Source organism: Phocoena sinus, chromosome 15 (genome assembly GCF_008692025.1).
Source record: "Phocoena sinus isolate mPhoSin1 chromosome 15, mPhoSin1.pri, whole genome shotgun sequence".
In the NCBI taxonomy this organism is placed as follows: Eukaryota; Metazoa; Chordata; class Mammalia; order Artiodactyla; family Phocoenidae; genus Phocoena; species Phocoena sinus.
The window spans coordinates 77,463,185-77,535,273 of record NC_045777.1 but is presented as its reverse complement, the minus strand read 5'-3'; the positions used below and the strand labels follow the sequence as shown (position 1 = coordinate 77,535,273).

The window sequence follows — 72,089 nt, the reverse complement described above, 5'->3', positions numbered from 1 at the left end:
GGCTCATGTATCTATGGTTCTATGACATGTACCATATGTCGTAGAACCATACATATTCTTGTGTCTATCTTCTTTTGCTCAATGTTATGTATATGGGATCCATCCATGTTGTTAAGAGTAATTGTAAATGACTCAATTTTTTAAAAAATAATTCACAATATTTATTCTTTTTTTCTTTTTAAAATAACAGCTTTATTGAGACATAATTCACATATCATAAAATTCCCCCATTTTAAAGTGTACAATTCAGTGATTTTTTTTTTCTCCCCTAGGATTGTACTACATTTTTTTTTCAGTTATACATTTTCAAATTCTTTTCCCATCTAGGTCGCTATGTAATATTGAGCAGAGTTCCCTGTGCTATACAGTAGGTCCTTGTTGGTTATCCATTTTCAGTAATTGACTCCATTTTTAAACCACTTGAACAGTGGGATTTTTAAAACTATGAGAGAAAAATTATGTAATTTTTATCGTTTATTGACACCCAGTGGATAATGTTCTTCAATGCATATAAACACTTTAATATCTGAAAGCTATTGTTCTCTTGGTTGCACAAACCTTATCGTTAGGAGACATTAGGAGAAACACTTGAGTGTTCTCAATGGTTGTATGTTGGTTAAAGTAGCAGGGATCAGCCGTAACGCCCAAACACAAACCCCATTCCTCCTGGATGTGCTCTTATGCAATGTAGTCGTTTTATACTCAGGAGTGAGAGGAGGTGGGCAGGGTTCCCTGTCTTGATCTCCATAAATCTCCACTTGGATGAAAACAATCAAACCACCTACTCAGTGCTTTCGCTTATATGACCTCATTCATTCCTCACAGTTGCCCCATGGGAAAGCCCTCGGCCATCCCATTGGACGAGGGAGCTGAGGCTCTGAGAGGTGAAATGGCTTGTCCAGATTGCACAAAAAGTACTAGGATTTAACTCTTCCCACTTCCTCATTTTGTCTCCCTGTAGATGATACCTCTGAGTGCCCCATGTAACAGAGAGCTGACAAAACCCAGGGACTCTCAATAGGAAGCTTGAGTTTTCTGTAATCGGCTGTTAAAACCCAGAGAAGGGGCAGGCGTCTGAGCCCAAGCCCAGGGAGGGCCAGCTGCTGTCATGCTGAGAGGCCTCACAGTTTCCACCTCTGAGCCACCCAGCAGTCTTGAGCTGGTCAAATCCTGCCTCTCTACAGGACTTGTCACTTCCACCTCTCTGGCAGGGGTGCAAGTGGTCAGAGGGACAGGCAAATTGGCCAGAGGAGAGACAGAAGGCTTGGTGACCTGGCCTGCGTGGTGACAAGTGCAACAAGGCAGCAGCCGGGCCAAATTTTGTGACGATTGGGAACCAGACAAGGGCAGAGTGAAAGTGTTAGTTCTCTGTTCATTCTCATGAGGTGCTATTAGGGAAGAGGACGTGGTTGGCCATACAAACCCCGAGACCTAATGCTTTTCTTTGTAATAATTCTCCAATCATGTCTTCTGATCTTGAATTTCTAGTTCCTGGGCACGGTGTCAGTCTGCCCCTCCATTAGTTTCTCCTTCTAGATTATCTGCTCCCCGCAGGGTTATGAGCCACTAGTCAGTAAATGTTTTTTGACCTAATTGGCACAAAGACCCATGGTGCCGGCTTGAGACAGGCGGAGGACATACAAGGTGCCTTGTGGGGAAAGAACTCAGGCCAACTGAATAACTGTACCCCAGAAACTCTTCTGGGCAGAGGCCATGAATCCTGGAGGTCTCCCCACGTCAGGCCTCAGAGCTTGCCGTTTGGGGCATGTGTGAGCCCTGCACTCCATTAGGAGAATTTTCTCTCTCCCTGGGGTTAATGGATCCGTTCCCTGTAAATGGAGCCTGGTGTCCAATACACATTGGGGGGGTGGGATGGAGAAAGACAGCAGCAAGGGGAGGGAGGAAAGGATGTGCCGTTGGAGTTGGTTAAACAGCCGACAGCTGCACTGACTTAATTGGGTTTTATTCTATTTGATCTTGGATAAAGAGGATTTTTCAGAGTCCATTTTCTCTTCGTAAGTGTTCCTGCTAAAAAAAAAAAACAAAAACCCATCCTAATGTCTGCTCCGTTCCCAGATCCTTGCTAGCTAAGCTCGCTACACACGGGGGCAGTAGTACACCACCAACCTGCTCAGAGGCACCCACGCGAGCTGGTTTACGATTCTGGAGCATCCACCGGGAATTTTAACGCTAGTTAAAAATTTTTCCATTTCATGTTCATCAGCAAGAAATATCACTTAAGACAAAGTTGGAAATAAATTAAGCAGGGAACCACATAAAGAGGTTTATATGTGCTTTTCTGCCATACTCTGTGAATTTTTATACTTTGAATGTTTTCAGACTGGATCCCAAACCCCCCTAGTTTGCATCCAGTTGGGCCCTAAGGCTATTCTCATCGACTTGATGCTGTTTCCAGGAATTCCAGATCAAGATGGAAAATCTCTCCGTGTCAGCTAATGGCTTTTGAATGCTTAGAATGTGGCCGGGCCTGTCCCACGGATGGTCCCATGTGTTATTTCAGGAAGTTCACATTAGCCTTCTACACCAGAAGAGGAATCCGGCTCAGAGGGATGAAGTGCATTGGTCAAGGTCACACAGCTGAAAGACGTAAAGGAACTTTAGTGCTTGTTCTCTGAAGCCTGGGAAGGATGCTTGTCTTGTTCGCTAATGTATTCCTAACACTCAGGGCAGTGCCAGGCCACCTGATTGACACTTAATAAATATTTGTCAAGTGAGTCAATGGCTGAAGAGTTTGTTGACTCTGAGCACAGTTCTCTTTGGACCGTGCTGTGCTTAAGAAAGGGGTCAGCGGTCCTGCAAGCATCTCTAGTGGATGCTCTCTTGCTGTGGCAGCCCTTGGACTTGGGAGGAAAGCCCCTCCCTCTAGGAATCTCTGCAGACCCACATTCCAGAATCAGGAGGCTGGGGAGAGAGATCAATGCATCCTAAAGAGCCATTTCTTGCTGAACAAATTCCCTGTGAGGCGAAAGAAAGAAAAGAGCACAGTATGGATTTGGAGCATCAGATTTCATCCTAAGTAAATTGTGTGGAACTGGGTGATAAGGAGCCGTTTGCTACAGAGAGGAGAGTGTTTTGATTCCAACCATCCAAACTACGGAAATATTCTGGGATGGGCAGGAAGAGGCTATACCCCAAGGGCACATTCCTGTGTGGGGCAGAGGCTCAGAATGGGGGAGTCACTGAAACTTGAATGATCTGCTTGGAGCCAGGGTCCACCAGTGGCCCCTGGTTCACACACTCTGTTCCGTCCTAGCTGCCTCTCTGCCCTGTGCTGGGATAAGACACCTCGGTGGTGGAGGATGGAGAGCTTGGGTGGCCAAGAGAGTGGTAGGGATCTGAGGGGCTGAGAAGCTTGCTGAGCTCTACTTTGAAGAGTGATCCAGGATCACTGAGAGCCCCGGAGATTATGGGAATATCTCAGAAAGGGGAGATGGTGTGAACCAGGGTCCATGACTGGTAGACCTTTGGGCTCTTAAAAAAGTTTGTAAATTCAACATGTGGTGCCCATTTACTGAGAGGCACTACAACTTTTAATAGGAATGGGCCAGTGTGCTTGTCTTGAGGGAGCTGGGCAGACTCACTCCACAGGCAGGCTTGGGAAGGATAGGACCCCATAGAGGAGACCCCATGGAAGTAGATACGTGAGTTGGCCCAGAATATAGAAGAAGGGGAATGAATCCTTGGTCCTATCAGCAGGAGGACAGAGGGCTCAGCTACCCAGCCCCAGCTAGAGAAGGGGCTGTGCAGGGCTCCTTGATTCCCTGATGGGCATGCACTGTGACTCCAGTCTCAAGGTGGTCTCACAGGTGTCTGGTGGTCTGTTATCAGTCATTAGGTGACACTGGAGCCTTATAAAGCAGCAGGTATCTGGGCCTCTTGGTGGATGGAGCCAGGCTGGTTTCCGGCCAGCTTCTTTTGTTTGCCCCCCAAAATGGATGCTTATTCAAGCTTCTTGTAAAGTGGGTGTGGGTAGGTTGGTAAGATCTATGGGAACCAGCCCTGGTCCTGGAACAGAGATGGAGGAGATGACTTCTCCCTCCATCTTTCTGGCCCTTTCTATTGCTATAGATTTCCTATTGCAAAGACTCAGTCTTTGATCTCCAGAACCTTTGCTCTTGATTCTAAGTTTTGTTAATCCCACCGTGATAGTTAACCTTTTGTGACTGGGCCACGGAGTGCTCAGATATTTGGTCAAACAAATATTCTGTGTGTGTCTGCGAGGGTGTTTTTGGATGAGATTAGCATTTGAATTGGTGGCCCAAGGAAAGCAGATGGTCCTCCCTGATGTGGGCGGGCTTCATCCAATCTCTTGAAGGCCTGGATAGAACAGAAAGGGCGACTTGACTCTCCTGCCAGTAAGAGGGACTGTCTCCTGCCTGACTGCTGGGCTGAGACATTGGTCTTTTCCTGCCTTTGGACTTGAACTGAACCATTGGCTTCTCTTGGATCTCGAGTTGGCCAGCTTTTGGACTGGAACGTGCACCGTCACCTCTCCTGGTTCTCAGGCCTCTGGACTCGGACCGAGTCAAGTCTCCTTGGGTCTCCAGCTGGCCGTCTGCAGATCTTGGCACTTCTCGGCTTCCATAATTGTGTGGGCCATTCCCTTCAATTTTTTATAATAAGCCTCTTTATGTGTATATCTTGTTGGTTCCGTTTCTCTGGAGAAGCTTGACTAATGCATCTACTTTGGAAATGCTTTGTGATTCTGTGTTTTCTCTCCCATTCTCACAACCATGTCCACTGAACCCATGTGAGCCAAATTGCTTTGACTGAAGTGGGGTGAAGAACTCAGTACTCTGCTTGCTGTCCTTCCTGCCAGCCCTTTCTCCCTTCTAAAGATTCTTTGACTTCATGAAAGACGGTTTGAAACTACTGGCCTACAGTGTCAAGACCAACTTTTATCCTGATATTCAAGTCAAGCAGGATCTGGCCCCTGGGGACTCTCTAGCACATTGTCTGCCATGCATACCCTGTGTCGGGTAGACAAATCTCTAAACAAACCATATCCTGCTCTTTCGCACATGCTAGAAGGCCCTCTTGTACCCACACTATGTTGCATCCAGCGAGCTCTTTCCCATCCTTCAAGATGAGCTCAAATGTCACCTTGTTTGTGAAATCCATTCTGACTGCGGGCAGAGCTTGTCACCCTCTCCTCTGGTTCCCATGCCAGTGATCCCACTGGAGTGTCATCATCAGTGTGCTTTGCCTCCCACCTGCCTCCCTCTACTACAAGTTCCTGGAAAGCCAGAGCTATTTCTCTGGTGCTCCGAAGAGTTCTCAAACACTTGTAAGTGCAGGTTCCAATCTGCCGAATGAATGAACAGTGACTATACTGTCTGTGTCTGACTATAACTAGATTTTCGAAATATTCGTCAGTGAGACAACCGCAGATCCTTTAATCCTAAAGGTTTATCCAGATTCTTTGACCTAATTCTTTAATACCGCATCATCAGATAATTCCTTGTGAGCGGACCACGGTAATGTCAGCAAATACCGTGCTGAATTTCACCTCCACCACAGCGTGGGGAGCTTGGAGTCCTTTCATGAATGCACAGAGAAAGAGAGAGATCTGAAGATTAGCATTCTTATAATGAGCAGGAGAGAAACAGTCGTCGAAATTGCTCAAGTGCTATCAGTAGAGCATCTCTAAGCAGAGACGTTCTGCTTAAACGGCAGTGAGAGATGGCAGGTTTCACAGGTTGGTCATGGGGCAGTTTGTTAATTTCACAGTTTATAAAAGATTAGCGGGAAAGGAAATAAGTTACAGCTATAGTTACCTGATTGCAGGAAATGCTTTGTCTACAACACAACCCAGAAGAAACTAGTAAGGAGGATAGAACACTTTCTTTGGAAATAGGGCTTGACTTTATTTACATCTGACTTCAGAAACAATGGGGATTCCTAGCCAGGGAGACTTTGCCCCAAGTCTGGAGTGTGGGTCAGAAGACCAATGATCCCCTATCTTAACGGGAATCCAGGCTGGGAGATCCTGCTCTTGAGATCTCTGTGAATGAGGAGGATACAAGTTGACTTCAGTTCTCTGAAATCTGAGAGATGCCTTGGATCACCTCTGCAGGTGGTTTCTGAGTCCTGAGATCAGGGCTCTCAGGAAGGGTCTAGAGTCCAAGGTCCAAGGTCTGACCTGAAAGAGTTCTGAGTGCCATTTTCTAACAAATATTGAAATGCTTACTCAGTGGGGTATGTTTACTTCCCTTTCTGCCTCTTCATATTCTCTGCTCTCTCACATTCTATGCCCAGGAAGCTCATAAAAGGCCAGTCATGGCCAGTAGGCCCTCTCAGGACACCCTTGAACTTGACCACTTAGCCCTGCCTTTACCTATTAATCTATCACTTGTGTAACCTTTTAGGCAAGCTGCTTATTCTTTCTGTGCCTCAGTTTTCTTAAGTATAAACTGGGGGTAAGGGTCAGCCTTTCAGGGTTTGCCCTGAGGATAACATGAGACTATGGATGTCAAGTTTTTGCAACTGTGCCTGGCATTAGGTACAGGTTGTTTCTACAATTTACTGCACAGGGCGTGGAACATAGTAAGTGCTCAACAAACATTAGATCAGTGACTGAATGGCTGAATGAATGATTTGGGTTCAGGGTTCATGTCAGTAAGGGAAGGAAAGCCTAGTTCTTACCGGTGACAGACAGAAGCCATTCTGATGCCATTGACTGTGAATCAACCCCAAAGCAGTAGATTGCTCTCAGCTGGGAAAAGGCAGGCGCTGCCTCTGTGTCCTGGTGGAGCCTGCAGACGACTGGGCAGGTCTGTCTGCCCTGGAGACCACCAGGGAAGGAGGGGAGGCTAGTGGCTGAGAGAGGCATGAAATCCCATTTCACACCTTGACTGGGACTGAATCCCAAGACAATACCAAGCCCTGTACTTTCCCTTTAGAACTGATTAATGCTTCCCTGAATGAGGCAGAGAATCCTAGCCTTTCCTCATATTAGGGGCTGAATTGTGTCCCTTCAAAATTCATATGTGGAAGCCCTAACACCCAGTACCTCAGAGAGGGACTATATTAGGGGATAGGACTTTTAAAAGTGATTAATTAAAATAAGGCTGTTAGGACGGGCCCTTAATCTAATCTGACTGGTGTCCATATAAGAAGAGGACATTTGGATGTAAAAAGGGACACAGTGGTGCAGGTACACAGAGGAAAGACCGTGTAAAGACACAGAGAGAAGACAGCCGTCTGCAAGCCAATGGACCTGGCTCCCCATCCCCTGCTGGGGGGCCCCCACTCTTCACATCTGAAGATGTGTATCATCTAAAGAGTGTATCACACACCTTTAGTGTCCCAATTCACACACTCTCATCCCCCATTCATTTTTAGCCACAGCTATAGTGGAAAGTTCCTGAGTGGGCTTCCAGCTGCTCACCCCAAGTGCCCACGATGGCCTTTCATTTCTACCCCTAGTGTTTCACACCCCCGATGCTGGTGGGAGCTCACTCATCAAGCATATATGCTCAGCATGGACGTGAGGCAACGCTCAACCAAGGGTTTAGGAGCCAATAGATACATGCTTCCATCTTGACCTTGGGTGGACCGTTCTGAGAGGTGTTCTGTATACTCCTCTGTAGGTCCCAGGTGGGACTGAGCCCCAGATGCACATGGCAGTGACCTCAATAATACACCCATGGATGGGTTTTTCCTCCTTCCTTCACCATCCCCGGCCCTTTGCTGCTGCTCCCTGAGATTCTCTCACAAATAAGCTACCCACACCCCAGCCTCTGTTTTGGGAGGAACCTAAGCTAAGACAAGCAGTGACAAAAATGCCCCACTCTGACCTCACATCTCAGCTGTGTCTCAAGTTCAACGTTGCCTTGTTCTTTGGCAGTTATTGAACACTTTGATAAAGCTGATTGTCTGCTCCCGACTCTCACCTCCTTGAGTCCCTTCCCCGTATGTTAGACTCTGGTGTGGACGAGGTGGAGTCTTGCACTCCTAGTAATCTCTGTAAGATGGTAGGACTGGGAAGATTCATGGTGATCAAAAAGGATAGCACCCCCTAAAGAATTCTGACTCAATTATATTTATTTCAGTCAAAGGATTTATGTTATGTGTGGTCCCAAAAGGTGTATTCCTTGGCACTGAAACACCACACTGGACTTGAAACACCAAGTTTTAACCCGTTAATGTACCAAAAGATTTCACTTCACTTAGGCTTATGGAAGATGGAGTCGTGACGTCATATTGTGCAACTACAGAGCCTGTCAATCTAGGTCTTTAGGATCCATATGGTGAATGTGGGTGTTCGTTCCTTTATTATTTTTTAAAATGTATTTACTTATTTATTTTTGGCTGTGCGGGGTGTTTGTTGCTGTGCGCGGGCTTTCTCTAGTTGTGGCGAGCGGGGGCTACTCTTCATTCAGGTGCACGGGCTTCTCATTGCGGTGGCTTCTTTTGTTGTAGAGCAGGGGCTCTAGGCATGCGGGCTTCGGTAGTTGCGGCGCTCGAGCTCAGGAGTCGTGGCTCGCAGGCTGTAGAGCGCAGGTGTGGTGCTCAGGCTTAGTTGCTCTGTGGCGTGTGGGATCTTCGCGGACCAGTGCTCGAACCCGAGTCCCCTGCGTTGGCAGGCGGATTCTTAACCTGCCAAGTACCGTGCCTTTATTTTTAAAAATCCTCTTTTGTAATTAATTACAGTGAGAAATGAACTTTTACCCTGTTATTGTCTATCATGTGCCTCTTGCCAATGAACATGGTTTCACTTCATGGCTTACTTTAGTTTCAGTCGTGAAACTTGAAGAAAGACTGCACCATCTTTAAATATTAATTCAAGTGCATTTCCCTGGGGCACTAAACCTCCTGACGTCTGGACTCTTTCTACTTGGGAGACAGTTTTTGGATTTTCAATTCAAATGAAGCTTAGCTCATATATATGCAATCTTCCCTTTTTATGCTGGGAAAGAATCCCTGTTCTCATATTAGTCCATTTCCTGCCAAGGAAAAGAGAGGCTGCCACATCTTTAGGAGATAAAGCTTCCAGACCAGCACAATAGCTCTTTGGTATTCCTTTCCAAATCATGCTTCCTGAGATCTCACTGAAGGTGAACTAACACGTTTTAGGAACTCATCATCACAGGAAGAGCTGTTCGAGATTTAGCCCTTAGTACTGTGCATGGTACCTGACAAAGGCTCAATAAGTCTCTCTTTGGATATTAAGGGAATTATACTCCATAATCACCAGGCCAGGCATCTTTGAGTGAATCTCTGAGAAGTGCTGATGTGTGTGTGGCTTGGGAGCTTGCTTGGTGCTGGTTGACGGGATTCCCCCACCACTGTGCCTCCTGGGGTGACCCTGAGCACCTCCAATGTTCTTCTGTGATCAGAGCCAAGGGACTCCCAGTGTGCCCAGGAAAGAGCTACACATTTCCTAGGAGACCTGACAGTTCATGCACACACGGTGTGCTCAGCAGGGAAATGCATCCCCTCAACGAGAATCCCAACATCTCTCAGAGCAGGAGATGCTACCCTTCAGCAAGGCCCCTCCACAGGGTTGCAAGAAGCCCAGCTCTCTTTTCCTCACTGGCAATCGCATTGCTGTTTCTTGCCCATTGGGACCTCCTAAAATATGTCTCCTGGACACAGTTCAGGCTTGGTTTGGTTCACCCTTTTTTTTTTTTTTTGACTGTCTTCGGAATTCTTTGTTTCATTAAGGTTCTCACAAAATACAAAGCTCAAAGGTAACCGTCTACGTCCACCACAAAACAGAATCAAGTAAGTGGTTAGCACACAAACAATGATCTTTTTCATTTTTAAAAATATAAATAACAACGTTCAAAGTTTGACAGTTTTCTCCTGTTTGTGCTTCTCTTTAAGGCTTTATGTTGCAGACCCTTAAGTACGCGTACCTGTCGTCAGGATGCACTGCCCACAAGCAGGGAAGGCCACTGTGGGTACATTCCTGAGGGTGACACGCACTTATCCACGTTGCCTCAAGCCTGTGGAAAACTAAACAGACACCCTCCGATCAGTTCGCACAGTTTCATTAATTTTCTTTCTACCACGAAGTGACAACAGAAAGGGGTAAGTTCCCAGCAGCATTCAAGCTCTCAGAATAATCAATCATGAAGGGCGAGAAGGAAAAGACAGGCTTTTTCCTGGATGGAATTTTTTTCCTTTTATCCAGAAAAACCCCCATAACCCATAGAGTTTACAGGCTGGCTTGTACTGAAACATTTTTCAGATTAAATAGTGTTGAGAGAAGGGGTGGGCTTTTCGTTGGGTCCTGGAGAAGAGGTTAAAGTGGAGAGGTTACTGTTGGAAAAATACTGACAGTCCACCCTCCCACGGCAGTCACGTCACCGGCGAGGCCTGGGGGCAGAGCCAGGGCCCCTGCCTTGGGCACGAAATCCGAGGGAAGGCTCTCCAGCAGACACTTGACCTGCTCCTGGCCCAGCTTGATCTTGTCGTCCAGCTCCCGCTGCTCGATGAGGAGTGTCGACTTCATTTTCACAAAATGCTGGTAATCCTGGAGTTGCTCCTTGGAAAGGTAATGGGCCAGGATGTCCACCCTTTTTGATTCATTGCACGCACAGCTTGAGCCAAACGTGGTTGGTAATTTTTCTGTATTCCCTCAAGCCACGTCCCCAGCCAGCATCTGTAGTAATTGCTTGATCTGGAGGCAGGAGTCTACACTCTGGCCTGTTTCTTTCCACCAGTTCATTATAAACACCTTAGTCAACAGTTAGTCCATTTACTGGGAAAAGTAAACCCTTCCGGGCACGCCATGTGCCCCCCTCGCCCTAGCTTTCAGTTTATACCTGAGATTCTATTTCCAGCTTACCTGCCTGCGGATCCCTCAGTTTCTCCCACAATCCCTTCTCCCACAAGGATTAATTTGCTCGTTCATTTGTTCATCAGATATTTATGGGTCACTGAGCTTTGTGAAGCCTGAGATGAATCAGACAAATGCCATGCCCTCGAGAAGTGCACAGTCCAGGGAATAAGAAAGACACAAATACTGAAAATTATAATCAGTGTGATGGACCTATAAAAGTGGGAAGGCCAAGAGTCATGGGGCAGACAAGTAGCTCTGAACAAGGGTGCTGGAAAGATCCTCTTGAGGGAGTGGGATTTTTAAGGGCGGAGAGTGAGCCGGAGTTAACTGTCTGGAATGGTAGGGTTGGGGAGAGTTACTAGAACATTTCAAGCTTGTGAGACGTAGCTTGGGGAGATGATGACAGTTAAGGTCTGGAAGGCTTGAACTCCAGGAAAGGAGACTGTATTCCACAAAGAACTTGGATTGTACTCCAGACAGTGGAACCACTGGAAAGCTCCATAGCAGGGGAACAATGATCTGGTCTCTGGTTTGGAGGCTGGGTTGGAGGGGCTGAGACTGGATGTGGGTAGGCAGGTCTCCTGATGGTGAAAGCATGAACGAAGCACAAGCTGTGAGCAGAGCAGGGGAAGGGAGCGTGGAGAGAAGGTGTTGATTGAGAGGGTTTATTGGACAGTTGGATCCCTGGGGGCGTGGAGATCAGGTGGCTGGGGATTGGGGGTGGTGGCGAAGACAGTGGCTGACTCTTCAGTGTCTCTGAATTCCTATCAGCGTCTGGACTTCAGAAGTCTCCCAGATAGCCACAATGACTGCCACATCCAGTTCTTCCACAGACTCCCTCGAGGACCGTTCTCCTCAGCCCTGTCCTCAGCCCCTCCCGAAAGCAAGCCCACATTCTCCTTGGGCCAGTCTCAGGACTTCTCCCGACACCCACCAGTGATGGTGTGTCCCTTCTCTTAGACTCTGGAGCTCGCTTTCTGGACAAATATTGATCTTCGGCAGGGTTGATATTGCTTTTTATATTCACAATGAACTTGGTCGCCAAAAAGTAATTAGCATAAGAAGACTGAATATTATTAGGGGCCTCATGAATTTCACCAAGTTTATTTAGGTTGCAGCAGGATGTCAAATCAATAATGATGACTAATTAAGGAAAACACATCTGATTATGTTAAAGCACATGGAGGGTGTGGCACAAAGGCTGCAGTGGGGAGGAGGGTGGGCAGTTTCTGGTAAGCAGAGGTGGTACCTCCTCTCTTAAATGGAGGACACCGAAGGTGAGGACTTCACGGTCTGATGTGCTAGGTAGGTGGCCTTGCTGAATTAGGGAAATGGTTGACTACAGCCAACTTGGAGTTTGAAGTGATAATTCCAGAATAACCAGTGGCCTGAGGCCCCCACCTCATCGTGAGACGTCCCCCTACTCTCTCTGAGCCTGGATTAGGGGATTGTGGACTAGGGTGAAAAATAAGGAATCAGACCCAGCTGGTTTTGAATTCTGGTCCTTCCAGTTTTATGTATGCAACTATGGGCAATTCACATAAGTAGAGAACATAAAATTTACCTTCTAGGATGCTGTGAATTTTATTTTTATTTTTAAAAAATTTATTTATTTGTTTTGGTTGCGTTGGGTCTTTGTTGCTGCGCATGGGCTTTCTCTAGTTGCGGCGAGCGGGGGCTACTCTTCGTCGCAGTGCGCGGGCTTCTCATTACAGTGGCTTGTCTTGTTGCGGAGCACGGGCTCTAGGCACGCGGGCTTCAGTAGTTGCGGTGCATGGGCTCAGTAGTTGTGGCTCGCGGGCTCTAGAGAGCAGGCTCAGTAGTTGTGGCACGTGGGCTCAGTAGTTGTGGCTCGCGGGCTCTAGAGCGCAGCCTCAGTAGTTGTGGCGCACGGGCTTAGTTGCTCCGCGGCATGTGGGATCTTGCCAGACCAGGGCTCGAACCCGTGTCCCCTGCATTGGCAGGCGGATTCTTAACCACTGCGCCACCAGGGAAGGCCTAGGATGCTGTGAATTTTAAATGAGGTGCCTTGGTTGCCTGAGGTAGAGAGGTACTCAGGAACTGTCCTCTCCTCCTGTCCCTCTTTATTACATCCCTCTCCCGGAGAGGGACCAAGTGTCCCTTCACTGGGTTTGCTCAGCAGGGGCATGGCCATGTCCCCCCTTCAGAGGCACTCCAAGTCTTCCCTTCATGTGTTTCTGCATGTAGAAGCTGCAGTCAGGAGCCCTGGGGATCGATAATTACCTATTAGAGGTGATTTTATTTCTTCAACCTCCGCCCCGCTCTCTGCTCAGAAATAGCTGCAAGCTTTGGGAGCTCCCGTCATCAGGATGTTTAGGCAGAGCCCACCAGCTTCGAACAGAGTAATCTGTTTTGAGCAATGGCAGAGGAAAGAGTGGGAAGCTCGGTCTGCAAAGGGGCGTCCTTTCTTCTGCTCTCCTCCAGGGAGGGAGCCGGCTGGGCAGCGGAGAGCTGCGTTAGCAATCCACCTGAGGAGGAAAGGTTAGCGTGGCTTTTGGGTCCAGCTTGTGTGTTTTGTTTGTTTTGTTTTAAGGGAAATTGTTCTTTTGGATAGTTGAGCCGATTCCTTGGAAAGCCACGTGCAAAACCGAGAAACCCTCAGGGGATCATTTTGAAGCAAATTAGAGGGCTTTCCCCTAGGTGTCAGGAGCCTGCATCGCCTTTGTAAATTGAGAGCACTCCCACTTTAAAGATGGGTAAACTGAGACGCAGGAGGTTATTACCCAGGACTAGTAAGCAGCAGAGGCAGGTGAGACCCAGAGGGAACACTGGTGGGGTTTGGGGCTGCTGACATGTGCTTCTAGCACAGCCCCTCATTGCTCTATTTCCACGTCGGTCTCCCCCTGCCGGGAGGGTGCGCTAAAAATTAGGTGTGTGTCTTGCTCATTTCCAGGGTGCTGACACCTAAGTGCACGCTCGGCACATGTGAGGGGCCCAGCCACTGTTTGTTGACTGAATGAGGAGATAATGGCCATGGGAATCCAAGATCCAGATGTGTGCTCTGAATGACAGCCCAGAGCCCTGCAGCACAGGAAAGAAATCAAAGGCCAGCATGGCCCCCACTGGGGGGAGTGGGCGCAGGGGGCACGTGTCCTGGCTGAGTGCCTGTGCCTGCCAGCCCCGCACGGAACCCTGGGTGTGCAGTCTCGTCCACCCTCAGAGCAGGAGTGTGGGGAGGGCAAGGTTATTCCTGTGATAAACGAGAGGAAACTGAGACCCGGACAGGTTTTCCAGCTCACTGAGGGTGAGCCAGGGAGCAAAAGAGCAAGCCACGTCGTTCTCTCCAAATCCCGTGCTTTGCCAACTCTGCTTCAGAAATGGAACAGAATGATAAGAAAGGAACTGGTGGACAACGGAGGCGGTTTGGGGACCTCAGAGGAAAGCGGATGGGTCTCAGACACAGAACAGGGCACTGCGGGCAACACGGGAAGTGGAGCTTTGAAGGCCACTCTGCCAGGATCGGGGGCCTCAGATTACTGGTGTGTTCTTCCTGGGTAAGTTTCACCGGGCCTGGGAACTTGGAGAGATTGGAGGCTGACACACGGTCACCAGTCTGCTCAGGCGGACGGAGAGGAAGGAGACAGGAGGCCAGGTACCATCTACACCATTTTCCCTGGAGCTCCTCTGCTTTGTGTCAACTCCAGGGGACAGCTTGGTGGCAGACATTTCTTTTCTTCTATATTCTGTTTCCTTTACCAGAGGCACCTCTAGATGCTAGCTCATGGTCAGAGTGGAGAAATATACCTCCCAACAAAGGTTCTCTCAGCTCAGATGTCAGCTCCATCTCCTGCTTCCGTGTCCCAATGGATCTTTCCTCCAGCATCACTGCAGGAACCCCTCATCCCAATTTTATTAACCCAGACACCTTAACAGTACATCAGGTTGACCGAAAGGATCACTTCTTGCAAGGGAAGAAGCATTAAGGAATTCTTTCCCATACCCTTTGAGTACGGAGACCTGGGATGGTCACTTCAAGGAAGACTCAGGTCAGTTTTCTGGGTGCCCTTCTCAATCAATTTGAAAGATAAAGGTGGCACAGAAGATCACACATCTGTTTTAATTAAGATGACAGAAGGATGGCACAATTCCCCCCAAAGGGCTCAAGCCATTCCTTGTCCTGATGCACGGATCCACAGAGCTTGTCTGCTCTTCCAGTTGTGGAGACCCTTGCCACCAACACAGCTAAGTGATGGGTGAAGTTCTGGTTCGTAGGAAGGGATAGCAAAGAGCAGCTCCAGGGGATTTAAATCTCCTATCACCAGCTTTGCTCTGACTTTTGTTCTTGCTTATCCTTCAGAATCTGCAAAGAGCCCAGCTAATGAGCAGCAAATCTGTCCTCACACACCGCAGCTCAAGTTTCCTTCTGTCTTTGACAATTTCACCTGCTGTGCTCCCTTCACTGGGCCCCAGCTAGAGACTGGAGCAAGTGGGGAAAAGTTTAATTGGGCCCCAAATGTGATTAACCAAGACTGGCCCGCATATGCTCTGCTGGTGTTTAGCATGCCACAAATTCTAACATTACCCAGTGGGTTCTGAAAGCCATTCTGCTTTTAATGTTCCTTGCCTAGTTTACTCAAGTAGGAATTTAAATCAAAAGGTAACATCTATATTGGGGATAACTTTATAGTTCATCTTAATATAACGGCTAATAAATGTCACGTTGTAAAGGAGCTTTTTAAAAACAATAGTTTTAACAATGTTGTATACTTTTTAAGGGAATCTGGTAAGCAGTCGACTGAATCTGGTACACCGTAATTTTGGGCATTATGACAACAGAGCTACAAAAATAGGGAGAGTCGGTCTCAAAGGTACCGAACCAGAGCCAACACAGATATTGGGATGTCCACAGAAATAAAAGTGAAGCATCCTGCCTCCTCCCAACTCAGGTCCGAATAGGACTTCTTGGCAACAGGATTTCTTTACTGGCCTCCTTTAAACTGGAAAGACGTAGATATTAATGCAGGCTCAGGGGACCTTCTTGGAATCAACATTTCTAGGGCTAGCATTTGAGAAAAAACCCTTCATTGACTCCCTCTTGGTCGTATGAGATCACAGGAGATTCTAGCAGGGAGGTTTAGGGCACATGAAGGGAATCGGTAGCCCTCATCTTGCCCTGGCCACGCCTCTGACATGTTCTGCGCCTTTAGGTGGATCCCTTAACCTCACAGAGCTTCGTGCTCTTCATCTGTGAGATGAGGGATTTGGGCAAAGCGGTCTCTGTTAGGATGTTTGGTTCTGTGCTTGTATGGCTCTATCCCACATTCCCAATGCTTTGAAGAAGAAGGACTGTGGGGCTTCTCCAAAGCCAGTATCTATTTTCAGAAGGGAACAAAACACTCACCAAAAAGCATGTGTCATCCGGCTAATTCTACATAACATCCTGGGCAAAGCAGACATGTTCTGGCATCTCTGCTAAATGTCATCTCAAAAGGGGTGAGTTTCTGATGAGCTCACAAATGCATCTTTTCTGTCTGTCTATTCTAGAAAAATGTACTGACTTTTTATTTATTTAGTTTTAATAGGTCAAGTCATATAAGCTGGTTAGACAACCCCAAAACAGCACCAGGATATATGGAGCATGAGGGCGTTGACAAATTTCTAGGAACTTTTTACAATTTCTGAAATACTTCTATTAATAATATTTACCCACACAAATATAACCTAGGGAAGACTAAGCATTTCTTAGTTGACAATGCTTTTCATGCCATTGAGCATATTAAATAAACCTAATCACTTTTTAACATTTTTCACTTTACAAGGGGAAGGAACAAAATCTTTGAGATTTTCCAGGGGACCTCTGGGAAATATCAAACTCAGTTTGAGGGCAAGAAGATTTCATTTAGGACTTGATTTGGGGGAAGGCAAAGTTGTCAAAAATGTCAAAAGGTTTGAACACTTGACTAAATAGAATCATAGGTCACTGGGAAACAATACCTAGCTACCTTTTTAGCCAAAATAACAATAAAAGGTTTCCAAAGTAACTGAAGGAGATAACATGGTTATTTAAAACAAAACAAAACAAAACACCTTAGCTCTTTTAAAAGTGAGAAGACTGGGTTCTCTCACATAATCAAGGACATGATAAAGTCAACATAAAGCACAGGAAATGATCCTGGTGAGACACAGAATCTTTGTTTCCTAGGCAGATTGCTTAAAAGGTAAAGAAAAAACTCTTACAATCTCTTATTAGGAACAGACCAATAATCCAAGAAAACTGTGCTGTTTTAACAGAGAAAACCAAACTCTAGTTTTGCATCAGTATTGATACTAGAGCTCCTTTAAAAAAACCACATAAATAAATCCACCCAATTTTAGCTTACTTTGACCTTATGATATAAAATTTCTTTTTCAAGATTTTCCACAGACCTACTCTTTGGTTGCAAGTTACCAAAAAGACTCTGGAAACTGTTTTAAGGCAGATATTATGAAACATAATTATTATTAAAAAGTACATTCTTAAAACTTTTATTCCACACGTGAGCTTAAAACACTTGGTCACTCAGAAGACGGTGCTGTTTTGTTAATTATTTATATTTATTAATATAGTCTAAATATATTATATAGTTATATATTATAAATATTTATTTATATTAATATTATAGCTACTCTTATTTATCAAAGATTTACCCAAATTATGTGGACTTGAAAAACATTTGGGTTAGTTTCTCTCTTTCTGAGAGTTTTAGGAATAGTTAATGTATAGGAGCACTTCTTCATCTCTAATCCAATATGAATGGTGTCCTTAGAAAAAGGGGAGATTTGGACACAGAGATAGACACACAGAGAGAAGATGATGTAAAAGACGCAAGAGCGAAGACAGCCACGTGACTGGAGTGATGTAGCCACACGCTAAGGTGTGCGAAGGAATGTTGGCGAACAGCAGCCGCCAGAAGAGGCAAGGCAGGATTCTCCCCTAGAGCCATCCGAGGGAGCATGGCCCTACCAATCCCTTAATTTTGAACTTCCAGCCTCCAAAACCTTGAGACAATACAGCTCTGTTGCTTGAAGCCACCTGGCTTGTGGTACTTCGGTACAGCAGACCCAGGAAACGAATACACACGCCAAGCCAGGGAGGAGAGAAGTGTGAATGAATGGACAGAGAAGCTGGTGGAGGAGACTGAGAAGGAGTCAGTGAGGCAATGGCAGGAAAATCAGGTGCGATCAGCTCAGAGCATCCCAGAGAAGGAAGTGTGCTCAAAAACGATGGAGAGAAATTCCTGCTGAGGGTCTCAGAAGGTAGGCAGGGAGATCTGGAATTTGGCAACTAAGATGTCGCTGTGAACTTGTGGAAGAGCAGTTCTGGGAGAAGATGTGGAACCAGGATTACCTGAGAAGGATGCCTGGGCCAACTTTCTTTCCCATGAGCTATACCAGCCATTCACCACCCAACTCCCTTGGAGCTAAAGCATACATTATACCAGTGCAGTTTGCCTGTGAGGACCAAACTGATTTATGCCTTGTTTCTGGCTCTTCTTCTTTGATTAAAGATATGAAAATAAAACATTTCTTACAAAGAAAAAAACGGTGTTTGGTAGCAGCTTGGGGAATGGAACTGTTTATTAAGAAGAAGAAAAATGCAAAATAGAGGATAAATGCAATGAAATTACTCTTAACAAAACACAGCTCTCAAATAAACATACGAAAAAATGCTCAACTTGTAATAAAAGGAATGCAAAGTAGTGAGATACTCTTGTTCTTTCAGTGATTTGGCAAAGATTTAAATATATATGTATATGGTAAAGCCCTGTGATGATAAGGCTAGATGTGACGGGGCATTTCAACACAAATGTGGGAGTAGAACCTTTTGGGATGATATTTTCATGGGATATTTAAGAGCCTTAAAAATATGTATAGTTGCTGATCCAGAAATCCATTTATAGATTTTTGTTTTAAGGAAATAATTAAAGCTATATGCAAAGCCTTTATTATAGGAATATACGTTTCAGTGTTATTTATATTACCCCCAAAATGAAAACAAATGAATATTCAATAATACAGAACTGGTTAAATAAGTTATAGTTATATGACTAGACAATATAAAGTCATTAAATAGTAATTTAGGAAACATTTATAGACAATGGAGATATTCAGAATGTATTAATTAGGAATAAAAAGATATCAAAACAATATTTACAGAAGGAACCAATAAAAAACTTTAAGTACCTGAAACAAAACTATACAAAATAATTACAGTAGTTAATATAATGGGGTAATGGGTGATTTAAAATTTTTGCTCACTTTTCTTCTTTGATTTTTCTTTCTTGTTCCTAAAATGAGCGTGCATTGTTTATATGTTTGAGATGAATAAGTATTATAAATAAGAATTGAGTCTGTTCAAGACTGAGAGAGAGAAGTATTTGATTCACTGAAATTTTATCAAGGGATAAGCAGTGAAGGGCTGTCTTTCTTACCCATTTTATTGATGAAGAAATTCTGGCCCATCGAGGCAAGATACTTGCCAACATGTGGATTCTGTTTTGTTTTTTTTTTAAAGTTTTTTTTAATGTGAACCATTTTCAAAGTCTTTATTGAATTTGTTACAATATTCCTTCTATTTTATGTTTTGGTTTTTTGGCCACGAGGCATGTGGGATCTTAGCTCCCCGACCAAGGATCGAACCCATACCCCCTGCGTTGGAAGGTGAAGTCTTAACCACTGGACCTCCAGGGAAGTCCCAACATGTGGATTCTTTTTTTTTTTTTTTTTTTTTTTTTGCGGTACGCGGGCCTCTCACTGCTGTGGCCTCTCCCGCCGTCTCTCCCGCCGCGGAGCACAGGCTCCGGACGCGCAGGCTCAGCAGCCATGGCTCACGGGCCCAGCCGCTCCGCGGCATGTGGGATCCTCCCGGACCGGGGCACGAACCCGTGTCCCCTACATCGGCAGGCGGACTCTCAACCACTGCGCCACCAGGGAAGCCCCTGTGGATTCTTTTCATTCATTTTTCCCGTCATGTGAGTGTAGGACCACTCACCTGGGGAGATCTGAAGATGACCACTTAAAGGGTTACATGAGGTAGTGGGACAGAAGTATGAATCAAGCATGAATCAAGTTCCTGATTCACAGTCTACTTTCCCCACCACAACATCTTCAACCATTCTGTCTTGATTTATTTCTTACATTTAGGATTTCCATTTTGAAAGGAGATTTTTCTACACCTCAGCTCATTTCATCATTTTGGTTCAAACTCATTTCTCAATGCTTTTGAAGAATTTTCCTTCCTGGACACATTGAACATCACAGACTACAGGTGCTAAACGCTTCTTTTTGTAACCAAAGTTGTCCTCACCATTCAGGTGTAGTGATGAGTCAAAGCCCTTCAATCCAGCCAGCTGTCCCACCCCAAAACAATGGAGTCACAAGATGAACCCCTAAAACATTGGGCAAAGGAGGAAATTTAAAAGCCCCTTACCAAAGGCAGTTAATTACTTTACTGATAATAATAAGATCAATAACAATTGGAGAAAAACTGATGGTAAAATTTCAAGGATGAGGCAATAGTTGAAAGTACCAGATCAGCTACACCAAAAATTCACCAAAAATGGATTGTTCAACCATGCTCTTTAGGAAGGAAAGCTCAAAAGTAGGAAGCAGACAAATGATAGAGTAGTTACACAGATCTTCAGTTTGGTTAATTTGTGGTTAGCTTTGCCACATAATATATAGGCACTTGGTTCATTTCCAACCAGCCCGTTTATCTTCTGCAAATGATTTGTTGATTGTAATTCTACTAATATCACCTTTCCTTTAGATCACTGTAATCAAAGGCAGGAAAAGCTTTGAATTATGTGTTCTTTCAGCAGCTATTAAAATAGCCCACCTTACTCCTTTTATGCCTAGAGGTAGGACTTTGTAAGCTTTGCTGTGGTTTCGATCAAATTAAAGACAGATTTTTGCCCCATAAAAAGGACAAAACACTTTATTTTTGTGGGTTGAGATATCTGTTGTAAATATTAGCATCTACCAAATGATGAGCTGTCTCTCCTCTTTGAACTGAATTCTGGGCTAAAACTTTTTTTGAAAATAGAAATTAATTTATGTTACCAGGGGGGAAGGGTGGGGGGAAGGGATAGTTAGAGAGTTTGGGATTGACATGTACACACCGCTTTATTTATTTATTTTTATTTTTTGTCTTTTTTTAACATCTTTATTACAGTATAATTGCTTTACAATGGTGTGTCAGTTTCTGCTTTATAACAAAGTGAATCAGTTATACATATACATATGTCCCCATATCTCTTCCCTCTTGCGTCTCCCTCCCTCCTACCCTCTCTATCCCACCCCTCTAGGTGGTCACAAAGCACCGAGCTGATCTCCCTGTGCTATGCGGCTGCTTCCCACTAGCTAGCTATTTTATGTTTGGTAGTGTCTATATGTCCATGCCACTCTCTCAGTTTGTCCCAGCTTACCCTTCCCCCTCCCCATGTCTTCAAGTCCATTGTCTAGTAGGTCTGCAGCTTTATTCCCGTCTTGCCCCTAGGTTCTTCTGATGATTTTCTTTCTTTTTTTTTTTTTTTTTTTTTTTGATTCCATATATATGTGTTAGCATACGGTATTTGTTTTTCTCTTTCTGACTTACTTCACTCTGTATGACAGTCTCTAGGTCCATCCACCTCACTACAAATAACTCAGTTTTGTTCCTTTTTATGGCTGAGTAATATTCCATTGTACATATGTGCCACATCTTCTTTATGCATTCATCTGCTGATGGACACTTAGGTTGCCACACTGCTATATTTAAAATGGATAACCAAGAAGGACCTACTGTATAGCACAGGGAACTCTGCTCAATGTTATGTGGCAGCCTGGATGGGAGGGGAGTTTGGTGGAGACTGGATACAGGTATGTGTATGGCTGAGTCATTTGCTGTGCACCTGAAACTATTATATCGTTGTTAATCGGCTATACTCCAATAGAAAATAAAAAGTTAAAAAAATAGAAATGGTAAATTCTAGGGTAGCAAGAGACAGAGACCAATTGAAAGGTTTATTATTCTCCTTTTATTTTCTATAAATTGTAATGCCAAGTAGTATCTAGGTATTAGCTACATGCTAATATTATCCATAAGCTTGAAGATGAGGGTCATTAATGATCTGAATGGTCCAGGACATCAGAATTGGTCTTTAAGAGGGGATAACAGAGGGGTGCCCATCATCTGCCTCCAGGCCTATGGCAACACAACCATATACAGGTGTGTAGGTTGTATCCTCCTTAAGGGCATCTGGCTGAGGGAGTGAGTGGGAGGTGAAATTGAGGCCATGCTTAGCTGTTACCTGGAGGAAGGGATCTCTTTTGCTAATTTAAATTAATTTATTCAAGAAATATTTATTGAGTGCCTACAATGTGCTAAGTCTTGAGAATATACCAGAAACAAACAAACAAATGCAAAAACTAAAACAGCAACAACAGCAAAAGAGATCCAACCCTCGTGAAGCCCACAGCCGATGGGGAAGTGTCAGGGGACTGTGGTTTCTCTCAGCATGAGTTTCTACATCTGTAGAATGCGGACAGTATTATGCATATGTACACATTTGACCCAAACCAATGCTTAATGAGCATGTATTCCTTCTGTGGTTGTTGTTTTTGTTTTAATTTTCCTTTGAGGGAAATTTCTTCATGCTTGGTTCCTCTTTTTTCATCTTCAGGACTTAATGGCTGAATCCAATTTGCGAGAGTTTTTCTTCTTAGATGTCACATGGATCCAAGGCATTTAGGCTTTTGACCTTTTGAATTGACATCGTGTTCTTATAGAGGAAAGCTTGTAAATGTATCTGGATTTATCCTTTGCCCGTATCGTCATTGGTCCTCTGTGTACACTAGCAGCATTATTGAGATAGAAAGATGGAGGGACAGAGAGTGTCACAGATGGGAGGGAACTTAGGAATCACTTGTGAGTGAGGAATCTGAGGCCTGAGGAGGTTGTGACACGCATGTTGTTACAAGCTAGACAAGCGTGGATTGGAGATTGGGTCTCTGTTTCTCGTCAGGGTTCTCTATGTCAACATATGACCTTAGGACTGCCTTCAGATGGTCAGGCGAGGAACGTGCATTTGGAAATAACCTTGTTCTCAGATATGAAACGTGCTTTGTGGAGCACATGGCCATGTGTGTTCCAAACCCTGTTTCTCCCCAGTCTAGAGAGTTCTCGAATTTCCTTTGCTCAACGATCAAGTGGCTGGGGACCTTTCGTGATACAATTCATTAGTTTGTGGTGGTCCCAAGCTGTAACATAAATCTCCAAAAGGACCCCTCTCATATCTTCTTCATTAAAGGAAGTCTTCCTTTGGTATTTCTCTCTGGCACTAGTCCAGGTATGAAGGAGAGGGACCAAGAGGCAGGGGAGAGGGCTCCGGGCTTAAATGCCAGCAATCCAATTAAAGGAATGTTTAACCTTTGTAAATAAAGCCCCTGCTTAGCCTGCTTCTCAGATGGAGGGAAGAAAATGAACTGATTTAGTACGAAGCCCCATACTGAGCGGAGAGGACTGGAGTTTATAACTTCCTTCCTGGCAGAGGGAGCTCAGCCTGCTGTTAAAAATTACTCTCCCTCGAAGGCCAACTGGCAGCAGACGCAGGAAAACATGCAGCGCAGTAAGCCACCTCCTCAGGTGCCCTCCCCGGTGAAGGGGACTCTTTACCTCTGCATCTGGTTCAAAAGAGCCTCTGGAGGGTCCGGTCCAGTGGCTTGGCTTCCATTAAGAACATGAGAAATAAAAGTAAATGTAAAACAGCAGACAGTGGGAAGATGAGCAGAAAATAGAATCGAACATTTCACACGCCCTTGGATGGGGAAGACCTCTGTGGTTTAGAAGCAGTGCAGGAAGCCACGCAGGAGAAGATCAAAAAGGTTCTATGTCTATGTGTGTAAAAATATTGAAGGCAAGTAAACTGAAAAATAATTGCCACAAACGTGGCATCAAAAGGCTATTTGTTGTTATTACTTATAATAACTTCATTCATTTAACATTTATTGGGCTTGCTGCTAGAGATACAGAGATCAAAGGCTTCGAGCCCTAGGCGCCACCCTGCAGAGGGGGATAGAATCCATCAACCTTGTTTCTAAACGGCCTGTTTATTCATTCGTTGGCAGTTGGGGTGGGTCTGGGGGCTTCTATGTACATATTCCCACATACTGATAAGAAAGCACTAGGATATCATTAGGTAAATGGACAAGTACAAGAACTGGAAATTTACAAAAGAGGGAATATATTTGGTTAGAAAATATATGTAAGAGTTCCCCATCTCGTTAATAATGATTGAAGTATTATAGAAATTAAAATGAGGTCGTTTTAGCCTATTAAATTACCAAACTTATTTTTTAATGATAATATCCAAAGCTATCACAGGTGTAGAGAAATAAGTAATGTCATGCTCTTGTAAATAAATGGTTTTTAGACAGTATTTTGAGAATATTTACTGAGAGTCTAAAATGTCCGTATTGTTTGAGAGTAACTGCACTTCTAGGAACTTGTGCAAAGGAAATAATCAAAGATGCAGGCAAAGATTCGTATATAAGAATATTCATAGTATCTATATTCTCCAAAAATAAAAGCAGTTTTTAAAAAAACATTTTGTTTTTTGGGGGTCGTGCCACGCAGCATGTGGGATCCTAGCTCCCCGACCAGGGATCGAACTCTGCGGTGGAAGCACGGAGTCTTAACCACTGGACCGCCAGGAAAGTCCCTCCCAGAAAGCAGTTTTAATGTCCAACAACAGGCAAGTGGACAATTAAATTAAGACATATCTGTACAACAGTTTATTTTGAGTAAAACTCATATTGAAGAATATTTAATGATAATAGATATGCTCAAGATATAATACAAAGAAAAAGCGGGATACAAACTATATAGGAGTGGAATCTAAAAAATAAAATGAATGAATGTAATAAAACAGAAACAGACTCACAGGTACAGAGAACAAACTCGTGGTTACCAGTGGGGAGAAGAGTGAGAAGAGGAGCAAGACAGGGGAAGGGGATTAAGAGGCACAACTACTGTGTGTAAAATAAATCAGATACAAGGATTAATGTACACCATGGGGAATATAGCCAATAGCTTTTAATAATTTTATATGCAGTGTAATCTATAAAAATATCAGCTATGTCGTGCCCCTGAAACTAATATAATATTGTACGTCAATTGTATTTAAGTTACAAAAAAAAAGAAAAGGAGGGTGTTTAGCAGAATGTTGGTTATCTGTGGGTGGGGCAGGTGTGTCTCTAACAGACATGGAATTCGTGGCTTCTCCTCTAGAGTGTGATGCCAGCAAATCACTTGAACTCTGTGGTTCTCCAAAGAGTCTGTGGACCCCTTGGCTTCACTTGAGGATTTTGCTTTACAAAGATCCCCATTGACTGAAAGGGGGCTTCCTCTTGAGAAGTTGAGGGGAACACACTGGAGAAAGAGATTTGAACCTAACACTGGTTTTGATGGTTGAGAAGGGTGAGCTCTGGGGCCACCAGTGCTGAGTTCCTAGGGACCAAAGATAGACAATGGTTCTGGGGTTGTAGAATCTGTACCCAGCACCTAGGGACTGCAGGAACCCTGAGAGCCACGGTGAGGGAAAGAGAGGTATGGGGTCTGCGATCTTGGTCACGCACGTTCAGCGCCCTTGACTGAGGTTCACCCTGCGAAGAAAGGGCCTTCTTCCTGGTGAAACTCTGATGGTTGTTTGGCAAGTTTGAGGCAGGTGGTGGGGATGTGACTTTCCCTGAGATCAGGAACCTGGCAGGGTGCTTCCAGCCCCAGCTGGGGATGAATGCAAGGAAAGTAATAGTTGAGGCAGAGACCTCTGTATCAGTCCCTCTTGAAGGAAGCGTAGAAGTCAGATCGCCTCATGTTGGACCATGTAAGCCCCCAGGATTTGGGGCCAATTCAGGGAGAGAAGAAACTTCAAGAGGAAAATGAGACCTCCTGCTAGTAAGACATGAAGAGGCTCAATTATTCGTTGGAAAAATAAAAGCAATGAGATCAACCTTATGCCTTTTATGATTGTGAGGCGGTGAAAGCCATTGTTCTGCAGTGAGCATATAATTTTATACAGACAAAAACAATAAAATTTAAACAACACCACCCTCCCACTCTGATGGTTAGGTAATGTGTGAGATTGCCCCACGAGATTTAAACTTACTTGGCCATGCAGTTAACCAGATGAGTGTGTGGGCCCTTCTATCCGATAGAGGCCCTCCCTTTAGGGATCTGAGAGTGCGTGTGGGCACATCAACCCCCTCCTGGCAGGCTCCTCACAGCTTCACCTGGGCCTTAGGGGGCATGTCAGCAGCCTCTGGGGTGTTTGGCGGGCCTGCCGGACGCCTGCTCCCCTCCCGAGAATCAGAGTCAGAGTGTTTCTGTCACGGATGGGCTACCCCTGAGCTTCCAGATGGCTCTGAGCAGGGAAATCTTAATCCCAAAGCAACAGACACCCTTCTGTACCCCAGGCACTGAATAAATCAGTGGCGATCTCCAACTCCATAATTCTAACAGAGCCATCTCTGATGGCTGTGCAATTTGCTGTCTCCTGGGTTAGCGACCGGCCGTAATTGATGAGGAAACTGACAGCACTTTGTCTTCCTTCACCACATTTGTCATTCGGCAGCTGGCTTATTCTTTATCTATTGCCTGTGACTCTCTCTCTCTCTGTGTCTCTCTCTCCCTGGGCACTTGTGGAGCAGATGTATCTCCTCCTCTCCCTACAGACAAAATCTATAAAGCCATAACATGTTTTTAATGCAATTCAGCTTTTTGAAACATGCATAATTGGAGAGTTCCAAAATAATTAGTTTATTATAGTGGGCCTGTAAAAATGAACTTGCATCTCATTTATGAGCCATTAGATCCCATGTTCTACGAGCCTGATTGCTATTAATGCCACCAGCATATAATTTAGCATACTTTATAAAAATGTGTCACAATTGAACATCTCTTGCTCCCAGCCACCACATCTCGGGGCTGGGATGGGCTGTTCTTCCCATAGCAGGATTCTTCCCATAGCAGGCCTGCAGCTTTATTAATTTATTAATTGACTTATTTAATTGTGGTGAAATATGCATAACATAAAACTTATTATGTTAACTATTTTCAGTGTACAGTTTGATGGTATTAAGGGCCTTCAACTTGTTGTGTAACCATCACCACCATCCATCTTCAGACATCTTTTCATCTTGTAAACCAAAATGCTGAACCTGTTCAACAGTAACTCCCTGTGGCCTGAAGCTTTTGCTGCAAAGTCCCCTCCCCACACCCCCGGTGAGTTGCATTGTGAGGCCCCTTTCTGGGAGAACATATGACATTCATTCTGTTTCTTTTAGGAGCAGTTAAGCAAAGGAAAGAACTAAAGCACTGGGATGGTGAGGAAAAAAAGAAGAGAAAAAAATCCAGGATGTGTAATATGTGGTTCAACCCATGGGTAGATGGCCGTTGTTCTAGAAGGTAAGAACAATTAGCTCTTTCATGGGCACAAACTTGGATTTTTTTCAGATAAATATAATGAAGATAAAAATATTATTGCATATCTGCTACTTATCTTCCACATGTGCCAGATGTAGAACATGGAGAGGGATGAAAGAAGAATAAGTCCTATTCCCTCCTTAAGGAACCGTGGGTCTGGTTGGAGAAAAGAGCAGGAATTGATGAAAAGTTGTATAATACAAGAGACTAATAATAATGACTCTGTAACAAAACCCTAAGAAGGGAATTGGAATCGCCTGCAGTCCTGGAACACTGCAGGATTGTGCTCAGGGCAGAGGACCTCGGTGTGGGTGGAACAGGTGAGAATAGTTCTTCATCACCCCCTTTATGTACCCCACAGATAGCTGCCCTGGGTGGGGAGAAGGGGAAAAGGCTGCCCCCAGGTGGAACTCTGGGAAGGGGCAGTGGGCTGCAGTAGGACCTCTGTCTCAAGGTCTAGCACATGACGTGCATACCCCAAACCGTAACCCAGAGATGCTGAACATTAGATGACCTGATATCCCTTTTTTCCTGCATGGATGTCATCAAGGGGCTGACTGGAACATGACTGGGGTCTTCAGGCAGAAGCCCTGGAGCCTGGTACACAAAGGGAGATAGCAGCTCTGTCTCATTTCTTTGTGGTCTCATCACTGAAGAAGGAGAGGGCTCCCCCGCTTTTCCCTCTTAAGGGGCAAGTTGAGCTTTGTGACTTGATATTCTGGGCCTACACCAGGGATTAGAGTCTTTCATTTTTTGGTTTATAGAAGAAAACAGCTGGATTGCCACAAAAATGGAGTCTAAAGAGTGGGGGGTGGGCATCTGAACTGGGGGGCACAGTGATTTCTGAGGCCAGTGGAGGATGTAGAGGTGGTACTCCCACATGTCAACTCAAGATGGGAAGGATTGTGAGAGGGTGGCACAGGGATGCTTGGGGACTGATCCCAAACACCAAGGTCATGAGAGCCCAAAAGAAGGACATATGGGGCTTCCCTGGTGGTACAGTGGTTGAGAGTCTGCCTGCCGATGCAGGGGACACGGGTTCGTGCCCCGGTCCGGGAAGATCCCACATGCCGCGGAGCGGCTGGGCCCGTGAGGCGTGGCCGCTGGGCCTGCGCGTCCGGTGCCTGTGCTCCGCAACGGGAGAGGCCACAACAGTGAGAGGCCCGCATACCGCAAAAAAAAAAAGGAGGAGGAGAAAGAGGAGGAAAACAGAGAGGGCAGCTGAATATCCCCGGCTGTGACCCTGGTTATCATTGTAACTTTGTGTAAACAATTTCTGAGCTGCCACTTTCTATACCTATGAAATAAAATGATGAGATTGTACTAACTCTTTTCTTCCAACAAAATTTTACATAGAAGCCCAATATATATGACAGATACCAGTGGGGCTACTTAGACTGAAGAGGTGGTGAGTGTGTGTGGGGTGTGTGTAGGGGTGTGTATATTGGGAGGGGGGTGAGTACAAAGCCAATAGCTCTACCTTGGAACAAGGTGGAGTAGCTTTGTGTGCCCAGGGAACCTCTCTCTGGTTGAATGTTCTCTTACTGGTGCATGGAAGCGTCTGGAAGGCATTTGGGAGAGGAGAGCAGAGGCCTTTGGCCCAGGGGAGGGCCTGCATGGGTGTTAGGAATCCCCCAACTGGCCCAGAGTCAAAATGCAGGAGTGATAGAAAAAATGGCCAGACCCATGCTGACATCAACTGGGACGTCCCGTCAGATGAAATCCAAGGTATCTGACATATCTGTGACTGGTCTGCCAATATTAGCTCCAGAGGGTGGAACAGGGAGCAAGAGGAAACTGCTACTCCGGGCTTAACTCCAATCGGCAGAGTAAACTTGGTTGGTGAAGCAGAATTGACTGAGGTCCTGAGAATTAATGAGGACACGGTATAGTGTTTGTGTTAACCAAGATGGGGAGGGGTCTCTACAGTGAGAGATGCTGGGCAGGTCCTACTGGTTATCAAAAGGCTCAGAATAATGATGGGTACCATTCCTGCAAGTTGGATGATTTGCACAAGGCATCCAAGTACTGGATGCACAATTTTTCAAGGCCCCGAAGATGAAGGAAGGGGAAATTCATAGGGATACTCTCTGCTGAGTTCAGCTGTAAATCAGCATGTCTGGATGAGGGAAATGGGGGCTCGTGGCCCAGGATGAATCTGTAGGAATGTTATGTCATGAACGTGGAAGCTGCACGTATCGGGGGCTGCCAAAAAAGCTGAGGAAAATGCAGTAAGCGTTTTCTGATCATAATTGGGACAGATGAAGGGTCAAATATGGGCAGGTGGGCAAGGCCCCTGTCTGCTCTGCTCTGACGGGGGTGGTGAAGATGGATGGAGAGGGGCGGATCCCGTGGCCCCATTTGATTTCTGCATCCTCCCTCTAGAACGGTGGATTTTCGACTGAAAACTCAGGTGCTGAGTGAGAAACAGGGAGGCAGCAGGGGGTTTGGTTTAAGAGGCTTAGGACAGAGTCCTCACCCTCCGTGACCCTGTGCTTCCATCTCCTCCTACGTAAAATGGAGATAATAATCCTTACGAGGCCTCATGCTGTGGTCCTCAGGCAGCAGCAGCAGCAACACCTGGGCACTTGTCGCACATGCACATCCTCAGGGCTGACCCCAGACCTGCTGCATCAGAACGTCTGAGACTGGGGCCTGGGAAGCTGTTGGAACAGACCCTTCAGAGATTCTCATGCCCTCTCAGGCTTGGAATCCTTGTGCATATCACTTGGCTGGCAGGAGGCTGAGAGAAGGGGCAGTAGAGAAACGCCCTTGCACCCTGTAAGACATCTTGAAACGATTAGCTTTTAGTACGTACGTTTGAATGTCCTGGCTTGGACGAACAGCATCCCCAAAGCTTGACAAGACTTCAGATGAGATCACCAAGGTGCTGTCAGCTGGCGGAGCACGATTCGAAAAGAGCAAGTCGGATACTTTCTAGTCTAACCAGGTGGAAAGGTCTCAGGAGGAAGTTATGAGGAACAGTTGGAGTAGCCAGAATGGTTCTCTTTCTCTCCAATCCTCTCCCCCCAGGCACCTTCCTCCTTTCATTTAGTCAGTGTAATAAATAGAGTTGCACAGGGCTCCTCCGTGCAGGGAAGCATAGACTACTTCTCTAGCGTCAGAGCACTAATTTGTAACGTAGATTAAACCTGGCTTCAGATGGGGGAGGGATGGCACCTTTAAGATTCGCACATCATTTAGGGAAATCACTCACTTTACGCGGATTAGAATGTGTCAGTATCAATACCGGGCATTTCCCTGTTGTCACACGATGTCAGAGGAACAGTTATTTCACGTCTGAGTAAAAATCTTTCTTGGAGGCTAAAGTTAATGTAGCAAATGGAACTGTGTGGAAACAGGGCTTGGTCTTGCAAAGTCAGGCAATTGCTCGTTACCGTGCTGGTTAACATATTTTTTCCCCTTCATCTGTTTTACCGGATATGAGACGATTATTGTTTTGCTTAGAAGAGGGCTTGGCCCCTCTGAACTCGGAACCATGTAACACAGACTCACAGTTCAAAGGTTAAAAGAGAATTGATCTGTGAGCTCTCACCAATCCCTTGCTTTGCTCCCTGCTCTATGAAGGATAAATCTCTTTTTCAGATAAATCCAGATTGGTTTTCCAACAGATTGGCTTTTGGCCTCCCCGGCTGAACAGTACTTTGACATAACCTGGACAGCCTCCCTATAGTTACAAAGAAATCATTTCCAACATCTGAGGTTAATTCACTAAATGAAGCGTTGGATTTTCTTTCAGGGAAGCAAGAAAAATTGTTTGGATGAGGTTAGAAAAGGCTAGGCAAGCTCAGAGAACATTCCCTGGGGCTCCAGCCCTGCACGAAGCTCTATCGGACATTTCTGGCGGTGCTAGATGAATAAACAGTAGGAAAAAAAACCCCTCATTTTTGCATTGTCTTTTATGTTTTGAGTGACTTATTTTTTATCCGAAAGGCCTTGTGAGATAAGAAAGATGGGTGGAACTAGCCTTATTTGGCAAAGGAGTAGACTGTACCTGGGGAGTAGTTGAACATGGCTGGTCACTCAGCACACATCCAGTTACACCATACAAGGGTCGAGGGGTCTCTGGTCTCTTCCACTGGGCTGTGGTTCCTTCTCGTTCAGTAGGTCTGACTCCAAGTGCTTGCAGAAGGAAAGAGAAAAGAAAGAGATGTACAAATCACATTATCCCAGCATAGGGGAATCCTGGCTGCTGTGGCTTCATGCTGTCCCTCCCTGCAGGTCTCAGGATCCCTGCCATTATCATGTTCCTTGAGAACACGTTATTTGGGGAAAGACCTCAAGTTCCCTTGGAAGACCCACACTGGAGCAAGGACTGGTTGATTGGATGTGTTTAAATCTTGCACTGGTGGGAGATCAAGTCTCAGAGGACTGGAAGAGAAAAAAACAAGAGGGGGGGGAAGCTCAAAGGCTGGGGCACAGGCAAGGGTCCCAGGGCTGAAGGGGGCTACAATGGGCGCCCTGGCCTAGCAGTGCCTGAAGGCCCTTGATGTGTAGAGGTATTTGTATTTGTGTGCAAGGGAGTGGCACACAGGAGCCAGAAGAGTCTCACCAAGAAATTCCTGGGAGTGAGCCTTGCATGGAGAAGGAGGACTGTTGTGATCTGAAAAGGAACTATAAGAAGGGGACCAGGTGGCCGACCTCAAGGACACCGGGGAATAGGGAAAGCCTTGGCCTTCTGAAAGCCACCAAACTTAAGTTCAAGCCAATAGAGGATGACAGTCTATCAGACTTCTCTGTGCTGACGATATTTGGAGAGTCCTTGTTTATTTTGTCTAATTTGGAGTGAAAAAATATATGTTATGGGTTGAATTGTGACCTCCCCAAATTCATATGTTGGAGTCCTAAGGCCCAGTACCTCAGAATGGGACTGTATTTGGAGACAGAGTCTTTAAAGAGGTAACCAAGTTAAAATGAGGTCGTTAGGATGGGACCTAATCCAATATGACTGGTGTCCTTATAAAAAGGGGAAATTTGGACGCAGAGACAGACACGAGCAGAGGGAAGGTGATGTGAAGACACGGGGAGAAGACGGCCACTTACAAACCAAGGAGAGAGGCCTGGAGCAGATCCTTTTCTCAGAGCCCTCGGGAGGAACCAACCCTGCCAACACCTTGGTCTCAGACTTAACAGCATCCAGACCGTGAGGCAATGCATCTCTGTTGTTCAAGCCCCCCAGTCTGTAGTACTTTGTGACGGCGGCCCTAGCCAACAAACATAATCTGTTACAATAAAAATAGCCGCCCTCAATGTGGGTGAACCTTGGAAATGTTATACTGAGTGAAAGAAGCCAGACACAGAAGGTCAACCACTGAATGATTCATTTTCTATGAAATGTCCAGAATAGGTAAATCCATAGGGACAGAAAGTTGATTAGTAGGGTTGCCAGAGGCCGGGAGAGGGAGGGAGTGAGGAGTGACTGCTTCACGGATCTGAGTCTCCTTTGGGGGGTGAAGAAAATGTTCTGTAGCTAGATAGTGGTGATGGCTGCACGACATCATGAATGTATCTCGTATCGATGACTTGCACACTTTAAAAGGGTTAGTTTTCTGTTCTGTGCATTTCGTCTCACTTTAAACAAACGAATGGGTTGTGTGCATCCATGATAGATAAGAGCCTGTTGGGAAGGGTACCACCTTCCGCTCTGCAGTTTGCCTCGATGGAGTGGGTGGTGGTAGCCTTGGAAAGGATGCAGAAGTGTATGGAATCCCTGGGGCCAGTGGGAAGGGAGAAAGGGCACTGGATCCTAGGCTGCTCAAAGTGACCGTGGTGTTGGACAGGCGTTGCTGAGCTAAGGGGACAGGAAGCTCCTTGACCTCGACCTGTATTCTGACTGTGCTGAGCCCTGCACACCGTCTGGATGAATCCCTAGAGTAGACATGTGTCCTTGGGGTGCCCGAGCCTCTTTTGAACACTCTTCTCATGTTGAGAAGTTTCCACGCTTTGCAGTCTTGCCTCCCAAGCTAGTATCACTTTTCTCCAGGCTTCCTTGCGACTGGGGTGCAGGGATTAGCCAGATGCAATGGCCCGGGAACAATTTAGCAGCGATGACACGAGGAAGGAGGCTCTTTGCAGAATTTGTTCCGTGGGAGGGTGGGAGATGGTGTCCAGCCTTCAGAGGCAGCTGAAGGGGGCCCAGGATTGGCATCCCCAGCCCACAGTGGAGGAGTGCCTTCAGTGTGTCGTTACAGCTCTCCCCGTGGCAGGAGCAGTTCCAGAATGCTCTGTCGACTGTGCTTCTGAGCTCAGAGCCCCCAGCCTGGACTCTGCAAGCCCTTGTGGTGATTCTCAGGATGCCTTTTATACCTAAACAAAGTGGGGTCTTGTCAGTCAGAACCTTGAGGTGTTATGCTTTTACCTTAATAATAACAAAAGCTTCGACATTCAGGCAACTCTTGGCCTCTGTGTTCCAACCATGGGTAGAAAGCCAGGCAGCAGGGACTGTAAAATCAAAAATGCCAAGAAGACCAAGGACAACCCATTCTGTGTTCTAGAGAGTTCTGAGTCCCATTTCTATCCTACTTATCCCAATTGTTCTTTGGATCACATGGGCCAGTCAATTCTTTCCTTTGCTTCAGCCAGTTCATACTGGGTTTCACTCACATGTGATCCAGTCCCACTTAAGCACGCCCCAAAACTGCAGGGCGTCCATCCGCATCTGCTTGGGTTCCACCCAGAGGGAGCCAGGAATGGGGCCCTTTAGGCCAAGTGTGAGCGGTTAGGTGGGGAATGCAATGTTCCTACCTCAAAGGCAGTAGCAACCCTCCAACAGACTCTGGGAAATCTCCTTGACAGCATCTCTCTAGTACAGAGCACTCTGCTGTCAACTTTTCCACTTCAGCCTAAAGCTATTCCCCCAATTCCTGGACCTCCCCTCGTCTGGCCCTGGGCCCTCGTCTTGGCCTCGTCTGGGCTCACAGACTGACTGGCTTGCCAGACATGCTCCCTTTTCTCACTGAGTGAACTTCATCTCCCAGAGTCTCAGTTTCTCATCTGTAAAATGCGATGAAAATATCTTCTCAGGAACCGCACACAAGTTTGTTGTGGAAAGATGGAGACTATGGTGTGTGAAGTGGCTGGCACAGTGCCTGTCACAAGAGCCTCTTCTCATCTGTAAACCATGAATAACTTTCCCTGGTGAGTGTCTCATGGTTTACCTGCTTTACGGCAAACACAGCCGGTAAAGCACTTTCAAACAGTGCTGGGCGTATTCCCAAATGCTCAAATGTGAGTCTCCTCCTTTCATCCACGAGGCCGAGGCCCTCCAGCTATTCTGCTCCCGCAGTCCTGGTATTTTTGCTGGCGCCTTTGGTCCTCTGGTGTGCGTGACCCCCCATCTCTCCCTCCCTAAGAACTTTCTTGGCAATCCCATTGTGTGTGGGGAAGGATGGACTAACGTTTCAACAAATGACCCTTTGAGAAAAGCATCAGAAAATTATCCTTAGCGAGGGGCTCCGATTAATTTCAAGACTGCTCTTGGGAAAGAATTTGCCATATTAAATACAGTGGGACCTCCCTTGGAGATATTCAGTGTTGAAGGTATCCTAAACACCCTTGCGTTACCACTAACCATTTTAACTTTACCCACAGGAAATGTCAGTGATGGGCCAAAGGGAATATTTCCTTTTGCCACCAGGGCTTTTTAAGCCTGAGCTCTGGGAAGGGTGAAGCGGGAACTTCTGGAGGTGAGTTTTCTACTGAATACAGCCACTGTGTCAAAGATACTCTTGTCACTTGATTTGTGAATGCAAATGATTTCAAGTGAACGTAGGCTTTACTCTCCAATTAAAAGTACTGGATGTTCTCCAACGTGGCAAATTCTCCCCTGGCCTTGCAGAAGATGATAATGAGTTATTGCTGATAGAACCATAAAACTGTTATTTGCGTGAGTAAAATGGAGCTAATGTGTAGATAAAATTAAGCTTTAAAATGAAATATTGTTAAAACAAAACAGCTAATGAACTCAGACACGTTATTGAGCAAGTAAGTTTTGCAACTGACCAGAGTGGATAATTTTAATTGGTCTCCTTGAATCAAAATCAATAGTGGAAATTGTACGGCATATCAGAAACATATCCGTCTCCTCCTTCTGTTCGTATTTGGATCATTTCCGGCATGAATCCCAGGCCCTGTCTCGTCAATCCTAATGGGCCAGGAGGGAGGGCCTGGGTCAGATCATTCTCTGCTCTTATGGAGGGCAGCTAATCAATCCTGAAATCCAGGAGAACTCTGCCTGATCTCAAGATGAACTTTCCAGGGATATAGTGCAAAACCCAAGTGCCAATCTTACCCTGTGCCAACTGCAGCCTTGGGAGGGAAATTAATAGCTGGATTCAGGCAGGACCCTCCACAAGAGGGCCTCAGATTTGTAATATTAGTGGGCGAGAAGCAGAACAGCAGAGACAGAAGCACTCACTTCTATCCTTCCCACAGTTCAGATCTCTAGAATCCTATGGATGCTTAGTTCTAATCGGTTATACATCACCTGAGATGCTTTGGGTGTGGCTGGGTCCCGGAGGTGGTATGCCTTCCCTGGCATTGCCAGGAAAATGCCATGCACTGAATGGCTTAGATTAGGGGTTGGCAAACCACAGCTTGTAGGACCAAATCCCACCATCTGATTTTGTATGAGTAAAGAACAGTTTTTACATTTTCAATAGTTGAAAAAAATCAAAAGAAGAGTAAGATTTCATGACACGTGGGCTTATGTGAAATTCAAATTTCGGTGTCCGTAAGCAAAGTTTTAGGGGAGCATAGCCACACCCATTAGTTTATGTTTCGTCTGTGGCTGCTTCCTTGACATGATGGAGGAGTCGAGTGGTTACAGTAGAGACTGTAGGGCCCACAAGCCTAAAATGTTTACTGTATGGTCCTTTACAGAAAAAGTTTCTTCTTGCTTCGGCTATTTGCTGTCCTTGAAGGACTGGAGCTGGGTATGGGGGCGCTGTAGGGATGAGGGCTAGATACTGGGTTTTTTTTTTTTTTTTTGGCTTTTCCAGTCTTGTATTATTTTTTTTTAACATATTTATTGGAGAATAATTGCTTTACAATGGTGTGTTAGTTTCTGCTGAACCACAAAGTGAATCAACTATACATATACAGATATCCCCATATCTTTTCCCTCTGGCGTCTCCCTCCCACCCTCCCTATCCCACCCCTCTAGGTGGTCACAAAGCACCAAGGTGATCTCCCTGTGCTATGCGGCTGCTTCCCACCAGCTATCTATTTTACATTTGGTAGTGTCTATATGTCCACGCCACTCTCTCACTTCGTCCCAGCTTACCTTCCCCCTCCCCGTGTCCTCAAGTCCATTCTCTACATCTGCGTCTTTATTCCTGTCCTGCCCCTAGGTTCTTCAGAACCATTTTTTTTTTCAATTCCATATATATGTGTTAGCGTACGGTATTGGTTTTTCTCTTTCTGACTTACTAGACACTTGAACAAGATCAGGATTTTATTAGGGAGAAGGAAAGGGGAAGCCGATGCTATGCAGGAAATTAATGGTGTTCATTGCATTTGAGAAGCCATCCAGTTTCTCTGAGACTCATTTTCCACACCTGCAGATGTGGGGTATAGCAGATCAGTTTCTGGGGAATTGGTGAGAATTCAGGAGAAGGTGTGTAGATATGACTGGGTGACGCATGAAGGAAGGAAGGAAGGGAGCAAGGAAGGAATAGGGAGTCGTCAAAGGTGAGGTTGGGGAGGTGAGCTGGCCCCTATCATTGGCTTTATTCTTCAACATATAGTGGGCTTTGAAATGCTTCAAACAAATGACGAAGTGACATTTGCACTGGAGGGAGAGAACGTGGCATTTGGTGTGGCTAGAGTAGAAAGGTCATTTGGTCAGAGAGCGACAAAAATGGAATGCTCATTGAAAGGGAAACTCATCAGATTGCTTTCTCCTTAACCCTTCCCCCAGGAGAGGGAAGAGACAAGGAAGGGACAGCTCTAGGGAACAGGATATGGGATTATATGGGTGAAGCACACTCGGAATAACCCTATTAAAACGGGCATCTGGTCAGAAAGCTGTGTGTCATGCAGTGATGCTCAGACTAGGAGGGTAGTGGGAGGAGCACGGCCCACAGGGGGCTTCCTGAGAGAACTTGGAGAACGCTGTCTCAGAGGTCACGGGTTCTTGCTCTGTGACCTGGAGCAAATGGGTCCACTTTTCTGGTTTTCTGTTTTTTATTTATTTATTTTATTTATTTATTGTTTTTGCGGCACGCGGGCCTCTCACTGTCGTGGCCTCTCCCGCTGCGGAGCACAGGCTCCGGACGCGCAGGCTCAGCGGCCATGGCTCACGGCCCCAGCCGCTCCGCGGCATGTGGGATCCTCCCGGACCAGGGCATGAACCCGCGTCCCCTGCATTGGCAGGTGGACTCTCCACCACTGCGCCGCCAGGGACGCCCCTGGTTTTCTGTTTTATAATCTGAGAATGAGGACTCTCCAATGAGATCACTTCTTTGAAAACATGAATGTACCAGCAGGAATAGAGCCAAGCTTCGAGAGACCCAAAGTTGAAATACTTGGGGAACTCTCTTTAAGGAAAAAGAAATACCAAATTGAACGAGAAAGTAAAAATTTATAAGGCGGCAGGAAATCTGACAAATGATGTATTTTAAAGTGATGAAAAACACTCTAAACATCACAGAAATTCAGAAAACTATCAAAATATTATTATGAATGAACTGCTTGATAAATTCTCATCCAGTTTTTGGCTGCATACTTTTGGCTCACTTTTTTTTTTTTTTTTTTGATGTGGACCATTTTTAAAAAGTCTTTATTGAATTTGTTATGTTACTGCTTCTGTTTTATGTTTTGTTTTTCTGGCTGCAAGGCATGTGGGGTCTTAGTGGCCTGACCAGGGACTGAACCTGCACCCCCTGCATTGGAAGGTGAAGTCTTAACCACTGGACCTCATTTCTTCATATGACAATGCTTTTATTACATTTTCTGAAGAGAGGATAGAATGATAACCTTTTCGATGAAAATTTGTTTTTAATGATTGATAATTGGACAGAAGGAAACACGTGACTCACCCCACAGCTATACTTGCTGTTTGCAGTTTCTCTCCAGGTCTGTGACCTGCAAACACAGGGATTCTAGTATTTTCTATTTGGCATGACTCCCATCAAAAAACGTAAGCGTGGGGTGTGTTGGTAATTGTGTACACTGTACCACTGCGTGAATTCCTAACGCTAAGAGTTTACATTTTTGACTGGACATCAATGAGAACTGAACTCTCGACATACACTGTTACCTGTCTGATGTAAGAAAGACACGTATTTCATACCTTGTTCCTGTTCCATTGCCCATGTGGTTCTGATGCTATGTCAGGATCCAGGGGAGCTGGCTGTGTGCAGCAGGGATATTCCTGAAAACCAGGATGGTTAGAACAAGTGACTTGAAGCCATATATGTGTCTTAATGAACCTAAGCCAAATGTGTCTGTAATGCGCCTTAGCCAGACCCAGATATTCAATAAATGATACTGAGACAAATTGCTATCCCTAATGGAAAGGTCATATTATTTCCCTATCACTCATAAATACCTCCAATAGTCTATGTGGATTAAAGACATACATGTAACAAACAAACCCATGAGACGCTTAAAGGAGCACATAGGAGAATTTCTTAATGACATTGGTGTAGGGGAGGAGATCTTAAATCAGTTGGAAAAGGAAAACGTCATAAAAGGAGACAAGAATAGAATTAGCTTCATCAAAATTTTAAATGTCTGTGATGACAATAGACGCTGTAAAAACAACTGCTATTTTTTTTTAACATCGTTATTGGAGTATAATCGCTTTACATTGTTGTGTTAGTTGATGCTGTATAACAAAGTGAATCATGTCTACGTATACATACATCCCCATATTCCCTCCCTCTTGTGTCTCCCACCCTCCCTATCCCACCCCTCTAGGTGGTCACGAAGCACCAAGCTGATCTCCCTGTGCTATGCGGCTGCTTCCCACTAGCTATCTATTTTACGTTTGGTAGTGTATATATGTCCATGCCACTCTCTCACTTCATCCCAGCTTACCCTTCCCCCTCCCTGTGTCCTCAAGTCCATTCTCTATGTCTGCGTCTTTATTCCTGTCCTGCACCTAGGTTCTCAACACTGTTCCAAGTCTTTTGCACGTATTATCTCACTTAATTCTAATAACAATAAAATGAAGAGTATTATTACCTCCATTTTAAAGATGAGGGAACCGAGGCAGAGAGAAATCAAATAATTTCCCCAATGCCATGTGGTTAGTTTATAAGTGGCTGAGTTAAGAGACTTACTCTTAACTAAATGTGTTATCCTATCTCACCTTCTTGCCATTTTATTTGTAATAAAGTGAAAAGACATGCCACAGATGAAGAGAAGATCCTTGCAATTCATAAAACCATCAGAGGATCAACATTCAGAATATATAAAGAACTCCTACATGCCAATTAGAAAAATAGAAACGGCTCAATTGAAAATGGGCAAGGTATGGAGGTTCCTTAAAAAACTAAAAATAGAACTACCATACGACCCAGCAATCCCACTACTGGGCATATACCCTGAGGAAACCATAATTCAAAAAGAGTCATGTACCACAATGTTCACTGCAGCTCTATTTACAATAGCCAGGACATTGAAGCAACCTAGGTGTCCATCAACAGACGAATGGATAAAGAAGATGTGGTACATATATACAGTGGAATATTACTCAGCCATAAAAAGAAACAAAATTGAGTATTTGTAGTGAGGTGGATGGACCTAGAGTCTGTCATACAGAGTGAAGTAAGTCAGAAAGAGAAAAACAAATACTGTATGCTAACACATGTATATGGAATCTAAGAAAAAAAAAAGGTCATGAAGAACCTAGAGGTAAGACGGGAATAAAGACACAAACCTACTAGAGAATGGACTTGAGGATATGGGGAGGGGGAAGGGTAAGCTGGGACGAAGTGAGAGAGTGGCATGGACATATATACACTACCAAACGTAAAATAGCTAGCGGGAAGCAGCCGCATAGCACAGGGAGATCAGCTCGGTGCTTTGTGACCACCTAGAGGGGTGGGATAGGGAGGGTGGGAGGGAGGGAGACACAATAGGGAAGAGATATGGGAACCTATGTATATGTATAACTGATTCACTTTGTTATAAAGCAGAAACTAACACACCATTGTAAAACAATTATACTCCAATAAAGACGTTAAAAAAAAAAAAAGAAAATGGGCAAGGGATAAGAACAGATGGTTCATGAAAGAGGATCCAGAAATGTCAAGACACACAAGAAAAGATGCTCAACGTTACTAATAACTGGGAAGATGCAAGTTGAAACACCAAGGGGATTCATCTCATAGCCAGCATACGTGCAAAGGCTGAAAAGTTTGGTAATAGCAAATATTGGGGAACGTGTAGGGACCAGGAATTATTCTGAGGGTCAGATGATGCAATTACTTCCAGGAGCAACTTGACAGGATCTAATGGAGTTGAAGATGCACAGTTCTTGTGACTCAGCAATTTCAACTCCATTCAACTCTAATAGAAACCTTCACGCTTATGCATAAGGAGGAGAGTGCCAAGTTTTCTCTACTGTACTGTTTTAATTGCAAAACAATAAAGATGTTAAAAAATAATAAAATATATACATATTTTTTTTAAATTGATTTAATTTTTATCAAAGGAATACATGTATCTAGTTTTTTAAAAATCAAATAATACTAAAGTGTTTATAGTAAGAAGCAACATTCCTCTGTGGGGTTTCATCACCCCCAGTCTTGCTCCCTGGAGGCAATCACTATCTACTGTCTTAGTTTTATTTCTTTCAGTATTTATCTCCATATTTCTGAATAACATGTGTAGCAGGGCAATAAATAGATTTTTGCTTTGGTCTCAGAATTGCAGCTATAACCTCAGAGCGGAAAATAATAGGTGCTAAAAACTCCCGCAGTCCAAAGAGAATTGACAAGATGACAAGACTAATCTCCCAAGATCTTACTAACATGTGGCAGAAATAATACGAATAGATAACATGTGTCCCAAGTCCTATTCTCACCTCCTTAGAGTCATTTACTCATTTAACTATTGTAGTAACCCTACGAAATCCCTCTGTTTTATAGATGAGGTAACTAGTAATTCTGACCAATGACAGAAGTAGGTTTCTATCACAGATAGTCTCGCTCTTGACCATTACATGATACTGCCATCACCCAGTCCTTCCACTCCAGCCTGTATGGACAGAACACCAGAAACTCTGGAAGGATTTTGCCCTCAGCCTAGGGGTGTCTCTTCACTTTCCCGTACACCCTGCACATTGCAGCTGTGAATCAAGAAATTGGGGGGGGGGGGGTTCCAAGTAGAGGTTAGGGGTATCTACAAGAGGGCAAGATGGGCATCTCATTCCTCTGATGGCTGTTTGTTTGAGGCCCATTGGCTGATTGCCCTTCCTGTCTATTTCAGCAGGGAGGAAGTAATGAGAGCAAGGTGGGAATAAAGGCATGGAAAAGATGCAGGATTTCTTGTAGACCGAAGGGGCACTGGGGAAGTTAGCCAAGCTTGAGCCATCTTGGTAGCACTCCGCTGGAAGGGACAGTAGGAGCAAGAGGCCAGGGTGTGAGGTTGGATGGAGTCAGAAGAGGTGAACCTGGTGGTGAGAAGGCACCTGAGAGTCCTTCAAAAAACTCATACAAGTTCCATATGAGAGAGTGAATCAGCACCAAGATTCTGGCCAAATGGTCAACATCTAAGACCAGCCAGTGTTAACTAGGAGGCAACAATAGCAGTGTCAGGTAAACATAAAGGTGTTTACACCTTTACTCTGACCCCTACTGCCTGACCAAAATGGAAGGGGGTGAAATGGCTGACATGTCTCCTCCACGCTGTGAGTTCCTTGGTTGAGGCTCATCTGGAGATGAGAGAAGAGAGGAGAGAAGGAGGACACTTAACAGGACCTAAGGTTGAAGTTTTAAAATGAAGACAGAGGGATTGGACATTTCACACCATTCTGAAAATGACCAGCAAGCTCTGGGGTCTGACTGAAAGGTTATTAGCTGAAAAGAAAATGAAATTCAATATAGCACAGTGGAAGGTAGAGATCAGATGAGAAAATAAAATGACCTCATGTTTATGCCCTCACCTCAGACTGAGAATATGCAGTTCTCTGGGTAGCAGATGGTTGCATTGGCTGAATACATGTGTTTTTTCACCGCTTCTTGTTGATTTAACAGTTTAAGTATTTTCTATTGTGTTTTTCTGTATGTAGGTAAATGATGAATTAGCTCCTTTTCATGCTTCCTTTCTACACATAAACCTTTTCTTCCCTATCCTACCAACTCAGCTGTATGTTTGGAAAATCAATCATAAAATTTATGCTATGGTAGCTGTCTAAATATTGTTCACTCATGGGCCATACTTTGTCTATGATTACATTTCCTTTCTTGGAAATGAGTAGAGGATAAATAATTACTTTTCATTTACCTTGTTTTCTATGTACATGTCTTTGGATTTTACCATCAGACCTGTCAATTTCCTATACATGGTTATTTTCTCCCCAAATGCTCACACATATGAAATCTTTCAGGTTTTTTCCTCCCCCCTAGAGTAATCTCTCCTGAAAGTCCAATCTACCATTCTTGTTCTCTGAATCTGCTGCATGGCTGTTATCCTGAAACTTTCCTTGGTCAACTTCTTGCATTGGAGTTAGTTTTCCTAGATCCAGTCTTCCTTTGTTTTTTCCTTTCTTGGCTGTCTGGATTCCACTCTCCCCCTCCCTCCCTCTTTTCCTCCCTTCCATTTTGTTTCTTTTATCTTTGCATGTCTGAAAATGTCTTCATCACAGTTTCTTCTTTTTTGGCTCATGTAGCTGTATAAAATATTCTAGATTTTTATTAATTTGGCTCCCCCTCAAAAGCCCAGGATGTGACAAAAGCCTTTTCATGTGTCTGTTGATTATTTGTATGTCTTCTTTGGAAAAATGTCTGTTCAGGTCACCTGCTCACTTTTTAATTGGGTTGTTGTTTTTTTTGATACTGAGTTGTATGAGTTCTTTACTTTGGATGTTAAACCCTTACCAGATATTTCATTTGCAAATATCTTCTCCCATTCAGTAGGTTGCCTTTTTATTTTGTTGGTAGTTTCCTTTGCTGTGGAAAGGCTTTTCAGTTCGATATAGTCCTATTTGTTGATTTTTGCTTTTGTTGCCTTTGCCCAAGGAGACACATCCCAAAAAATATTGCTCAGACTGATGTCAAAGAGTTTACTGCCTATGTTTTCTTCTAAGGGTTTTATGGTTTCAGGTCTTACGTTTCAGTCTTTAATATATTTTGAGTTTATTTTTGTACATAATGTAAGAAGGTGGTCCAGTTTCATTCTTTTGCATGTAGCTGTCCAGTTTTCCCAACATCATTTATTGAAGAGACTGTCTTTATCCTATTGTATATTCTTGCCTCCTTTGTCATAGACTAGTTGACCTTATGAGCATGGGTTTATTTCTGGGCTCTCTATGCTATTCCACTGATCTATGTGTTTGTTTTTGTGCCAGTACCATGCTGTTTTGATTATTATAGCTTTGTAGTATAGTTTCAAATCTGGGAGAGTGATAGCTCCATAAAAAAGAATGAAATTTTGCCATTTGTGACAATATGGATAAACCTTGAGGGCATTATGCTAAGTGAAATAAGTCAGACAGAGAATGACAAATACAATATAACTTCATTCATATGTGGAATCTAAAAGACAAAACAAATGAACAAACAAAAAAAACAGAAATAGACTCATAGAAACAAAGTCATGGAACAAACAGGTGGTTGCCAGAGGGGAGGAAGGTGGAGGCACAGATGAAATAGGTGAAGGGGATTCAGAGGTACAGACTTCCAGCTACAAAAAAAAACAGGTCAAGGAGATGTAATGTACACTTGGATACTATAGTCAATAATGTAACGACTTTGTATGGTGACGGATGGTAACTGGACTTACTGTGGCGATTATTTTATAATGGATAAAGATCTCAAATCACTAAGTTGTTCACCAGAAACTGATGTAATATTGTCTTTCAAGTAAAACAATAAAAAACAATAACAAAAAAGAAATGATAATACCAATTATGTTTTCTTTTAAAAAAAGAACATGTGTTTAGGGAAAGGATTTATGTAGCAGAAGCACTGCAGACCTGGGGATCCCTAACACATGAACAACAGAGACCACCCTTTAAACAAGCCTGCTGACCCTTACCCTCTCACCCTGCAATCAGTGATTTCAGATGTAATGAAATCCTGATCAATCTCTATACTGTAGGTAGCACACTCTTTCCCCTTCAGTTTTTTAAAAATTTATTTTGTTGAAGTATTGTTGATTTACACTGTTGTGTTACTTTCTGCTACACAGCAAGGTGATTCAGTTATACATATATATACATTCTTTTTCTTATTCTTTTCCATTATGGTTTATCATAGGATATTGAATATAGTTCCCTGTGCTATACAGTAGAACCTTGTTGTTTATCCATTCTCTGTATAATAGTTTGCATCTGCTAATCCCAAATTCCCAATCCATCCCTCCCTCACCCCCCTTACCCCCTTGGCAACCAAAAGTCTGTTCTCTATTCCCCTTCAGTTTAAATTGACTTGGGAACAGTGCTACTCAGCAAGCAGCAGAAGCTCCCGTCCCTGCCCTTCTCGCAGTGTATGTTGTCACTCCTAATAGGGAAAAGATCAACTCCTGCCTTCCCTCGTCTCTCCTGATTAGAATCACCAGTGCCCTCCACACTGGGGACCAGACTCAGTGTGTTTCTGAGCCAGCCCTGACTCAGGCAAAAGCTGATGAGCAGCCCCAGCCCTGCCAGGAGGAGTGGGGCCCGGAGTTACTCCTGCTGCCTGTTGCTACCTGTCCTGATATGACCTGATAGTGTCTGGTGCTGTCGGTTTATTCAGAATTAAGCGAGGGTTCTGCCTCTCTGCATTTAACCTTCAGTCCATTATGGGGAGCAGCGCTCGGAAACATGCCCTCCCTGGCATTAGGGTGCCTCCTGCCCTAGGGAGTCCAAACCTCCTCCCTTGGTTTCCAGATCCCAGCTGCCTCCCACTGTGAGGGGAGGGGCTGCCTTTTGTACTTGTAGGACAAGCTGACCAGACTGCTGGTTTGAACTGCATCGTGTAGCCCCTGCCTGAGCAACCTGGGGCTCACCAGTCCCTTTGTGCTGCTTTGTGTACTGGCCTCAGACCTGGGCAAAGGGGCTTCTGTCCTGGCTTGCACACTTTAGAGGGTCCCACCAGGGCTATCCTCCAGCTGGGCGCAACCCGTGGGGCAAGAAGACCACCTGGTCAAGAGGATATGCCCACCTGGAACCCACAGCTTCCCCCTAGACCATACTCCAGATACCTGAAACTCAGAACTCAGCCCCTACAGTCATGATTCTGCTTCTAGGGCCTTTGCAAGCCTCTCCCCTGGGAGCTGCCATAGTATGAACGACTCTAGGCTTGAAGCTTAGCCTAAAGCTATTTGCATGGGGTGTGGATAGAATTTAGACATGTGCAAACATGCAAGGCCTTTTGCAAAGCAGGATATAACCCAGAACGGGGGAGAAAGGGAGCAGGCAGGGGCCTGGGGGTGAGGGTCTCCACAATGCCATATTCAGCGCAGAACCCAGAGAAGCTCAAGAATTCTAAATTCTGACTTGGCTTTTTAGGTTATCATGAAGGTCTATTTGTCAAGGAGGAAATACAAACTGTATTTAGCAGTTCGTTCGCTTGACTTACAACCTGTTACTATTTCTCTGCCTGGCGTGAAGCCTCGATTTATTCTCTTCCCCTGGACCCTACCGAAGTCAGAGGTGGGTCTAGGCTCAACCTTGTCCCATCTGGTCACAACAGCCTCCCTACCACTTCCTCATGTTCTGGAGACGCCATCTGTTTCATACTCAGGTGGAGCCAAAGTGTGACATAAATAGTCTTAAAGCATCACAGGAGGTAGAGGGAAGCAACATACATTCAGAGGAATGAGAATATGCTGATAAAAATAATAGGGGCTTTAGAAACCAGCCAAGCTAAATCCCAGCTCAGCTAGCAAGAAATTTGACTTCTCCAAGCCCTAATTTTCTCATTTGATACAAGCGGGAAGGATTCTATACCCTAAGTTTGATAAGGATTAAACCAATGAGTCAGTCCAGGGCCTTACACAATGCCTGGTTCATAATCCACACTCGGTAAACAAGCCTTTCTCTCCTGCTAATTTTGGAAGGTTTCATTCTCTTAGAACGGGATCCACCAACACTAATTTGTGTCCTTTTCCAGCAGAGTGCATGGAAAAGATATTTGCCACTGGAATCTGATGTCTGTTGCAAGAGCTGCCCGTTCTCGGACTCTCTAGTCTATTCCAGGACCCCTGACTTCACCCCCCTCCCCCATCTCCCACTCTCCAACTCTGGGCTCTGGTCTTTCCAGCCATGTGGGCTGCCTCCATCTTGCTTCACCACTGTTTGGAATGATTATCCAGGATGCTGTGTTTGGGTTTTTTTTTTGCCATGAGCTTTCCCCATAAGCCATTCTGGAATGGACCTTCCTCCTTCCCAGGCTCTGGCTCTCACGGCAGGTCTGGGTGTGGGCACCATCCATGGTTCAATTAGGGCCGTGAGTGGGCTAATGTGTCCCATCTCCTCAGGAAATAGAAGACAGATGGTGGGGTAATTGCCTAAATCCAGAAAGCTAGGCGAGAGGGATAGAGTCCTTTGTAGTGCCCAGATGAGGAAGTAAGGAACCCTAAGCCTAGCAAACTTCCAGGCAAGCTAACCTGTAACTCTTCCAAGTCTTCATTATAAGTTGGTTTGCTCTAGGTTTCTTGGCAAAGTTGAATTTTTAAAATTCCACCTTGTGTTACTTCAACTAAAAGAGAATACATTTTAGCCTATAAATAGAGATCTATAACCAAACTCTCAGAGGGAACCTGGCTGGATAGATGTAGAGGATATATAAAGAGGTGAACATTTGGCAGGGAGGGGATCTAGAATGCCTAGAATTTCTCTGACCTTCCCATTGGGAAATTCCCTCATAGACTATGGCCTGACAAATGGCACCCCATTGACCCAACTGCTCAAGGGAGAAGCCTGGACCCATCCCTGCCTTTGTCTTTCCTGAGCTTTCCACAATCATTAAATCCTGCACTTCTGTCTCCTTGGTACTTCTCAACTCCATCCACATCTCTTTATCTCCATCACCACCATCTTTTGACAGGCAACCCCCATAGTCCCCTAATTCTCCTACTGCCTCCAATCCAGAGAGAACCACTCACGGCTTCAAGGTGCAGGGAGAGTGTGTGCATAGTCGACTCCAGGAGCCTCGTCAGAAAGATGGATCCAAGGGCCGGAGAGAAGACAAATGAGCTGCTTTCAGAGCACAGTGGTCAGAGAATGGCCAGGTATCCCAGTTGTTCCCAATGGCATGTGGAAAGAGTGAGGGATGGGCTTCGAGTATGAGCTAAAAAGAACTTCACAGGCTCTGAAATGGCTGGACTTTCTGGAAGTGCTCAAATCACCCTTGAGAACCAATGCCTTTTAGTTTAGGTTCCCCCTTGACCCAAGAAACAGGTTTTGAGACAAAGGCTTGAATGCAGGTAGTTTATCCGGGAAATGATGGCAGGGAACAGGAGTGAGGAGAGAAAGATGGAAAACCAACACCAGGATGAGTTCCAGAGCTGGCTACCATGGAATAGGGTACTTGATCCTGGACCTAGGGGCAGTCAAAGCTTGCACCAGGGGCTTCCCTGGTGGTGCAGTGGTTGAGAGTCCGCCTGCCGATGCAGGGGACACAGGTTCGTGCCCCGGTCCGGGAAGATCCCACATGCTGCGGAGCGGCTGGGCCCGTGAACCATGGCCGCTGAGCCTGCGCGTCTGGAGCCTGTGCTCTGCAACGGGAGAGGACGCAGCCATGAGAGGCCCGCGTACCGCAAAAAAAAAAAGCAAAGCTTGCACCTGTGTAAAAAGATCCTTTATCCAGTTTGTTATCATTTTCCTGCCTGGACAGACTGGATTGGGTAGGGCATTTAGGGAGTGCTGGTCATCAGGTTTGGGAGTCTAAAATCTAGAGCAGGAAGTAATGTTATCTGCTGGGGCAAAGGGGTTGCAGGAACCTGGTGAAGACTGCAGTTCTGGGACCCAGTGGGCTGCAGTTCAGAATCAGAATCCAGACCTTTTTGTTTTTTTTTTTTGATTGCTATGTTTTATTTTATTATTTTTTTTAACTGAGGTATATTTGATGTACAATATTTTAAAAGCTTCAGGTATACAACCTAGTGATTCACAATTTTTAAAGGTTATCTTCCATTTATAGTTATTATAAAATATTGGCTGTATTCTCTGTGCTGTAAAATATATCCTTGTGGCTTATTTATTTTATATATAGTAGCTTGTACCTCTTAACCCCCTACCCTATCTTGCCCCTCCCCCTCCCCTCTCCTCACTGGTAACCACTCCTTTGTTCTCTATATCTGTGAGTCTGTTTCTTTTTTGTTATATTCACTAGTTTGTTTCATTTTTTAGATTCCCTGTATAAGTGATATCATATGGTATCTGTCTTTCTCGTTCTAGCTTATTTCACTTAGTATGATAATCTCAAGGTCCATCCGTGTTGCCGCAAATGGCAAATTTTCATTCTTTTTTATGGCTGAGTAGTATTCCATTGTATATATGTACCACATCTTCTTTATCCACAGGATCCAGACCTTTCAAGGCAGCTTAGGATCTATGTGTCTGAACTGTTGCTGGGAGGAGGTGGAGAGGCACTTATGCCTTCGTGGGTCAAGCACAGCCCCCAAACTGTTAACCCTCTGCACTTCCGGTTTTTCATGGATGGAAGGTGAGGGGATTCCTGCAGGTGCCCCAGGCCGTGGCCTCAGCCTGCTTAAAACTGCTCACTGCAGTAGCTGCTGGAGTCAGAGCTGGGGCTGAGAGAGCTCACACAGCACCCTAGAAGGGTCCAGTGTTTGCAAGGAGTGCTGGTCGCCTCAGGTTCAATGTGACTTAGTGTCAGTGTGGGACTGAGTGCTGGCTGCCTTCCGATGACTCCTCTTCCTTCTTTGCCCCACGTTGTCTGTGTCCCAGAAGACTGACCTGTTTGGACGGTGGCAACAGGCTTTCTCACCCTCTGGCTTCTGGCTGAGCTCAGCCCGTGGGAGCAGGGACAGGGGGCTCCGAGTTTATTCTCCTAGCTCCCTACCCGCAAGGTTGCTGTGGCCCGGCTGCATCCCTCCATGAAATGTGACAGCCGGTCTCTAGCCCCCCACCCCCTCTCTCTGGGCTCTGCTAAGCCCTCCCTCCTCTGTCCCTTCAGCCTTAGGGCTGGTAACAGCTTATGATTTTGTCAATGGCTCCTTTTCTTCAACTTTCCTCCAATGACCGGGTTTGAATGTGCCAACTAATTCCAGAGCCCCCGCTGGCTGGTAGACTGATGCAGGAGGCAAATGTGAACTCACAGGAGAACCAGCCAGCTTGACTGACCCCACTCAGTGGGGAGGATAAAGAGATTGCAACTTCCAGCAGATGGGCACCAGAGGCTCACTTCCCTCCAGAAATTCAGACCTGGGCTGGGGAGCAGCGGACGGTTTCCCGACTCCACTTTCTAGAGGGGCAAACATTCCTAGTGGACCACCAAGATGGATGCTATGGCTCAGCCTCCTGCCAGGTGGGGTTGCAGGAGCAGGTCCCTATACCCAGCCCGGTGGTCTCGTGGTTTTCCTTACGACCAGGTACCCAGGAAGCTGTCACAGAGCACAGGGAAACCACGGAGTGGAAGAAAACAGATGTGCACTGAACAAGCATCCTTACCTGTCAGGTGCCTTATCTGCATTCTCACTGATTCATAACTACCCTTGAGTCTGCTCTTGACATCCCCATTTTATGGATCAGGACCACGAGGCTTAAGAAGGTCCAATCAATTCCGCTAAATCACACAGGCAGGAACTTGGGCAGAAGGATTCATGATCATTCCACTATATACACAAACTCACTCCTCCCTGACCTAGGAGGGCCTCACAGTGGGCTGTGCAGATAACCCTGTTGAATGTTGTTCTCCACTCGCCTCCCCCGAGCCCATCCCGACAAGCCTCCACAAATGTTGATCTGAAGGGTAATTTTCTTGTCAACTGAATAATTAATGGACCGCACACTACAGTGGCCCTCTGTTATTCTGCTTCTCGAAGATATATTTCAAAATGAATAGCTGTTTAACCAATCACTTGGCAGACGTATTACCCTTAGGTGTTTCTGTCAGTCAGCGTTTTCACACATCGAGCCTGTAGTCAACAGAATCAATTTGGGTATCCGCTCTGGGAAGGTGAAAGCAGCCACGAATTAGAAATTCTTGGGCTATCTGAACTTGTCGCCTGTTAGCGCTGCACGGCGTGAGGATTGCCCTTGCAAGCTCCTTGGCCCTGTGCTCGGGCGCCCCGGCATTGTCTGCCACTTTTAATAAAGCGGGAAGAGGTCTTTTGTGGTAGCTTTAAGATAATGTCTTGGACGGCAGGCGTGTCTTTTCTTTCTCAGCCAACAGAGCATTTATTTTGCTGTTTCCCTTCACAGAAGCGTAAGGCGGTAGCTTTACAAAAGAATTTCAAAACTTCTGATAGCCCTGGAATGGGAGACTAAAGAGGGTGTGCATTTAGGCAGAAACAAAATTCTGATGCATCTGAGGGGTGCTTCGGAAGTGCCTTCTATCAGAAGAGAGTTTACCAGATGCTTGCTAATGTTGAGGGATTGCAGAAGGATTTGGAAGACGTGGTGAACTCTTGCAACCAATCTCCCCAGTGGATCTGGCCTTTGCCAGAAGAGGCAGAAATACTTGTAGAAACATTGCTGGTGCCCAGTCTTTGGCCTGCCCTGCAGGTCACCTGCAGAGGTCCCATCTCTGCTGATGGCCTCCTGCATCTCTCTGCCCAAGGGGCTTCACCAGTCATAAGATCATGCTCAGGTCTTGAACTAGGGGGCTGGCTGGACGCGTTGGAAGTTAGCTCCCTAGGAGCGACCTTCAACCTAGGAGTGACAGAAGTTGGTGAATAAATACTTCAACTTTCTCATCCCTCAGTGTGAAAGTGATGAGGTGAATCCACATGGTTTTCCAGAGGGCCCCAGGGGACTGGGTGCCAGTTGCCCACAGGAGGAAGACATTGATTGACAGCCCCATTTTGCATGTGTGAAAGCAGAGGCTCTGAAAAGATGAATGGTCTTTCTTCTCCACTCCTTCACACACAGTAGGTGCGTCTCACCTCACCTGTCTTCGCCCACTTTTTTTTTTTTTTTTTTTTTTTTTTTTTTTTTGCGGTACGCGGGCCTCTCACTGCTGTGGCCTCTCCCGCTGCAGAGCACAGGCTCCGGACGTGCAGGCTCAGCGGCCATGGCTCGCAGGCCCAGCCACTCTGCGGCATGTGGGATCTTCCCGGACTGGGGAGCGAACCCGTGTCCCCTGCATCGGCAGGCGGACTCTCAACCACTGCGCCACCAGGGAAGCCCTCGCCCACTTTTATCTCAGTCTTTGCTGACAAAAGCCAACTTCACACAGGCCATGACACACCTTGTGTCTGAACCATGAATCACTCTCTTTCTGTTTCAGATTTTCTCAGAAGCCATGTTGTGGAATGTCTGTGGGAACCCCTCCCTGACCGCCCCCGGCCCAGGAATGAACATGTACAGATTCCAAACGTGAGGGAATTAGTTCCCTGTGGGCCAACCTGTGTCGATGGGAGACGTTTATTTTTTTATATTTATCAATGTTGATACATTCAGACCTAGTTATTTCTTTCTTTCTTTTTTTTTTTTTTTTAACTGAAGTATAGTTGATTTACAATGTTGTGTTCGTTTCAGGTGTACAGCACAGAGATTCAGTTATACATACATATATATCTATTCTTTTTCAGATTCTTTTCCCGTATAGGTTATTACAGAGTAGTGAGTAGAGTTCTCTGCTATACAGCGGGTCCTTGTTGGTTATCTATTTTACATATAGTAGTGTGTATATATTCATCCCAAACTGGGGGCTAATGTCCTGGCAAGGTCACTTGGAGCCAGTCTTAATCCACTGCTGGGAGGGCTTCTTGAAGCTTCCACAAGATGATAAATAAGGTGGAATTTCAAGGACTGTTTTGGTACAGGAACAAGTTAGTTGTCAAAAAGTTGAGAGAGGTGGAATGTTAGAATGATTTATTACATGAAACCAGAACATTCAGCTCCTTACTTAACATGCTCTCCCATCTCACAGACTTCTCCCCACCTCCCCCAGTAGAATCTAGAAATGTGTTTTACACATTTCTAAAACAGTAAGAAATGTGCTGGTGAGGGGAGCCCCGAATTCTTTGAGAGGTTAATTGCCGGCTGTTCTCCATAGAGTGGAGACACTGCCATGGAGCTGAATTCCCTCTTATCAGTGGGGATAATAGGACCTCTGTACTGCAAAGGCCAGGTGGTGGCATTTAACTGACAAGGCAAAGCAGAAATAATTAATATCGTGGATAGCAAAGCTTGGATGGTAGCCAGTGTACCCTAGACTTATAGGAATTTGTGACAATGACCATGACATTTCTGGGGACAAGATACATAGGAAGTTGTGGGTCAACCTCCTCCAACCAGTTGAAAGACCTTGAGAGCGAAAACCGAGGTTTCCCAAAGAAGAAGAAGTTCGGCCTCAAGACGGCAGCATCACCTGCCACCTGAGTTTCCAGGCTGTTGGCCTGTCCTCTGATTTTCAGACTTGCCAGCCCCCAAACTGTATGAGCCAATTCCTTAAAATAAATCTCTTGATGGATTGATAGATAAGTGATAGATAGATTCTGTTTCTCCGGAGACCCTTGATTGAAACAACTTCCTTCTCTGTCTGGCTTTTCCAAGATTCCTGTTCCCTGGGGGATCACTTCCCCAAATAAACTGTCATAACAAGTCCTTGTCTCAGGCTTTACTTTCTTGAGAGAACCCAGCCTAAGACAGTAGGTCTTTGAAAAGATGGGCACTTTTACACTGTTTCAGTAAAATCCTGTGATAAGCCAATTGTTGTCTGACTGTAAGGACTTGTTATTGGTGGAGAAGTTCAAAATATTGAAATGAAACTTGATTAATGCATATTTTCTTGAAGCTTTATTGGAAAACTTAAAATGCAAATGAAAAATGTCAAAGTCATGAGCTGGGAACTGAGTCACCAACGTTTGTAACCATGGAAAACTATTCATCTTTGAGGTTATTTGGGTTCTCAGTGATATGCAGACTGACGGGAAGGATTTACAGCAGCAAATCCTGCCCAACACTCCTCTCCCCACCTTCCCCAGTGGAATCTAGAATCTGGCCACTTTTCATCACCTGCAAAGCTACTACCCTGGGACAAGCCATCCTCATTTCTTACCTGGATTATCACAGACTCTTAACTGGTCTCCCCGCTTCTATTCTTACTCCCCTTCCGTCTACTCTCACTCCGGAAGTTAGAGGAATCCTGGTAAAACACAAAGCCAGATCATGCAATTCCTCTGCCCACAATGCCTCCAAACATCCCATTTTGCTCAGGGTAAAAACCAATATATGATAGCTTTCAAGGTCCAGTGTGCTCTGGCCTCAGTTTCTCTCTCTGATCTCATCTCTTGTTCTTTCCCTCATTCACTCCAGCCCCTGTGGCCTCCTCACTCTTCCTCAAGTGCACTAGACATGCTCCTGTCTTAAGACCTTGCTGTTTACCCCTCCTGGAACGCTCTTCCCCTCCACGAATCCCTGGATCACTCCACTTGGCCGCCCCATTCACAGCTCCAAGGGGCACCATCTACATCGTAGCGGAGACACATGGCGTGTTGGAGATCGGCTGGCCAACCCCATCATTTTCAAGTAGGGAAAACTGAGAAACACAGAGGTTGAATGACTTTCCAGGATCTCACATAAGACAGGAGACTGGCCAAAGAAACCTAGTTTCACAGACTCTCCATTCCGGGAGATGTTTCTCAGAATAATTTTGTTTACAGAAAGACAGTTTGGCAACTGATCATCCCGAGAACATTTTCATCCATGGTTCTGGGCGTAACATGGGGTGGATCTACTAGAATTGTGACGAATAGTATAATGGATGGGTACTTAATCCCACACTGTGTAGGAAGAGGAGCTGGAAGCATCCCCCCATCAACCTCTGCAAACGCTGGGGCTCAGAGTAGTAATCCCCACGGGAAATGACTGGGGAGAGAGGCAGAGCCCAGGCTTGCACTTTGTGTCATATTCAATATTCTCTGGCAGGTGCGGGAAAATGACTCATTCCCCCTACTCCTCTGAAAATGTCCCTTCATGTTTCATAAACAACAGCTTTGCTGTGCCATTGTCTCCGTTGGTTATTTTCATAATTCATAATTATCTTAGTTCTTAAAATGTAGACGTACGTTTAAAAGCATGATCCAATCGCGCTTCATTGCTGCTACATTGTTTTCAAAGTAATTACCATTCATTTGGCTTTTGAGGCTGTTGAATGAATTTTCCACATGAGATTCCTTGATTTGTACATATTTTATTGCTATAAAATAGGTATTGGCAAGCTGCCTAAACTGTAGTGAAGGCCTTTAATTCCTATCACTATGTGATAAAACAAATTGAGTGCAAACCGAGAGGCCTAAGATAGAACACTTGAAATGGATTCCACTCATTTTTTTTTTCTAAACCAGGTTTCCCCAGGTGTGAGGCACAGGTAGCTTAGATTAAGGTAGCTTAGTTCAGGCTGAGAGCTCAGAATTGTCTTAGCATTTGTATAAAAATGATAACGTCCCTCTTTGATGGCAAACCTCTCTCTTCCCGTGATCTGTTATTCCTTGGGGAAAAGGATGTTTGGAGAGAGAAGTTTATTACCATTTTTCATGCATAGTAAGAGAAACGGAGTACTCACAAAACAGAGCCAGGTAATTCTTGGTCAAGGTAGAGACCTGGGCTGGATGTTGAGATGAGGGTGGGCCCTGTCAAGCTGTGTAGGCTCCAGAAGTCCTTCTACTTCTCTGAACCCACTTTGCTCACTTGTAAAATTAAGGTGTTGGAACAAATTAAATTAAATTTGTAATTTGTTTTTCTGAGGTTATTGGTATCTTGGATTTATTTAAGATCTTTTTACGGAGGCCTTCTCTAGGGTTTTAAAAATCATATCTACCCTCTTCTGCCCAGATTCTAAAAATAGTAAATGAGATGAGAGATTAAGTTGTAGAAAGTATTCAAGTGTTGGGTTAGATGACCTTCAAGGTCTCTCATAATCCAGAAATTCTTTGACTCCATGTTGTCAATGGAAGCTTTTCCTGGCTTCTTCAGTTGGATTTCCCACCACCCTCCAACCCAAATCCTTCCCACCAGCTCTGAGTCTCCCAGCAAAAACAAACAAAACAACAACAAAAAAGAACACATGTGTGTCCATGCTTATGCATTTGTTGTCTCTGAAATGCCTCCCAACTTTTCTCTGCTTTCCAAGAGCTTACTCTTTTGCCCAGATTTAGGGCAATTGACATGGCTTCTATGGAGGTATTTCCAATGACCCCTATTCACAGTGACCAATATCTTTACTGAAATATTTTTCATTTGGTTCCATAGCATCGTATATTGGTTTTTAGTGTTTAATACCTATTTCCCTTCTTTCTACAACAGATTGTTTACTCTTTGAGAAAAGAGCTGGTGTCATTTTCTTCCATCTTTGATTTCACCCATAGTGAGAAGTGTAGCTGTTACTTAATAGGTAGTCATGGATCGATAGGTCCAACATTAATTTTTTTCTTTCATTTATTTACAAACATTTAATTGACATATTTCTTCACTCCCTCCAGATCCCAGGAATTGACTAGTCTGATCTCCTCCATTGAAAGCACTCATTTTTTATCTTTGACGTTCTTTCCCCCAAAGTTCATTGGCACACACACATAATTCTTCTACCAGATTATCTCTAAAATAAACACACGGCCCCTCTTAATGTTCCTATTGGGTTTTCATTGTTAGTAGTCAAGAAGAAATAGATTTAAAGAAAGGAATCCAAGATAATCTCAAAATTACTTTTGCAAAAGACAAAGAGTTTCTCAGGCATAGTTGTCTCTAATATTCATGTAAAAGTAAAGAGTCTTCCCTCTTCTTAGTGAGTTGGTTGGGTTTCTCAGTTGCAGGGAGCAGAATCCACTGTGGCCATTTTGAGCAGAAAAGAGCTAAATAAAGGGCATTAAATAGCTCACAAAGATGTTGGCAAAGTTGGAGCAACAAACTCTGAGTTGAGCTTCTAGGCACAACTTCCAGAACCACATCCAATTAAGGTCCCAAATCCCACATCCTCTGTTGCAATGGTAAGCTGGCAACTAAGTAAGGTAGTGCCACCACTGCCAGCCCTAGACCCATTACTGCCATGATCATAAAGCTGTAATCGTTGCTGCTGGCCCCAAAAACCTCATGTCTCCACCATCATGCTTACCAGAAAAGTCAAATTCCCAATGTTTAATCTCTTTGTTACAACGTTCATGGCCTCCTCATGTGTCTTGTGTGACCATCCCCCTAGTAGAACCTGGATCCTATGAAAACCTAGCTGCAGGAGAATCTCGGAAAAGTATTTTTTATTTTCCAGTTTTTACAGTTTGGGAAGGCTTTTGAGGGTTCAGAGTGGGTACTGAATGAGTTAACCTAAAGTACTGGCCACATTCAGTGATTTTTCTCTTGATTTTTTTTATGGCGATCAACTTCATCCCAACTATCTTTCCAGACCAAAGATCCTTCTCCATGGAAGATTTGCCCAAAGATGATCTTTCTCTTTAATGCTCTTAAATGCTGTATGTTATACCCCAAGTAGCAAGTCAGGTCCTTTTCCTGTCTTTGACTAGCTCTAGATACAACTACTAAAGTACAAGCATTTGGTTGCAGCCTCCCCAGGATTCCAGCCTTCCTGGTGCTTTACTCATAGGTGGACATCTTTCTCTTGTATTTAACCTTGGTCATGAGTTCTTCTTTATACCATTTTGATAGGTGCCTTTTAAAAATCAGAGCACCTCCGAATCTTATCTCTGCAGTCATATTAGTTACATAGGCACCGCTTCTTTCTCATAGGAGTTGACTGGACTATGATCATTCATTTATTTTTTTCAGCAAATATTATTTCATGACCCATCCTGAACTGGATACTAAAGTCATTTTATATATTCCATACTGGGGATATAATGGTAAATAAGGTTTACCATGGACCTCTCAGGATGGTGAAGAAGAGAGGTATTCCAGATAAATTAAACAATGACAAATTCTGATAAATGCTGTGAAAGGAATGGTGTTGGAATATAGAATTACAGGGAATATAGGGAAGTTCTTTTACGGGTGGTGTCATACAGGATAATAGTCTGAAGGGCAAGAAGGAGCCAGCCAAGCCAAAGTCAGTTATGTCCACTGGAGTAGGGAACTCAGCATGTGTAAAGGTTTGAGGTGAGAGGGAGTTGGGTGTATTGAGGAAACGGGAAAATGCCAGGGGTGGACGGAGCAAGTAGGTGGAGCGGGAAGACAAAGAAATGGATTTCATAGATCAGACCAATTAAACGTGCATCGGGCATCTAGACAAGGAAAGTCTTTTGCCAGTAGAGCTTGCTACCGAAGCACCTTTTATTTCTTCCACTTTGTGGATTGGACTTGAGTAAATTCCTGCAATTCTTTCGATTCTTTTTTCATCTTTACCTCACTTAAATCACCTTCAGTGTGTCTCCCCACACGCTTGTGTGGATTTTCCCTCCAGTATGCATTTCTGATTTGATTGTGTCTTTAAATGTCATTCTCAACATGGATGGGCCTTGAGATGATCATGCTAAGTGAAGTAAGCCAGACAGAGAAAGACAAATATATGATATCGCTTATATGTGGAACCTAAAAAGAAAATGATACAAATGAACTTATATACAACACAGAAATAGACCCACAGGCATAGAAGAAAAACTTATGGTTACCAAAGGGGACAGGGTTGGAGGAGGGATAAATCAGGAGTTTGGGATTAACATATACCCACTACTGTATATGAAATAAATAACCTTGTTGGTTATCTATTTTATATAGCACAAAAAACTATACTCAGTAGTTTGTAATAACCTATAAGGGAAAAGAATCTGCAAAAGAATATATATATGTATATATACATATATATGAATCACTTTGCTGTACACCTGAAACTAACACATTGTAAATCAACTATACTTCAATGAAAAAATAAAAGAAAAAAAATGTCATCCTCTTCTACTGAGGTCTTTCAAGCCAGAATTTTATCTCAACAAGGCTGTGATACCCATAAGATACTATTTACCATTTAGTGTTACAGTCTCTAATTCACTTTCCTCGCTGCCACGCCCTAGATGTTGGTTTGTAGAAACGCAATGACACAGGATAGCTCTTTTTGTAGCAGAATATCTTGCAGCTGTTACTTACTGTAAAAAAATGCCTCTCAAACTTACTTCTGCTGACATTTACAGACCGGGTGCATCTTCTGACATACACCCAGGATTTGATGACGTATCTTCAAAATACGAAGAGAATAGTACTTCGGATTTTATGTTTTGTGGTGGTATGAATGAACACATGTCTAACAATGAGTAATAAAATCAAAGATGAAAAAATTATTTTGATGATAAAGTAAATACACATGGTTAAGCTAAGTTTTAAAATATTATAATTTATTTTTTAATATGAGTAGTAACTTTATCCCGACCTATTTCTTTGGTAAAAATGTGATCAAATGTATTCTATTGGAAAGAAGCAAAAATAGACCATATTTACTGTCTAAATTATATAATAATTTAATGATATTTAGCATCTATTGCAGATGTATTTATTATTGCAGATTTTATTTGCTTTATCAATGTCTTTGCTTTGGTAATCTGTGCTGTTTGGTTATTTCTTGTTTTTTTAATTTGAGGTATAGTTGATTTACAATGTTGCGTTAGTTTCTCTGCACAGTAAATTGACTCAGTTATACATATATACACATTCTTTTTCATATTCTTTTCCATTGTGGTTTGTCACAGGATATTGAATAATGTTCCCTGTGCTGTATAGTAGGACCCTGTTGTTTATGTTCCGTCGTCTATAATAGAAATGTTTGTGGCAATGTAGAGGTAGATGCTCCACTGAAAGGTTCTTCGTCTGTCCTTGTCCTGTCCTCATTAAAATGTATCCCCAAGTAGGATGAAAAAGAAAAGAAAAATACTGTGAAATCACGACTCGGTGGCACAGCAGTAGCGTCTCGTTGCCACAACGGCCATCTGGGCACAGGGGTGACAACAGGCAGTTGACAGGTTAGAGGTGAGAAGAGGGGTTTTGAACAAATCAAGCAAATCAGCTGTAAACTCCACCCCTTTGTCACTCACCATGGGCATCAAAAGAAATGCAAGGGACTGAGAACACTGTTATGGATTCACTCTAATTTATAAAGTTAAACCATCCTTTAATCTCAGTAGTTAGGTACACTCAGTAAGAAGTCGCTTGTAAAGTACCACACAAGCAGTAGCAATTCAGATACATTGCAATCGATCTTTACAAATCACTGAACCCTTTCCAGGCACAGGAGTTGAGACCCGTATTGTTCCCTGGCTCCTGGCACTTGCTGATCCCGTATCTTACCCAAAACCTTAGAAAGCAAACCGAATCTTCATGGATGTGCCAACATGGATTCTGACAATGAAAGGGGAGACCTTTAGCCCTGCCCCCTATAAACTGCTGGTCTTAGCAAAACAAATTGCTGAGAAAGCATTTCCTATAGCACTTAAATGGAGTTCAATACGAATACATCGCAAGTCAGAAGTATCTCTGGTCTCACCTCTTTGTAAATAACTCACTTGTAATTCTTTATTTAGTATCAGTTATTGTAATTGTAAATAACATGCTAACAGGGGCATCTTCTCTGCTCACCGTTTTTAACTTGTTCTGCAAAAACTCAAACATACACAAAAGTAGGAAGGATAACAATGAACCCCATATACCCATCACTCAATAATCAGTGTCATGGTCAATCTTTTTTTATCTATACTGCCTCTTCCTAACAAGCATATGTTTCAGTGTATGTATATTTTAAAAAATACATAGCCATAATGCCTATGTTGCATCTTACGAAATTAACAATTGTTTTTTAATATTATCAAATTCCATTCAGTTAATAGGTGTCCCCATTTGTCTCATATTTTTTAAAGAGTTGGCTTGTTGAATAAGATCCAGTCAAAGTCCACACATGGCATTTGATTCTCTTAAGTGTTTTTTAATCTATAAGTTCCCTCTTTCTCTCTTTAAAATATGTTTTCCTTTTCAATTTATTTTATGAATAAATCAAGTCATTTGTCCTCTAGATTTTCCTACATTCTGGACTTTTATGATTGCATTCTCATGACATTAAACAGATTCCTCTGGATCCTGAATGTCTTGCCAACTGGTAGCTATTTCTGAGGTTTGATGTGATTCAAGTTGGAGTTTGGGGCAAGAATTCGTCAGAGGTGGTGGTAACGTTTCACCTCTATCTCGTAACACACAGCTTGACATAGAGGGGTGATTTGGGGATACCTGTTGAATGACTGCACGATCTCTCACCCTTATCATGTTCCTGTTTGGACCCCAGGGCACTTTTCATGCCAAGATGCCGTTCCTCTTCTTCTGATATAATAGCGGCTTAGCCAGTGCATTGTTGGAATTGCACTTGGTTCTACTAACACAGAGATGAATGATCACCCCTAGGGAACTTAACACCTGAAGGACAGGGTAGGGGGCATAGGTGCCAATGGAATTCATAGGATGTTATGGGAATACAGCACAAGGTCATTAATTCAGTGTCAGAGGGAATACAAAGGCTTCCCAGGGGGACAAATGGGAGGAGTTAACCAGGGCAGAAAGTTGGGGAGAATATCTCCGGCAGAGGATACAAAGGGAAAGGTGCACTGGGGAGCAGCAAGTGTTCCCAGGAGCATGGACAGCCATAAGCATTGAGGTCAGAGAGGCCAGGTCAAGGATGCCCTGGAGTCCCAGCTAGGGAATTTGGATTTCATTTTCAAGGGTATTTGCCAAAGTACCCACGCTTGTACAACGGAGGTAGAAGATATAAGTGACAGGTGACAGAAAATGAATACCTACATTTCCAAAGAAGCCTTTGGAAAGCTGCTCCCTGACCTCGGTCTCCTCTTGTGTAAATGGCCTTGTTCGTGGCTGCCCTCCCCACCACAGAGGCTTTCTAACGTTTAAAAGCACAACAAAGCGTGGAGAGTCCAATGAAACCTGTAAGTGAGATTGTAATTGGTTGTCTCAGGCCTTGAGAGTCCCAGGGCTCTGTTTTCGGTTCAGACTTTGCTGCTAACGATGTGAATGTTTGGACAGGTAACTCAACAGGAACATGGCTTGAGGTTCTGGGCCTCTTTTTCGTCTGTCCAGTGAGGTACTTGGAACAGATGACTTTCATTGTCCCTTTGTTGTCAACAATGACTGATGCCGTAAGCCCAGAATTACAAAGAATTACTGTTGTTTCGCTTCTAATCTGCTGCTCTTAACATTTTTCTCCTCTGTGGTGGAAAGTAATTCAGGTAACATAGTTCCTTTTTGCATAGATTAAACCATAGCCCCCGTCATATCACATGTCCCGTTGGGGCCATGCTTACGCTATGGTCAGCAGTGCCTTTCTCTATCTGAATTACCAGCAGACCAAATGGGCCAGAATCCTGGAGTGGGGGAAATGTGAGGAGCAGATGCAAATGGGCAGGAATCTGCACTATTAAAAATGTTTTTTTAGCTTTTTTTTGATTCATAGGAAGTTGCACAGATATTGCCTAGGAAATTTTAGATCCTAGGAAGTTGCAAAATATTGCAGGGAGGTCCCAGATAGACTTCATTAGGCAATCCTGATAATTCTATCTTAATAATTATAGTAATTATTAAGTAACTATTTACTTTTAAAATAATTATTAAATATTTAATAATGATACTATAATATCAAAACCAAATGTTTGATGTTGGTACTATGTATGTGTACAGTTCTATGCTATTTTTTTTCACACATGTAGATTTGTGTAAACACCATTGCAATATATGTGATAGTTAATTTTATGTATCAGCTTGGCTGGGCCATGGTGCCTAGATATGTGGTCAAGTATTATTCTGGATGTTTCCATGAGGGTGTTTTTGGATGAGATTAACATTTTTTTTTTTTTTTTTTTTTTTTTGCGTTTTTGGGCCTCTCACCGTTGTGGCCTCTCCCGTTGCGGAGCACAGGCTCTGGACGCGCAGGCCCAGCGGCCATGGCTCACGGGCCCAGCCGCTCCACGGCATGTGGGATCTTCCCGGACCGGGGCACGAACCCGTGTCCCCTGCATCGGCAGACGGACTCTCAACCACTGCGCCACCAGGGAAGCCCGAGATTAACATTTAAATCAGTGGACTTTGAGTGAAGCAGATTGCCCTCTCTAATGTGGGTGGGCCTCATCCAATCAGTTGAAGGCCTTAATAAAACAAAGACTGGGGCTTCCCTGGTGGCACAGTGGTTGAGAGTCCACCTGCCGATGCAGGGGAGACGGGTTCGTGACCCGGTCCGGGAAGATCCCACATGCCGCGGAGCGGCTGGGCCCGTGAGCCATGGCCACTGGGCCTGCGTGTCCGGAGCCTGTGCTCCGCAACGGGAGAGGCCACAACAGTGAGAGGCCCGCGTACCGCAAAAAATACACCAAAACCAAAAAAACAGAGACTGATATTATCCAAGCAAGAGGGGATTCTGCCAGCAGATGGCCTTTGAACTTGAACCACAGCATCTGTCCTTCCCTAGACTCCATCCTGCTGGTCCACTCTGCAGATTTTGAACTGGCCAGGCTTCATAATTGTGCAAGCTTATTCCCTAAACTAAATCTCTTTCTATATGTGTACATCCTATTGGTTCTGTTTGTCTAGAGAACACTGACTAATACAATACTAGGGAGAACTAAGGAGTCTGTACTTTAACCAGCTGCCCAGGCAATTGTCAGGCACTCTGGAATTTGAGGAGTATTGTCCCCAGCAATGCCGCTGCCAGCCGGACAATCAATGGATCTAAGATCCTGACGGTCAGTCAATGTGACATTACCTAGCAGTCCCTCTCAACAGTGAAGAGAGAAGTTTGTCCTGGTTGCCCCACATGTCAGAAACTTTCTAGCCCCTGACCAGCTCAGAGTCTATGTAGGACATGCATCTCGTACCTCCACGTGCATGACTGGGCAGATGTCTGAGGTTCTGTGTCTCCAACACACTCCTAAGCGAGGCTGGTGCTTCTGGTGCATGGAATATACTTCTGGGAATCAGATGAGCCGGAGCTGGATCCCTGGCCCTGACCTCCGGCTGTGTGACCCTGCAGATGCTGTCAAGCCTAAATTTCCTCATTTACATATTGGGGGCAATAAGGGGTGATAATCTCACAAGCATACTGTGAGAGTAGGTGACATCATACCATAGAGTACCTGCCACAGGTCAGGTACACAGCGGTCACACATTAAGTCTTACTTTTCTTATCTTTCTCCCCATCCTCAAATGGAGATTACCTTCCCATGGGATAAGGACAAAAGGTTAATCTGAACACAGACAGAAAGAACAGGGCTTTCGGGGCTGTCTTCCCAGTTCTGAGTTTGTGTTCTTCCGGAGTCGCCTTCCAGAACTTACTAAGAGATTAGACCTGGTCCATTCTGCGATGATTTTGGTTGAGCCATAGTCATTTTTGCTTTGGAGTCTGTTTTATCATCTACCCTTAGTCCAAACTGACCTTTGATATATAGCCGCTTGAAAAATGAGTGTTCTTAGGGAATAATTTCCTAAAAAGGGCAACGCCACCTTGTTCCTCATCTTCTCGGAGACTGGGATCCCAGAAACTGCCTCAGAGTAATCCTTCTGACCATGCACTTTTCTCCTGGGGAGAAAGGTCCTGAAATGCAATTTATTGTAAAACACACAGTAGTTACAGGCTACCGCAGTCGATGATATTCCTTTTATTACCACTCAGACGAGAACAGAAAATGACATTGGAAGGCAGTGAACTCACCGGAAGGGCAGAGAATGTCATTAAATTCAACATGCGTCATATTTCATAATCAGAACCCTGCAGTCAGCACTGACACCACAGAATGAGTATGTTGCAGTCATGATAATATAAAACCCATTGCATCTCGTCCCTTGGCTCTTTTTGGACCCTGGCTGGGGCCAGGCCATTAATCACTGGAGGAAGGGATGGTGCAGACCACTGCACACTGGATTGCACAAATTGAAAATACATCAGTATTAGCGGGGAACACTGTCTTTAGTTTATCTCTGTCCGGGATGGTAGCTTCTGAAAGGCTGGGATGTCTTTACAGTTAAACCACCTGATTTCAGCAATTGCCCCAGCTTGGAGAAAGTGTGTGGTCCCTTAAGGCTTATGTGGGAAGGATTAAGAAGCAGCCTTTTCTTCAATCAGAGGAGGCTGCCCTGAGACTTTGTTGGGGGGCTGATGGCTTCTCTTAGATGCCTCTCGAATGGCACCTCTTAGCTGCATCTTGAATAGCACATAGGACAGGATGTATACGCCCATGGGTCGGGGTGGGTCCCCAGAAGTATCATATGCTTATATAGCATCCAGGCTGATCTTAGAATTTTAGCTTTTGTGTTCTATGCCATAGTGTATATATTTGTTTCAATTTAAAAGAGTGTTTTCCTTACGTCACTTAATACTGAAAATCCAAGGAACTGTGGCAAAAATCTGAGGCTTTTGGAGCCCCTGACACACTGGTTTCAGAGTTCCAGAAATGTGTACTTAAGAAGTATGTGTCTACGGGATAAAATCCTGAAATTTGATTCAGTTATAAAGAGCCTTCATGATCTAACCTCTAATCTCATGTCTGAGCACTCAAACCGAGCAACCTTACTTCCAGCACGCTGAACCTCTGTATGGTTTCCCCACTCTCTCTAGCCCTTTAAATGCAATCGGCCAGTTTCTTCCTGCTATTACGGAACAGGTTCCGCCAGATTTGCAATGATTGGTTTATCTTATCCCTTTCTCAACGATTATAAGGTCACATTGTTCTTAAGTGGCAGAGTCAGGGTTCAAAACCAAGGAATCCTAGCCCCTCAATAGATCTTTCACTTATAATGCAAGAAGTACTTGAATTATAGCAACATGGATGGACCTTGAGATTATCACACTAAGTGAAATAAGCCAGACAGAGAAAGACCAATATCATATGATACTGCTTGTATGTGGAATCTAAAAAAAAAAAGAAAGATACAAAGGAGCCTATTTACAAAACAAAAATAGACCCACAGACATAGAAAACAATCTCATGGTTATCAAAGTGGAAAGGGGTGGGGGAGGGATAAATTAGGAGGTTGGAATTAACATATACACTCTACTATACATAAAATAGATACATCAAGGACCTACTGTATAGCACAGGGAACTATACTCAATATTTTGTAGTAATCTATAGGGGAAAAGAATCTGAAAAATACATAAAACTGAATCACTGTGCCATACACCTAAAACTAACACAATATTGTGAATCAACTATACCTCAATTTAAAAAAATATATGTATATATAAGTTATGCAAAAAATAATTTAAAAAGAAGTGCTTTAAATGTTTGGGAAGATACTAGACTTGTTGCAGTTAATATACAAAATCAATCTGTGATGAAAAGTGCAATAACTAAAATCAGCTCGTTACTGAAGGAGTAAAAGACTGAACTGATGTGGCAGAAAATCAAATTAACCAAATAAGACTCAGAATCAAGAAAAAGACACTGTGTAAAAAATTAACAGAAAAAGAATGTAAAGTGATGGTCATAGGAGATGGAGCATAGCACTCCAACCTGTCATGAAGAGAATTATAAAAAGAGGAAAAGACAAAGCAAATGGTGCAGAATTCATAATCAAGGATAGAAGCAAAGAACTCTCAGAACTTAAAAAAAAAAGAAAAACCTTAAAAAATTTAAAAGAAAAGAGAGTGAAAATCGTTACCCAACTCCAGGTAAAATGAATAAGCAGACAACATCAACAACATATAGCTTTTTAACCCTCTTTTTTAATTCAAAAAAGTAATTTACATTTATTTAGCTGTAGAGGGGGTGTGCATCAGTGGGGTACAGTGAGTAAAACTGTTTTATTCTGTTTTAATCAACCATGACCTGTCAAATTACGCATTTTTGTCTTTCAAGTGTATCTCAGGCAGATTCAATAACTTCTTAGTCACTTTTGGTTACTAAACATCTAGTCTTCTTGAAAACTTTGATCTCAAACTTGATTTTATTATAATATTTAATTCTAAACTCTAATCTCAGTGCCTCTAGTAGCTCAGAGTAGAGGGAGGGTTGGAGGGGGCATAGTCTAGCTCTGACACAGCCACCCCATTAATTTCCCTTCATGACCGAGGCCCTCTGGTTGGTTGGGGGAAGGAAATGGGGATTAAGGAAGTCATTGCTATATTTCAGTGGTTTCTTAGGCCTTTTCTGGTTCCAACTGCTGGTTGCCTCTGAGGATGTAGCCATTGGTCTTCTCATACTTGGGGTATGAGGTTTTCTTGAAGTCAAGTTCAACATCACCTAACCCATCTTTCACCATGGACACCCAAATGGGCATCTTCTTTTGCCCTCCAGCCATTCAGGCATCCAACTGAGACAGGGTGGGACCTGGGACCTGGGACCCTTTGCTGCAGTGCTGGCACCTGGACAAATGTCATCTCCTCAAGCAACAAAATACAAAGAAACTACAAGGGACTAAAAATAAGTGCGTGCATATACAGCTGGGGCAAATTATGGACAATAAGATATAAAAAGACCAAAAAAACCCAACTGCCACTTCTGAAGGGCTGGGAGCAAAAACAGGGTACTGCGCATGCCCCCTGCACTCAGCACCACCAAAGCGGTGGGCAAGCCACCTAAGCCTCGCCTCTGGCCTGACCCCTGGACCCGACCTTACCCTCACCCCATGTAAGGAAACAGCCTGCTCCCACCTCCCGACCCCGGGGAGCACGCAACGGAAACTGTTACTTGTTCCCGCTCCCCGCTACTGCAGCAGGGGCCCCAATGAAGCCTTACCTGAATTTCTTGTCTGGTCTCTTATCAACACAACCTCTTTGACACATAGCATGTTGTCTCGCTGGCCTGGCAGCCACCTGGACAGTCCTGCTGCTTCCGTCCCTCCTCCAACCACAGGGCTCCCTTGTGAGGAGCTGCAGGAGCCAGGGAGGTCTTCTGCCTCCTCCAAAGAGTGGGAGAACTGGGATATGGGTGAGTCACTTTATCTCCCCATCCTTTTCTTCTAGGTACACTGCTCTACAGTTTTCTCCTGCCCTTCTGGTGTCATGAACCTCCTGTCTCGGGAAAGCTCTGAAAGAGGGGTGTCTACAGTTCACAAGGGCTTCCCAAATCGAGGGACTCTAACAAACTCTCCAAAATCTCCTCACTATGCTTCTCTTCGTTCGGAAGAGAGCATCTGGATGACATGTGGATTCTTCAGCTCCAAGCACATGGCTGGAACAGGAGATGCCAACAGCCAAGTCCAGGAGGTACTGGCAGCTCTGTGAGTTTTTCTATTGGAGTCCTCCTGGGGAGAGAAGAAAAAGCTTCTCCGCATAATTACTGCTCCCCTCAAGGTGCCAACAAGTCTCCTCCTCCCTCCCCCTTTCTTCCCCTTATTTAGATTGTACGTGAGTGTGTTCTGAGATGACTAGGATGGGGGTGGTACTTGGATACAGCTCTCTTTAGAATATGGGAATGCTAAAGCTATTTTGACTTGAACTTTGAGCCCTAGCTAATAATTCCAGGGCAACAGGAAAAATCCAACTCAATATCCTGTTACACTTATAAAAATGTTAAATGTTACATAAGGGTGAGAACACACCCATTGCAATTTAAAAAATATGAATCACCCATTTCTGAAGCTTACGTTTTGCACTTTAGCAAAAGACTTCAAAGCTATTTCCAGACCAACTATTTCATTTTTCTCTGGGTACACAGGAAGAACCCAGCCCCTCTTTCATCAAGGTGGGACCATGTGACTAAAGTTCTTGCCAGTAGGATGTGGGCACGAGTGATGGAGGTCACTTCCAGGCATATCTCATGCTGTCTTCCACACTCTCTCCCCTATCCACACGGTGGAAACAAAAGACTCTAACATGGTAGAGCCATAACTTGGAGAGAGACTGGACCCCTGAATTCACATCTTTAAGAGGCACCTGGCTGCGACCTAGAAATTAGACTTGTCATAATTACTCTTCCTCTGTGGGTAGACTCCAGAGTCATTTCCAGTTCTTGACTATTTTGTATAATGATACAATGAATATTTTTTGTGTGTTTGAGGGCACATTTATGTATAGAAGTAAGATTGCTGGACCAGAGGGAATGCACAAGTTTTACCTTGATGATGTCCAAATCCCTCCCTCCAAAATTATCCTGACATATACTTCTATTTATAGTATAGAGCAGGGCTTCCCTGGTGGCGCAGTGGTTGAGAATCTGCCTGCTAATGCAGGGGACACGGGTTCGAGCCCTGGTCTGGGAGGATCCCACATGCCGTGGAGCAGCTAGGCCCGTGAGCCACAACTAGTGAGCCTGCGCGTCTGGAGCCTGTGCTCCGCAACAAGAGAGGCCAGGATAGTGAGAGGCCCGCGCACCGCGATGAAGAGTGGCCCCCGTTTGCCACAGCTGGAGAAAGCCCTCGCACAGAAACGAAGACCCAACACAGCAAAAATAAATAAATTAATTAATTAAACCACATTAGAGAATGGCTGAAAACACTTAAAAAAAAAAAAAACTTTATAGTATAGAGCAGTATCTGATTCCTTATACCCAATTCATATTTCTTTTCCTTTGATTGGCTTGTTCATATGCTCTGTCCATTTTTATACTCAGCTCTATGCATTTTTTTCTTTATAGATTTGTAGCATCTTTATATATTATTTATTTTTAATTGAAGTATAGTTGATTTACAATGTTATGTTACTTTCAGGTGTACAGCACAGTGATTCAGTTATATATATATATATATTTTTTTCAAATTCTTTTCCCTTATAAGTTATTACAAAATATTGAGTATAGTTCCCTGTGTTATACAGTAGGTCCTTGTTGGTTATCTATTTTATATACAGTGTAGTAGTATGTATATGTTAATCCCAAATAAATATTTCTTGAATAAATAAATAAGATATATGGGATAAGTTAGGAGTTTGGGATTAACATATATATCATTTACTTATTCAAGAAATATTTATTAAGCACCTAGTATATTCCAGAAACAATCCGAGGCACTGGGTAAATAGTGGTGAATGAAAGCACATACAGTTTCTGAAGAAGATAAACAAGCTTAAGTGCGATGGATGAAGAAAAGTTAAGCAGACAAGGAAAGTAAGAAAGAAGGTTCCAGGTAGAGGAAAACCAAGTACAAAGGCCCTGAAAGAAAGATCACCAAGAGAGCCATACAAAGACACCTTGCTACTGAGTTTGAGACTGTAGAACAAAGAAAGCAGGGCCAGGGCCATGCATAAGAGGAGAGGGCAGAGAAATACCCATAGTTAATGAGGCTGAATTGCAGGGGGCTGGGCTGGGTTGAGAAAGTAGATATTAAACTTAACATCTTCTTCTGTAATGGGTCTAAGTATTTGAACATGACTGTTTGTATCCATGGGTACACTGCTGCAGGAATCACCACAGTAAATCCCACTGAGCTCAGTTGTCAAAAATCTGGATTTCTTGGGGGGTGTCAGGATATGTCAGTGGTGGAGGCGAGGGCAACTACACATAGAAGCTTAGTGAGGTTTAGGGTACCTACCAGTTTCCCCAAGTCAAGGCCTCTCTTTCTTTGCAGAAGTAGTAGAAAGTTTCAACCAGATTTCTGTATCAACATGGTAGATTCAGCCAATGAGTTTATCTTCCTTTCCTTCCCCAAACCTATCTAAACTATATTAAAGCTATGCAATGTTCATGAATGTTAATCATTTGTGTATTACATGGGGAAGGGGAAATTTCCCCCTCTACCCCTCTTGAGTTCTTGTGACGGGAATTATAATAAAGTTTACACGAGACATTAACAGGAGAAAAAGAAAGAAATTTTAATTTATGCACATTAGGGAGTGGCCAAAGCAGGCAGCTTTTATACTTTTTAGACAAAGAAACAATAAATTTGTGAGGAAACTTGGGTTTTGGGTGCCCAATTAGTGAAGAATCTGAACGGAGTTTGGGCTGAAAATAGTAAATTAAAGAAGTAACAACGTTTGTTTATATAGGCTTCCTGGCCCGGAATTCCCTATCTCTGGGAGTAAGGATGTCCTTCTATCTCCAGATGCAGGGAATGCACCTTTCACTTGAGAGATTTATTTCCTGCTTTCAGGGAGACAGAAAGGAGGGTCAGAGTGTCCCTCTGTGTTAGCTGTTTCTTAAGTAACTTGAATTCAGAATAATCAATATACCATGAGACACAATTTGGGGTGGCCTACTCTGGGCCCCAACAGTTGCCTTGGTATATTTTTTCCAAATCTGTTCCTTGAGTTTTGTTTGGGATGTTGTTGTTCCCTGGAATTTTCAGTTCTTATAAAGGAAAACATGTCGGTCTTTCCTTTGTTTTTTTTTTTTTTTGTTTTTTTTTGCGGTACGCGGGCCTCTCACTGTTGTGGCCTCTCCCGTTGCGGAGCACAGGCTCCGGACGCGCAGGCTCGGCGGCCATGGCTCACCGGCCCAGCCGCTCCGCGGCATGTGGGATCTTCCCGGACCGGGGCACGAACCCGCGTCCCCTGCATCGGCAGGCGGACTCTCAACCACTGCGCCACCAGGGAAGCCCTGTCAGTCTTTCCTTTGTGATATTTTATTTTTTATTTTTGTGCCAGGAGGGTGTGTTGGTGCGGGGAGTTGGCGGGAGGGAAGGGATGGTGGCTGAAGAGAGCAAGGAACACGGGTGTGCACCTAGAGGGAGGTGGGTTGCCAAGTCTAGCTGCCTAATATAATTATTCGGCAAAGTTAAAGATCCAGAGACTCTAAAGCATATCAATATTTCTTCTTCCTCTTTCTTTAGGAGAGAACACTCTGATTAGGCTGGTAAGGATGTGGAGTTCATTGTTATATTTCATTCCCTGTAAATTACTGTATTGACATTCTGGCTTCCCACCTCAATCTCTTGTTGCAGGAGGGGGGACCCTTCCCAGAGCCTGAGAGTGGGCTCTTGTCTAACACTCAGAAATGAATTGTTTGAGGAGACACACGTGCTGGCAAAGCAAAAGACTTTATTGGCAAGGGGCGCCCGGGTGGAGAGCAGCAGCGTAAGGGAACCCAGGAGAACCGCTCTGCCACATGGCTCGCAGTCTCGGGTTCTGTGGTAACAGGGTTAGTTTCCCAGTTGTCTCTGGCCAATTACTCTGACTCAGGGTCCTTCCTGGTGGTGCGTGCGTCGCTCAGCCAAGATGGATTCCAGCGAGAAGGATTCTGGGAGGCTGGTAGGACATATGGACTGGCATCTCCTCTCTCCTTTTGACCTTTCCTGAATTCTTCCGGTTGGTGGTAGCTTGTAAGTTCCGAGTTCCTTACCAGCACCTCCTGTTGTAAGAGAACTCACGCAAGTGGTTGCGCTCGTGCCTGGCCGGCATGGGCGGTTTTGGTCAGTGGTTCCCCTAACATTGGTATACACCATTATCTCCTCTTCAGAATGTTAATATAATAACGCCTGTTGAACTGCAGAGGTTAGGATCCTGTAAATCATGGTAGAGAAATTCACGATCCAATAAACATGTCCCAATTAGAAAAATGAGGATGTAGGAAAGGGGAACTCCATGAGGCTTTGTAAATTTTTTTCACTTTGCGAAACTAAAGTAATAAATATGGATTGGTAAACAAGAACAGCATTAGAAC

General features: G+C 44.3%; 1 long non-coding RNA gene across 1 annotated transcript; it reads left to right on the top strand.

Moving 5' to 3' along the window:
- The first annotated feature begins 27,134 nt into the window (after positions 1-27,134).
- LOC116740216 lies at positions 27,135-68,765 on the top strand. The gene is made up of 3 exons (XR_004345840.1): positions 27,135-27,257; positions 34,887-34,981; positions 67,520-68,765. It is a non-coding gene; the product is annotated as an uncharacterized LOC116740216 (long non-coding RNA).
- The last annotated feature ends 3,324 nt before the right edge of the window (positions 68,766-72,089 follow it).